At 41.0% G+C, this 72,089-nt stretch overlaps 1 protein-coding gene across 1 annotated transcript; it reads left to right on the forward strand.

Annotated features, from left to right (window-relative positions):
- The first annotated feature begins 3,376 nt into the window (after window positions 1–3,376).
- Nus1 (NUS1 dehydrodolichyl diphosphate synthase subunit) lies at window positions 3,377–30,884 on the forward strand. The gene is made up of 5 exons (XM_021175030.3): window positions 3,377–3,977; window positions 19,154–19,279; window positions 20,022–20,171; window positions 24,049–24,148; window positions 27,301–30,884. Exons 1-5 carry the CDS (start codon window positions 3,551–3,553, stop codon window positions 27,389–27,391), a joined length of 894 nt encoding a protein of 297 aa, XP_021030689.1. The 5' UTR covers window positions 3,377–3,550; the 3' UTR covers window positions 27,392–30,884.
- The last annotated feature ends 41,205 nt before the right edge of the window (window positions 30,885–72,089 follow it).

Genomic DNA, 72,089 nt, shown 5'->3' on the forward strand with positions numbered 1-72,089 from the left:
TGCAAGACCAAGGGGCCTCTCTTCCCAATGATGGCTGACTAGGCCATCTTCTGCTTCATATCAGCTAGAGACACGAGCTCCGGGGGTACTGGCTAGTTCATAGTGTTGTTCCACCTATGGAGTTGCAGACCCCTTCAGCTCCTTGGGTACTTTCTCTAGCTCCTCCATTGGGGGCCCTATGTTCCATTCTATAGATGACTGTGAGCATCCACTTCTGTATTTGTCAGGCACTGGCATAGCCTCACAAGAGACAGCTATATCAGAGTCCTGTCAGCAAAATCTTGCTGGCATATGCAATAGTGTCTGGGTTTGGTGACTGATTATGGGATGGATCCCTGAGTAGGGTAGTCTCTGGATAGTCCATCCTTTCGTCATAGTTCTAAACTTTGTCTCTGTAACTCCTTTCATGGGTATTTTGTCCTCTATTCTAAGGAGGAATGTTATTTCAGAATAGCAGCTGAGCATGAGAGACATGCTCTGAAGGCAGAGATGGGCCATAGTTTGGGAAACACTGCCAGGTGAAGATTCACAGTGTTTTGCCCCTGCTGTACCACTGTATCTTGGATGCACTTTTATTATTGCCCCAATCTAATGAGGCAAAACTGTACCCACACATCTAATTAGACAAGGTACACTTACTATAGGTAGGCAGAAGGAGACAACAGAAGTCTAGGACTCCTAAAAATCTGTCCAGAGAGGATGGAATTTTCTTTTCTTTTCTTTTTTTAAAAAAAATCTTATTTTAATTAATTTTTTCTTTTCTTTTTAAAAAAACATGTATTTATTATATATAAGTATACTGTAGCTGTTTTCAGACACACCAGAAGAGGGCATCCGATCTCATTACAGATGGTTGTGAGCTACCATGTGATTGTGGGGTTTGAACTCAGGACCTTTAGAAGAGCAGTCAGTGCTCTTAACCACTGAGCCATCTCTCCAGCTCTGGAATCTCTTTTTCAAATATCTCATTTCCACTGTAGATGAGGCACCACAGAAAGTGGCCTGTGCAGAACTTTATAATCTGGACTGCTTGCTAGGTGCTGAAGAACATCATTTCTACGGGTGTATTAGAACAAAGACCCAGTTGTTGAGGCTAGTACTTCAGTGTCCTAAGATGTTACATTCTAAACACATTTACAGTTATTTCTGAGAACTCTAGGGAAGCAGGAGAACTATGTCAGTCCAAAGTGACACAGAGAACTGTCCTGCATAAGACAATTCTGTCCCTAGTCTACTGAGAGTCACAAAAGCAGCATAGTGGTCCTCCACTGCTCTATCCCGTTAGGAAGCTGAACATCCTTGGTATAAGGGAATTGCCTACCTGTTTCAGCTATTTTAGAAGGGAATCGGTTGCCTAGAGGTAAAGGATCCACATATCAGAGGGCAATGTCAGATGGAGATGGGACCAGAAACCTCTTGCTTGAGTTTGTAATCCAAAGCAGTACACAGCTACAGCTCACAGGCTGTGGCAGATCTGAGAACTGGCCAACAGACATGAGATCAATGGCTGTAATCTTGCCAGAGTAGGGAGCATGAGAGCAAAGAACTAAACACATCAGAGAAACATGATCGGGTGGCAGCTGGGATGGTCAGGTTTGGTGCCTCTGGGACAGTTAGCTAGGTCTCAGTGAGTGTCTAACAGCTTCCTTAGGACATCATCTGGGCTGCAGAACATTAAGCTGCAGCCAGTGCAGAAGACTGCATTTTGCTGTTCATGGTCTTCCCCCTCTTCCACTACTTTATCTACTCTCAGAAGAGCTATGGCTATCAGACCAAGAGGTTGAGAAGTATGTAGGGCATGCCTCAGCCTTAGCTGACACTTGTAAATGTCTCTTTTATTTTCTCAGAGGAAGGGATGAGATGAGAGCTGTACCCAGGTTATATGGCTACATGGCTTGGGATGAACCCAGAGTGTTTCATTCTCCATTCTAAATATCCCTAGATCTATGCCTGGAAGCTTCTAGCCTCCATACAATCTAATCTTCCGAGCTGACTGATTCAGTCTGGCTTCTTACTGAATTGCTCTGAATGGCTTCATACTAACTTTGGCAATATGTTCTAATACATTCTGACTCTCATTCTCTGACTCATTCTGTCTTCACTTGTATCTAGTTTGTTCCCTCTGTAACCTATCTCAGTAAAACTGTTCTTGTAAAACTGCCATACACATATACTACCCACCACCCCACACCATTCTCTCCCCCCCCCAAGTAGCATCTGTTTCCTGTCTGTTTTTCTGTGAGTTGGACGTATCCTATCTCTCACTCAATTTTTTTTCCGATTCATCACTTTGTCTGCCCTTCAATTAAACATCAATTTCAAACATGGATGCTTCCTTCACCAAACTAGCCTTATCTTCATTGTCAGGGATTAAAGGTGTGTGCTAAGGGAGTGTGTGTATTCCAGCCAGATCATACTGTAACCCAGTGTGGATCATGGCCAGATCATATCTTTGGCTATGGTATTGAGAGGAGCCATGTTGCCCAATTAAAATTCCTCCACAAGCATTTCCCGCCAAAGGCAACAAAACTTGCAGATGGACATGAGACTCACGTTTTAAACTAAAGCAAAGCAATTCTTACAGAAATGAGACCAATCAAAACAGGTGACAATGGGCAAAACATTAAGGCCTGTAGACGTTTCCTAATGGGAAAAGGGGCTATACAGTAAAAAATATGTCAGTATTACACAGATCCAACTGTATCTGGGCACAGATTCTCTTCTCAGAGTGGCCACATTGAACCAGTTTCGCTTTTCTGCATTTACCTTCTATTGTGTCATTGATCTATGAAGGACAGGTGGCAGAGCTTGCTTTGTTAGGGACCCTAACAGTGTCAGACCCTAACAGTCTGTTTCCAGGTCCTATGCTGTAGGACTTCATTCCCACTCTGGGAAGTTCTATTCTTGTCGGAAGATTGGACAAAGAACTGTGATGAGACCTCTCCAAGAACACTTGAGCCTTTGGGGACATCTTCTGTTTGGGGACCGTGGTCGATTTCCAGCATCTACACTTGCTGATGCGGTGGTGGATTCTCTCTGTGTAACTTCCAGTTCATTTAGATTGCTTTTAACTCCTTGGGAATCGTTTCTGTCATGGCCGTGAGGGGGAGATAGGCAACAAATCTCAAGCTGCAGATCCTTCCCCTCAGTCTGAGGAACAGCCCAATCATTCCGTAGGAGAAAGGCTAGAGGCGTTGGCGGGTCGCCCTCCTCATCCCCAGGGGGCGCCAGCGGCCCGGAGCCAGCCTCATTCTCAAGCGTACGCTCTCTTTAGCCTTGCCGTGGCGGCTCCAGCCACGACTCCCCGTCGCGTCGGAGTTCCCCGGCAGCCAATCAGAACTCTCCATGTACTAACGGGGGCGGGGCTGCCGAGGGCGGAGGAAGATGGCGGCGGGGGCTAGGTGAGGTGTTGGCAGTGGCGAGGGGCTCGGGCGCGGGGGGTGGGGGGACGCGGAGCGATGGCCCGCGCCGGCCGCTGGGGCGGATAAGACCCTGTCGCGCCGCGGGTGTGGGCCGGAGGGAGGTGACCGTGCCCGAGCGCCACAGGAGTATGACGGGGCTGTACGAGCTGGTGTGGCGGGTGCTGCACGCGCTGCTCTGCCTGCACCTCACGCTCACCTCCTGGCTCCGCGTTCGCTTCGGCACCTGGAACTGGATCTGGCGGCGCTGCTGTCGCGCCGCCTCCGCCGCGGTCCTAGCGCCGCTCGTCTTCACGCTCCGCAAGCCCCGGGCCGGCGGCAGGAACCGGCGTCATCACCGGCACCCGCACGGGGGACCGGGACCGGGACCGGGACCGGCCGCCACCCATCCTCGGCTGCGCTGGCGCGCGGACGTCCGGTCCCTGCAGAAGCTGCCGGTGCACATGGGCCTGGTGGTCACGGAGGAAGTGCAGGAGCCCAGCTTCTCCGACATCGCCAGCCTCGTGGTGTGGTGTATGGCCGTGGGGATCTCCTACATTAGCGTCTACGACCACCAAGGTGAGGCCGGGTGGGAGGTGGGGTGACCGAGGCACTTCCGAGTCTGAGGATTACGTTTCTAGCTAGTTTGTTCCCGGTCGTCCTGCGAGGCCGCCGCCCTCTCCAGGCCCTGCGAGTTTCGGTAGCCCTTGGCCCTTAAGGGAAAAATCACGGTGCCGGTGCTTTCGAGGAAGGGAGATCAGTCTTATTGAACATTGATAAAGTCTTTAGATTTGGTTAGTGTTTGTAACATTTAAGAGATATTTAATGTAGTCCGTTAAGGGAGGTGGTTTTCTCTGGCTTTGTTTCACGAAAGAGGGAGCTGACGTTCAGAACATTAACTGATTTGCCCAAGGTCATAAAAGTAACCGGGAGATAACCAGTCTGTGTGCTCTTCAAAGTGTCTCTTTAAGGGGGGGTTCAATGAACTCATCTTAAGGGCGACCAAGCGGTGGCGGCTTTCTACATGAGCTGCATTGTAGGATTTCCAAATGAGCTCTCTTGGAGTTAGGTGGCATTTGAATGGGGTTTCTGAAAAGTATGTGAGAGTTTTGATAGGCCTGGAACAAGGCCTGAAATCACGTGTTACCATTTCACCTTAGAAGCCAGTACAGTACTCGATAACACTTGTGTTCCTTCAAGTAATCAAGGCAGTGGATTTCACCACGGTTTTGTTAAGGACAGAACTCAACACTTACTGCATGACAAGCCTAAAGCGTTAGTTATAAAGGCAAATATATTTCTTGGAATTTTGCCTTCGTCTCAGGCTGGAGGGGAGAAAGGGACACACTCACATAGGTGATGGATGACATTTGGGGAGTGACGTTTCTACTAGAAAGGAGATTCTGAAAGGAGGAGCTTGAGAGTTGGGGTAGAGGAGATGAAATGTGAGTAGGGGATTGAAGACTAGGAGAGAGATAAAGAGGAGGCTCTAAATGTCAGCCTTGCGTTTCCGTCAAGTCTAAGTGCCTTGGTGTTTCCTTAAAGCTAGAGATGGGCTGAGAAGGGTGAGTCAGGAGGATTGGTATGCCGGAAAGAAAAATGAGGTAAACTGCCTGCATGCTCCGGAGACACAGTTTTGAGTTTTGCCTTTAAATCTTTATCAGCTATGTATGTAAGTTTGGGGATTGGTTGGGGTAATAGTAACCTCTGAGTACTTTATTCTCTTTTTTACAGTGAGCAAGGAGGATGACTCCCCAGGAGTCTGCCATCTGAAGTGATAATTTGCCCTATAGGGTAAAGTGCAATATATTCAGAGACTTGACAATACAGAGTTTCCCAAAGGACTCATGAAACCAGTAGAAGCGTAGGAGGTGACATGGCCCTTGCCTGACCCAGTGCAGTCAGTAGTGTGGGATGTAATAAGACAATAAAAAAGGAAATCAAAGGATTAAGTAACGTGGATTGACGTACATCCAGTAGGAAGGAAAGCTAGAGCTGAGCTGTTTGACAAGACTGCTTCCAAGCAGGAGTTCACAATACAGCCACACTTCCTTGTTCCTGCAGTTCCTGTTACTCAATTTCTGGTGTGATTCAAGTCCTGTGTCATATGCTCTTAGAGGGAAAATTGTTAGCAAGGAAAAGAAGTCAACTTAAACCAAGTTTTGACCTAGAACTAAATGGGGATTTAAGGAGCATTTTTCTTTTTTTAACTGAATAGACTTCAAGGCTTCTGTGTACTTCTATAGAAGCACTTTGTTTTAAAGGGTATAATTTCATAGTTCGAATAAGAGATCTTTACATATCCTGGCTTTTGACTGGTTCTTTCTTTCAGCAAGCCCAAGTTGGGTGTATATGAAATACCATAGCTTTCTAAGCATGAGAAAGCATGCAGGAGTCAATGAGAACAGAACATAACGAATACATCTAGTATAAATGTGCTGGACAATTTATAGTTTTAGATGCACAATGGGGAAAAGATAGGGGAGGGGAGAGGAGGTGATAGCCGGAAGGAAAAGCTCAGGTTTGAAAGTACAAAGACCTTGGAATAGATAAAGGTGTTTAAACGTTATTCTGTTTCCTCTAGTATGCCTCTATTTAAGATTGTTTTGCTATAGATATTTAGAAGAGTTTTTGTGTATTGACATGTACATAAGTGAGAAAACTTTCAAGGAGGGATAGCTACTATACATCAATGCAGACTGATATGTAAGTCGTGACAAATGAGTATGAAAGACCAGGGAGAGAAATGGGGAAATTCCCTTGAAGTGCTGTTGTCCCCCGGTGGCTCTAGGAAGAAGGGAAAGTGACCTTTGCATTGGAACTACTAAAGGTACATAGGATTTGGAGCTCAAACACTCCTTTGTCCCTCCCTATATGTGAATTGGAAACACCACCTCTTTGGTGGCTTTCCCATTAGATTTTCCTTAAATAAGCGTGTTGACTTGGGCATTGGGAACAGTGAGTATAACAGGTAGGCTTCTGTCACAGAATGTTGGAAAACAAGGTAAGATGAATGCCCAGACAGCTGTTTTGCTCATATGTTGTTTTGTAGAAATCCATCCCAAAGTTCAGTGTTTTAAAATAATTACATGTTGACTCAGTACAATTGGGCAATTTTCCTTGCAGTCACTTACATACATAGATTGCAGTCAGTCAGTTGGCAGGGACATAAAGGTTGCCATGTGTCATCCATTTTATGCCTGGTTCATAGTGGCTGGAGTGGAAGAGATGGTCACCTGTCTTCATAAGGCTACTGTAGGCTTTCTTATAGAATAGAGGCTTCAAAATGATCTACTTGCCTCCAGATCGAAGGTTACGAGAATCAGACCAAATCTGCAAGGCCTTAGGACCTAGTTTAAGCAAGCAGTCACACTGTCTGTCTGGAATGAAGGCAGTAGATTTTACTTCACAGGGGGAAAATGGCTTATGCCTCAAGATAGAGCTGAGGGGAGTTGATAGCAGCCACTGTGGAGACAAGCCTATGATTTAATTTCCCCCTAGCCTACATCTCTTCAACCTCAAATCTGTATTTAAATACCATTCATTCTGAGTATGATGGACTATAGGTTGCTTTTAATTCTTACACTAAAATACCCATTGACATTTACTTTCATTTGTCTCTTCCTGTGAACTGATGACCAAGTTTGTTTGCTTTTGTCTTGGTAGGCTGGCCTTCAACTTAAGGTTCTCTTGCCTCAGCTTCTCTGCTGCTGGGATTATAGGCATGTATCCAAATCTGGTTTTTATTTATCTGTTTGTTTATTTATTCTGAAGTGAGTTCTTCACCTGGAGTTTCTTATGTTTTAGTGGTCACTCTGGGGATTGAACTCTGGGCCTTTGCCACCGTAGCCTTGAGCGACTCAGTTAAGTCTATGTACTTTTTCATTATACTTGCCAACTTTTTTGATTATGCTAACTTCTGCTGTATTTATTCATTGAAACTTAAAGTTTCCTTAGAAGATTGGTCAGGAAATTTTGAGCTCACAGTTCTTATAAGGAGAATTGACTATTTTGTCTGCATGATTATGATTAGAAAATGATTATGATAGGAATTGTGTTTAAAAAAAGTGTTTCTTAAATGTATTTGATGATACAGCCTTGGGGCTCTTCTGCTTTTTTGTGTTCACTTGAAGTACACAGTGCTCCAAATAGTCGGAATAGGCACCCCTTATTGCCCAGTTGGGTTGGTACTACGATTACAGTAGGTTTGTTTAGGGGAGTTTGAGAAAGAGTCCTTGAATGTTCATGGAACCACTGACTCATCACATGTACTGATCAGCTGAATTAAGGTATTCTAACCCAGGCATTGCTATTTTTATCAAGCTACTTATGTGGTACTTCTGCACTCTGGAGTTTGACCTGAACGTAGAACAAAAGGTACTCTGCCACTTGCCTTATGTAAGAGTAATCATGAGTTAGAGATGGAGATGCAGTTTAGTGGATATGGTACCGAGACCCAACATACGCACGTGCTCACACACATGCACAGGCACATGCACACACCTCATTTCAGCTTTTACATTCTTATTCACATATGAGGACAATTTGGGGGTAGCGTTACTTATTATAAATAGAAACGAGTCAGCAAGGTATTATTTTCTGTATTATGAGAGTTGTTCTTTCTGCCTTTATCTCTTTATTTGTAAATCTGTGCTGTGCAATAGATTTTGGGTAGTTATTTCTCACTAGCCCTAAAGGGACTGCCCAGTGCCACCTCAGCCTTCACAACCGATTTCTCCCCCACCTCTGTATCTGTACATTTAGGCTATTTGCTTCCACGTCTTTCTGGAGTATTCACCTTCTGTTTTGGAAATGACTGTCTCTGATCCTTGTGAGTCTACCTTCACCTCATGCTAGTGTCTTACCTCTGCCTTACTGTGTTCCTGGATCTCCTGAGAACCTTGCGCACCTCTAAGATACGTGAGTGTTCCTCCTGTGTCTGCACTTGATGTGCATCCATCAGAAGCTCCGCAGATGTCCTCGCTGCTTCTCCTTCGGGCTTCTTCCAGGGTGTGCCTGGGGTTAAATGCCTGCTGTGGTTGGGCTGGACACATTCTTTGACAAGCAAAAGGAACTGAGTTGCAGCTCTTGTTTCCCGAGAGTCCTCCAGGAAAGTAAGTTAGTCTGTTCTAGTTTGACCTGTGACGTAGACACTAGCAGGAGATATAACTCTTAGTGTGATTATTCTCCTTGTGTTGAATTAGAGAGATGTTGGAGGTATTGAAAGCCCAAATACATCCAGGATTGTATTTGGTATACTGGACAGTGTACCTGAGTGTTTGTATTCCTATATGTAGAAACTAGTGGAAGGGAACCTCTGTCCCCAAAGCTCACCTTTGTATAGCTCACTCCTTCCTAGAACTTCGAATTTTATTTTACCATCTCCTTTTTCTGGCAAAGAGTTCTTTATCAAAATCCTATCATGGTCTTAGACTGTGCAGCCAAGCCCGGCTCCTTGGTGGGCTCTTCAGGTTATTTCATCCCTGTCCTGCTTCATCTCTGAAGGGTTCTCTCCTGCTTTGTTCTTGTGATGTAAGGAATAATTCTGTTCTTAGTACTCTTCTGTCAAACTAGTACTAGATCTATGCATTAAGCCTTTTAAACAAAGATTTATTTCTAATTTGTGTGTGTGCTCCTTAAGTGCTGGTATTCTCAGAGGCTGGAAGTGGAGGCCACAAGAGGAGGCCAGAAGAGGGCAGTAGATACCCCGAAGGCAGCTAGCTGTATAGGATATGGGAAGTGAACTTGAATCCCCTGCTAGAGCTGTCCATGATTTTAACGACTGAGCTTTCTCGTTAGCCCCGTGTATTAAATTTTAATAGAAACCATTATTTTTTGTTAAATTCTTTAAAAAAAAAAGCCACTTAGTTCTTTGGTTCTGGTTCTGAGGTGTGTGTATCCCAGCACACTCATGGAGGTCAGAGAACAACTTGTAGGAGTTGGCCCTCTTCCACCATGTGTGGCTCAGGTCTCCAGGCTCAAAGACAAGAAGAACCCATCTCGCCATCCTCTTTGCTCGTTCTCTCTGTGTGCTAAGTGCTATGCAAAAATGTAGTAAATCTAAAAGATTTCCAGCTTAAGAAAGAATCAGAAAGCCAAGAGACATATCTCCTAAGGAAACAGGTTTAGAATTTGAACCAGGTTTTTTTTTTTTTTTTTTTTTTTTTTTTTTTTTAAAGCTTTTGTTCTTACAGCTTATGTTGATTTTCCTCATTTAGAGAACAGACAATAGTCCCTTTATGGACTGACATGTTGCATCATCTTCAGGCCATGGTATCATGGTACTGACTTCCAGGTGATAGGAACTTTTCATAAAGGGCATTTTAAGGCAGATTATGTTCCTTCTCTTCTCTCATTGATGTAAACATTGCCCCAGCTCTAGGATACCTGTTTACTCACCGCAGCTCAACCTTATAGCGCTTTTGCTCTCTGCTGATCCGTGTGTCAGAGAAGCAGAGTTGGGAAGATATTCTTGTTTCAGAGCCTGCAGCTTTAGCTGGAGGTGCTGCTAGGGGTGCAGTGAGGGGCAGGGGGAGGGGAGGGCTGTGCCTGCCTCATTTGTGAAGCTCTGTGCTTGTTTCTGTTTGTTGATGAAACAGACAGACACCTAAAATAAAAGCCTGAGTGTCTTCTTCAACTTACATACTTCTGTGTTTGAGATACTTAAAGCCATTACACGAAGCCACCAGCACACATTTGTTTCTTTGCTGTAGTATGTTAACATTCTAGCATAATTGTTGATCTGTGAGATGAAATGAGGCTCTCCATTAAAATAAAATAAAATAGTTCAGTGGCTTAGAAGGATTTATGGTTATGATTGTGGTAGCCATGTAAAATTTTAATATAGTTTTCATTTAAAATAATTGTAGTATTAAGTATATGTTTTCTTCTCCAAAGATCCCCCTCCAGTAGTGTAATGGTTGTGTGTAACAGAGGTTAAGTGAAGGCAACCAACAGGTAATTTACTTAGGACTCGAGGCATTGTATATTAGGAAATACTGCTTTTATTGTATAGTTTAGAGGAGCTTAATAACTAGGAAACTGTTTCAGGTTATTTTTATTTTCTTTGTCCTATAAATCCTTCTTGCTAGCTGTTTCTTAAAAGGTCTGCTTCTATAAAAGGAACAATTGTAAAAATTGTAATATCAAAAGGTATGTTAAATGTGTATTTTAAAAGTCATTTTATTAGATTGATTATACATTTCACATGAAATTTGAAGAACCTTTAAGAAGTACAGGCAAGATTTGTTGAAAGAATACTTGTTTAAACTTCTTGTTTCTTGGTTTACCTTAATTTGGAAAGGTCATGCTATCTATGTCTTACTGCTTGGCTAGTATGCACTTGCTTGGGCATGAGGGTGGGCTGAATGGTGAGAGCTCTATTCCATCCCAGAATGTGATTTACCTTTCAGAGCAGATACTTTTTCCTCTGTGTGTAGCCCTGGCTATCTTAGAGCTCACTTTGTAGACTAGTCTTGCCTCAAACAGAGGTCTGCCTGCCTCTGCCTCCTGAGTTAGTACTGAGTTTAATCCGGAGATTAAAAGCATGCACCACCGCTTTCTCCAACATAGTTTTAATGTTGTTGCTGCCGCCAGGCCTGAGCAGAGGTTTTAAAAGACTCCAGTAAGGAATCTGAGATGAGTTTGTAATTTTATATGTAGACTTGCAGACTTATTTTATGTAGGTATTCTGGTTTCTGTAGCACCATGTTTGCTTGGATGTCTTGATTCACATCTACACCCATTAAGTCTCATGCCTGGCTTCTCTTTTGTTTCTCTTCTAAACGTGAGATGTATGTGAGTCCTTGTCTTTCTGCTCATCTTGGCCATGAACAGCTTGCTGAGTGGGTATGGGCAGTTTGGTACTGTCTCAGGTGTCTCTCCTGTGGTTTCAAGTATAACTGTGTGTTGGCATGCCGTTTGTACCTCTAGCCCCGTTGTCTCATTACTAGAGACTCTGTATCTCTAATATTACATGTCTAAAACAGTACTTCTGAAAATCCCCTCAAATCTGCCCTTTCATATTTTCCTCCATGCTGGAAAGTAGGAGTCACTTTCATTAAGTTGTTCATGTTGAAAACTCAGCTGAGTATCTTGTTACCGTCTGTGGAAGTTGTCGCTTGTCATCGACCCTTTGTAGCCTTATGTATGTATATATGTCTGAAGTGTCCCCCTTGTATTGGTGTCATCTGTCCCACTCAGATTTCAGCAACATTATCTTTCACTTGTGTTACTACACTAGCCCCCTGAACTCTCTTAGTATCCATTCTTCACCTATCAGCAAAGTAATTTTCTGGGACGGCATGGATTGGGAATTAAATCCAGGACCTGTGAATACTCTACCAAGCCAACTCTTGAGTTAAACCCTCTAGTAGATTCCTGTTGTACTTAGAATACTATATTCACTACCAGGACTAATGTCTCCGGTCTCACGTAATATCCCAGTTCCAGTTTTATCTCTGTTGTTGTAATAAAGAACTGTGACCAAAAGGGTAGGAAAAGGTTTATTTTGGGTACAACAATTTGCAGTCCATCACTGGGGGAAGTCAGAGCAGAAACTCAATCTGAAACCAAGAACAGTGCTTACTGGTTCTATCACAGGTTCATGCATAGCTACTTTCTTAGGCCCAGGACCACTGCTTAGGGAATGATGCCACCCACAGTGTCCTGGGCCTTCCTATGTCTGTTAACAGTCAATATAGTCTCCACAGACGTGACCACAGGTCACTCCGATCTGGGTGATCCCTCAGTTGAGACTTTGCAGGTGACTCTTGGATGTGTCTAAGTGATAATTAAGTCAACTGGGACTCTTCATTCCACTTTCCTGTAAACGCTCACAGAGGTGCTCTCCTTTCCTTAAAAGGATGACCTTTGACTGCTGAGAGAGTACACAGCAGAGCTCTCTGTGTAGTCACCCGCAGCTAAGGACGTTCTGGTTTCTTGGTTGGCTAATGGGCAGTGCCTGGGATTTAAACCCAGGGCATTAAAGCATGCGAAGCAAGGGCTCTATCACTGAACTACAGTATCCAGTTCCAGAAACACCAGCTTTTCTATATTGAGACTTGACCAGAATCAACCACTTGACCAGAAGTACCACTGGTACTTGGTAGAGTACCAGTATTGAGATATCTAGGAGAGTGGAACAAGGAAGGATACGTGTTGTATCAGTGACAGCAGACACACTGCACTGCCACTGATTCCTGGAGTGCTGTGTGTAGACATGCACCAGGGGCAGGTCCAGAAGCAGAACAGCCAGAACAGCTGTGTTATTGTGCGTTAGGGCAGGGGCATTCTAGTGTGCTACTGTGCAAGGTCAGGGAATATTCTCTTGTTGTCTAAACTTTGCACTTAGTTTTTAGTACCACAGTTAAAAACATTTCTTAGACTATAAAAAGAAACACATGTTTGGCTCGCAATACATATAGCTCATGTTTATCAAGAAACATTAAAAAATTGCCTGTTTTTTTTGTTGTTGTTGTTTTTTGTTTTTCTGAGATGCAGGTTTCCTAGCATAATTTTTTTCCTTTCTTGGAAATTGGAGTGTGCCCTGTGTGCATGCAAGTGTGTTTTCAAAGATGACCCTTTCATAAACCTTTTCTATTTATGATTACTTTCCTTTGGGAAATCAAGCCTTTGTAAGATAGTTATAGCAACAAAACAGAAATTCCTATGTCATTAAAAAACTTACTGCAAGAATGCTTGTGTGCCCTGTGAACCTTCTCAAAGCCTTTTTTAAAAAGCTAAAGAAAAACTATCCTGTGGAACACTGTGACATACTTCCTTCTGCAAGACCACACTTCTGAAGCCTTCCCAGACAACACACCAACTGAGGACCAGCTGTTCAAATATCCGAGCTCGTGGGGAACAGTCTCATTCAAACCACCACGTGCTATAGATGTAGGTTCTTCAAGTTAGTACTGTGGGCTTTCCATACTGCTCAGCAGCTGAACTGATTGCTGCCACACCTGACACCCTGAGGTGCATCTCCAGAGTCCACGTCAGAGTGGAGAAGCCTCTTCACGACGTTCTCCTCTGACTTGTATAAGCATGGCACACACACACACACACACACACACACACGAGTGATAAATACTGAATGAGTAGTAATTTAGACCTAGATTTCAGATCAAATCCTTTAACACTTAAGGACAATTGTTTCACTGCCCTGACTCTCAGTTCCCTCATGGTTCAAGGGTAAGATAATTTTTCTATTTTATTGGTTTTACTTTGTAACTTAGGCTGGACTTGAATTCTCCCTGGCACATGCACCACCAGCTTTGTCTTAAAAAATAAGTGGTTAAAATGCAATACTGTATTCTGTTTTCACAAAATTGGCTTTTCTGATGGATATGTGTGCTCACTTTTTTCATTCCATTCTTGATTCAGTCAGCAGCTTGGGTTGTAGAAGGCAAATAGGACCGGTTATGAAATGAGAAAAAACCTTTCACATACCTTATGCTATCACTTCAAAAATCTGTCAGTCAGAGCCAGCCTTCTGCTTGTGGCCTTTCTTGTGTATCATGTGACGGGTGTGTAGATTGTTACAGAGAAGTGCACACTAGCAATACCTACATACTTCATGGATGAAGTAAATGCCATACATAGAGTATGATCAGTTATCATGGTCAAGCTGTGTGTCATTAGGAATCATTTTCCTCATAATCTGATGCACATAAGCCTCAGACAGAAACTATAGGTTATATTTTAACCGTTTGTCTGCCCCGCTCAGCGTATAGCAAGGTTCTCTCTAACTCTCTGCCAGGCTATATAGAGATATAAGTAACTGTCTGACTCTATCATTCTTTTCTTATAAATTCTGCATGAGGGAAGTAAGTGTCTGCTTGTACTGTGAAAAGTTCCTGGAAACCAAGGTTCCCGTTCAGTCTTCTGTCCTTTTATGTTTTGGTGGACATGGATTATTTGTTAAATAAACATTGAATTTCTTTTATATGGAAAGTGACTTGGGGAAAGAGATTTGTAAGCTAGAAATGCACAGGTAAGAGTATTTCAATGGTGGTGGTGGTTGGATAAGTTAGTTCTACTTAAAAGTCCAGTGTTAAGTTTATTAAGGAATTTGAGCAAAATCCATGTGTGTTGGGGGAAGAGTGGGACACTGTGGGGTGGGGGTCGGGGGTCTCTGGAGGGGAGTGACACATCAGCTGCCCCGAAAAGAATTGGGAGAATTCTACAGGGTAGGCCAGGGAAGGACACAAAAAGGATAGGGGTTGGGGCGATTACATCTGTGTGAGGAGCATAAGGCAGTCCTTGTTTTGCTGAGTATAGAGCCACAAGGAAATAGGTTGCCTTGTTTCCTAATTGTGTACTTTTTACCCATTTACTGCAGAAGCACAGACAGCAGTGTTTATGCTGTGTGGTTTATTGCACTTTGGGAGTCATTGAAGATGACAGCTGGAATGTGCCAGGATAGAAGGTGTACCCAAAGCGGAGTAATTGGTAGCCTAGTGAAGCATGCTGGGAGGGCGTGAAGAGGGCTGCAGCGACTGGATTGTATAGTGGCAGTGGACTGAAGGAATGAGGGTGTAGAAGTCATTGCTGTAGAGTAGCCAGAGAGCTTAGCATAGAAGTGGCCTGAAGGTGGTAATGCTACAGAGTGAAGAAGGTGCCTGGGTGGCTGGGCAGGTCATGCTGCCTTTAGAAACAGAACCAGAAGCTTGCCCACTCACCTCACCCGCTTACAGTTCTCACTGTGCCTTTTCCCTCCATGCCTTAACCCTAAATGAATATAACTTTTACAGCCCCCTTCCCCTTTTGAGATGAGGTCTCAGCCTCAAGCTGTATGTATCCCAGGATGCCCTGAAATTTTGGATGTAGCCTCGGCTAGCCATAGATCCACAGTATCTTGATTGTTTAGTTTCCTAGGTGTTGGGCTTACAGGTGTAAGCTACTGTGCCATCCCCAGCTTGCCCCGATTGTTTTGAGTGCCAGCCATTTATGATATACTGCCATGTCTTCACTCTGCTCTCATTTACATATTTACAGAACTTCAAGCTAGAAGTGAGTGTTGTGATGAACTGGACATATTGGGAACAAAACAGTAACTTCTTACTTAAAATTTAAATATCTTGTTCAACATGGATGTCTTTACATTAATTTTATAGAGATGCTGCATTATTTTCTTATTAGGCTTCTTAGCATACCTTTAAATATGCACCCTAAATTTTGACATACTTATCTTACCCTTGTCCTGACCCCTTGTGGATTTAAAGATCTCTGAAGACTCAAGGAGAAGCACATGGGCAGTGAGAGAGGGCTGAGGAGTTCTCTCCCTTTGGGGAGTTAGGACAAAGATTCAATGAAAAAGAAGAGGAGGATGGCCTGCCATCAATGGAGAATGTGAGAAGGAAACAGATGCTGATGTCAGTGCTTCAGGGAAGTGGAGGAGGGAAGAGTGAAGATTGGAAGACCTAGGGCCCACTTTGGTGACTAAGTACACCTTTGGTACCTGGGATTCCAGCACTGTGGGAGGCAGAGGCAAGAGACTTGAGTTCTGGGCAGACCTTAGCCCGTGCCAGTAGAGTGCTTCCTGGGAATGCAGGAGGCTCTGGGATGCCTTAAAGAGAGCAGGAATTGTTGTGGCGTCCCATTTTTAATCTGGAAGCCAAAGAAAAGCTGCGGAATGAGTGAGGACTAATACGTAGGTCTTAAAGAATTGGTAAAAGGGGGAATACTGTGATCTTGATATGCAGAAGCAAGACAAGTGCACGTGAGTGCAAGTGTGCTGTGTGCATGTGGCCATGTGCACTGTAGAGGCCAGAGAAGGTATCTGGCTTTATTATCCCTCGAAGCAGGGCATCTGACTGGACCTGCAGCTAGGCTGGTGGCCAGAAAGCCAGCAGTTCTGTATGCGTGCCTAAGAAGGGTTACAGGCATACACGCAACCATTCCTAGTTTTAAGCAAGTTGAAGGATTTGAGCAGGTCCTCATGCCTATGCAACAAACCCTCAGACCCATTCAGCCAGCTTTTAAAATAAGTTTGATATGTCCTGGCTGGAATGTTACTGAGATTTTTACATTTTTTTTTAAATTAAAGTTTTTAAAATCTAAATTGTTGTCTAATTTTTTGTTTGTTTTGTTTTTGAGACAGTTTCTCATTCTGTGGCCCAACTGGCCTGGACTGCATTCTAGTAGATAATTGAGACTTGTAATACTTACATGTCTATATCTGCCCTTTGGCATGGCACAGACATTTTTATATTATACATGTGGGGTTTTGACTTGAAATGAACAGCATCTGGAACTATCTTTGCACAAGTATGCCTGTTTTGAACATTGCTGCACATAGTTTCTGATGTTAACCACTTTCCTCTGAAACTATTGTGTATATGTATTTCTTTAACTCAAACTTGCTTGGTTATGGGTTTTCCAAAACAACCACTTTTTGGGTGTGGGTGTGGTATTGTCCCCTTACATTGCCCATTCTAGTTCTGAACTTACTTTGTAGGAAAACTGACCTGGAGTTCTTGGTCCTCCTGCCTCCACCTTTCGAATTCTAGGATTATAGCGTGCGTGCTCTACCACTCTCAGCTCTTATGTTCACTCCTAATTTACAGTGTCTGTCAAAGTAAATGCCCGAGTAAGAGAAAAAGTAAAAGAAAAAAATGCTTTTAATTTTGTGTATGTGTGTGCGAGAATGTGCAGGTGTGACTGCAGGCAGCCATAGCGTCCAGAAGAAGACATAGGCTCCACTGGAGCTACCGTCCAGGTGGTTGAGCTTCCTGGTGTGGGCACTGGGAACCGAGCTTGGGTCTGCAAGAACAATAAGCCCTCCCACCGCTGAGGCATGCTAGGCCCGGCCTACCTTTTGGTAGAAAGATACAACCAGCTCCTTTAAAGTTGTCTTCTGACATTCACATGCACTTGGGCCCCGTGGCAGACTGGCATTCCTGCCCAAATAAATACTTTGTAAGAAATGTGATTTTCCACTACCTAATATAAAAGCCGTGAGATGGTCTACATTTTCCTCTTATGTCATATTCTCTATACACAGGTTGCTTATAGTTGTCCTTGGCATAGCTGAATTATTGGAGGAGTCCTGTAGTAGTCTGCTGCCTATCTGTATGTTGCTTGTAAACTGTTTGATACCTGCTGGCAAGTAGTATGAAATAAAACTCGGCGCCTCCCTCACTCCTTTTCTTGTACATATCTTTTTACCTTTGTGTTACCTGTGTTGTACATTTCAGATTCCTTTATCCTAAGCATTTGCCCTATCAAATGCCCTCTCTATATAGAGCTTTTTAATTTCCTAGATTCAGTTCAGCTCAAATCTTGCTTTAAGAATTTGTACCAGAGCATGTGCGTGGAGGTCAAAAGACATGTATGGGAGCTGTGTTTTTCCACCATATGGACTTTGAACTTGAACACACAGCAATCACTTTTGCCCTCCTGCTGAGACACCTTGTGGGCCCCATGTCTTGCTGCTTCTAATAAGCCTCCTTTCATTGGAAGACATTGCTTTTTATTACTCCTTGTCTTAGTTTTCTCGTGCCATGAAGAGGTGCCCTAGTATCTCTTATAGAGGAAAACATTTAATTGGGCCTCAATCAGGTTTCAGAGGTTTAGTTCTTCATGGTCACGGTGGGTAGCCTGGCAGCATTCGGGCACACATGGTGCTGGAGAGGAGCTGAGAGTTCTGCATCTGGATCAGCAGGTAGCAGGGGGAGAGAATACATCCAGAGCCTGGCTTGAGCTTCTGAAAACTCAAAGCCAACCCCTGCTGACACACTTCTCCCAGAAGGCCACACATCTCAAATAATGCCACTCCTTGGGATCCTGTAGGGGCCACTTCCATTCAGACCACCACACTGCTGTTGCATGGCTGAGCCCAGCTTAACATTTGCATACAGCTGATTCTCTCCCCTCTTTCCCTTCCTTGCCTGCCCCATCATTTTCCCCACCTGTTTTTCCTTTCTTTACAAAGTTAGATCATTAAATGTATGCATAGTTTTGTTTTCTTTTTAAGGGATGTAGTGGTAACAAATATTAGCTTCTGTGCATGTTTGGAAGATCACATTTTCCTTTTCTACTTCTGTACTTGAACTTAAATTTTTAAAATTTTGCTCTTATTTTGTCTTTGTGCATAATTTATGCTACTTTTATTAAAAAACAAATGAGGCAGTAGCATTTAATGTGTATAATAAATCTGCAAAGAAAAGATGTTAGACTGGGAATCAGGAGCAAAGTCCAGCTCCTTCTGGACACTGGGTTTTATTTTCTTACGAAGTAAATAAAGATTTCAGGTGAGGGCCCTCTTAATGTGTTCATAGGCCTTAGTCTTTCCTACTCAGCTGTTCACTTGCTTCCCAGTAAGTAGCTAGGTAGCCCTGGCCCTATTTCTTTAAAGATAGTTTTATTTATTTTATGTATATGAGTACACTGTAACTGTTTCCAGACACACCAGAAGAGGGCATTGGATTCCCTTAACAGATGATTGTGAGCCATCATGTGGTTGCTGGGAATTGAACTCTGGACCTCTGGAAGAACAGTCAGTGCTTTTATTTACTGAGCCATCTCTCCAGCCTGCTGGCCCTTTTTCTGACTGAGAATTAAGCCAGACTTCGGTAAAGACAGCTCTGCTGTCACGTTTCCTTCTAGATTCCAGTTTGAGATTTGCCATTTTTGCTTTACTTGAAATGTAGCTTTGGGTGCAATGTTGTACCCACAGCAGGAGTCCGTTAGTCATTGAAGAGCATCACTAACCTGGCTGTGGCTGATTTGTTCATAATTTTGTTTTTAAGGTATTTTCAAGAGAAATAATTCCAGATTGATGGATGAAATTTTAAAACAGCAACAGGAACTTTTGGGTCAAGATTGTTCCAAATACTCAGCAGAGTTTGCAAATAGTAATGACAAAGACGATCAAGGTAAGTGCGTGGACAGTGGGACACTCAGTGTGTTTTATCTTGCTTTGTTATTCTTTATTATCAGTAAGTTATCTTGCTAGGAGATAATGATCAGAAAATGATAAAAATGACAATTGGCATTATATAAATGAATCTACGTTAAAGACTTTATTTAACCAAGCAGATTTTATGGTTCCTGAGTAGAGAAGCCCAGGGATGTGTAATTGTATTAGCGAGTTAGTGAGTGTATAAATTGTGCAAACCAGGATATCCTATAGGGCAGTTTGAAAGAATGTTTATAAGTAGTACTTTTGCATTGTTATCAGTTAGCTAGAGTCCTCACATTTATAAATCAGCTTCCAGAGTCAGAAAGGCATATGGATAGTGCATACATACTTTACGGAAACATAGTTTCTTTAGTCTGTAGTTTTGTGTTACTACTAAATTGACTCTGAGTGTAGGTGGCATTTTTAGATAAACAAAATTGTAAATAGTCTCATTTATAGAGGGTTTACTCACTATACAAAGCTATGTTTAGGATTTGGAAAAGGTATTTATAAAAAATAGACTCCATTTCTTATAAACCTGGGGTGTGGGGCTCCGTTTAGGGGGAAAGCAGGTGTATTAAGATACCCACTTGAGAACTTGAGCGGCTCTTTGTCTTCACGATTGTGTCTTTATTTTGATCTTATGTCATAAACCTGATTTTGAAATAAATATGGAAGAGTGTTATAAATTTTATCTTGTCCGTTCTTTTCTCTAGTTTTAAATTGCCCTTCGGCAGTGAAGGTGCTGTCCCCAGAAGATGGAAAAGCGGATATTGTGAGAGCTGCCCAGGATTTTTGCCAGTTAGTAGCCCAGCAGCAGAGGAAGCCCACAGATCTGGATGTAGATCTGCTAGACAGCTTACTTAGTAAGTCCGAACCGTTTCCCCTTTTGTCTCCCAAACATACTGATGAAAGTGTATTTCAGTTCTTTTCAGGGCTAGCCAGGGGCTACATAGTGAGACTCTGTCTTGGGGTGGGGCGTCGGGAGGCTTTTATTGCTATACCTCTTAGAGTGCTGACATTTAGTGACCCACATAAGAGAATGATTTGAAGATACGGAGCTTAATTTTCTACATAACAGGAAGATTTCATAAAAGGAAAGATTTACTCAGTTATTTTAATTTGAGTATGTGTGTGGGCATTTGGGCAGCGGTCAGACAGTAGCTTTCTGGAATTGCTCCCAGGCTGGGTAGATGGCTCAAGGGAAGGGTTTTTGAGGACTTTTTAGAAAATGAGTATTCTTGGAAATTGGGATTTCAGTGGGCTGTGGCTCTTTTTGGTCCTCTTCCACTGCTTCTCCCTCGTTAGCTTAAGCAGTTTATTGTGAGGCAATCTCCCCAATGCAGCCTGTTCAGCTTTCCTTTGTGCATTCATTCACAATATGCAGACAAACCACTATGTATGTCATACTCTGCTAAAATACAGCATCCCATGTAAATGCTCATACAGAAGTATGTCCACGCACCCCCACGTCACCCCATACTGCTTATGATAGTCTTTGCTATGCTGTTTCTCGCTGGGGTCCTTTTAGGAACCTCTTGCCTTAACTCAGTGGTCCTTCTTCCTAGCATTATCTTTAATGGTTTAAAAAAAGAGAGAGAATCTTTCTAAAAATTCATGTCCATTGATGGCTTGTGATCCCAAGACATTGATTTTTCATCCATTCACATAGAGTCCCACATTCCTTATTTATTAACCATGCATTTTCTGTCTCAGTTATTTACTTAGCTCTTCGCCCTCACTTGCTAACCACTTCTGTGGACTGTTGACCTCTTGCTCTCTGGCATTGGTTAACTGTGGGCTCAGCGAGCTCAGCGAGCAGCAGACTAGTGTAGAAGGATTTCCTCAGTTACTGAGATAGTGACCATTTCTTGCACAGTTTGAAGCTTAATCAGAGAGGAATCTATAAATACGTCATAAATGGTAGCTTGAGGGGGCCCACAGATGGCTGTCGGATAGCCCATAGGGAAGTACGGAGTACAGAGCCTAGGAGCTTCAGGCCTTGTTAATTTATAATAAAAATGTATACAGATTTTTAGAAATTATTTCTATCATATATATTTTATATATATGTCTCATACATACACACAGATAGATAGATAGATGCATACATACATATATACATATATACATACTTACTTTCTAGGCAGGGTTTCTCTGCTTAGCTCTGGCTATCCTGGAACTCCCTCTATAGACCAGGCTGGTCTCAAACTCTAGGGGGAGATCTGCTTCCCCCTGTCTCCCTAGTGTTGGGATTAAAAGGTGTGAGCTGCTACCACTCAGCTTTCTTTTATTTATTTTTTGACATTAGTATTCTCCCTCTTTTTTCTCCAAATCCTCTCATATTACCCCTCCACATTTTCTTTTAAATTTATTTATTTTTTTCTGCATCAATTGTTGTCCCCTCCCTCTCTCCCCACACGTCTTACCTTCCCCTAACTATTACCTGCTCAGTCTGTATAATGTTACAGACTGTATGTATGGTGTTGGGACTGACCATTTGGTATAGGATGACCAGTTGGTGTGCTCTTTCTCCTCTTAGCATTCTTGGTTGCTTGTAGTTCTCTGTGTAGGGTCAAGGCCTTGTGGGCTTTTGTCCTGTGCACCTTAGTATGACTGATGCTGTTGCCCCTGTTGGCTCAGGTTTAGGCAGTTATATTGGAAACAGTTTATGGGTGTAGCTTCTCAGATTACTAGGAGACACACTCTCACAACAGATGCCCTGATAACTCTTGATCTTACAATCTTGTAAACTTAGTTAACTGATAGTCCTTTATGACTGTGTTCATACTTCCCTTAGGCGCCTCTCCACCCCAAACAAACAGAGGAAGACCTTTGGTTTGCCTTTTGACTAAATTTTGTACTTATTAGAAATTGTATATAGTATGTAGATTTTCATATTCTGCCTAATATTAAGCATATATGTAATTTTTTCTTTTTAAAGGAAGTCTCACTATAATGCCAGGACTGGTCTAAAACTCACTATTTAGAACAGGTTGACCTCAAACTTATAGAGATCCACCTGCCTTTCCCTCCCTGAGTGCTGGGATTAAAGGCATGTGATATGATACCCAACAAGCATAATATTTCTGAGGTTTGTCTGTGTTCAGTGTATTAGAAGTTCATTACTCTAGAGTCTTTCATTGAGTGTATTCTGTTCTGTGGATATAGCTCATTTTATCCATTCACCAGTTGATAGACATTTTGTTGGTTTTTTGATACTAAATATTGCTGTGACCACTTGCATGCATGTTTTTGTGTGGGCATGCTTTCTTTTCTCGAAGGTAGATACCTAATAGTGGAGTTGTATCATGTGGTGAATGAGTGTTTCATCTGTTTCATATCCTTGTGAGCAAGGTAGGCGGCTCTGTATGTGATAGTGTTGAATTTTCCTCCTTGTCAGTGATGTTGATTATCTTTTATGTGCTCACTTGCCATCTCTAATTTTTTTTGGTAAAGTATGTGCTTAAATATTTTGCCTATTTTTATTACATGCTAGTTTTTAGTATGTGTGTGTGTTGCACATACTTACAGATGAGAGGACACACTTGTGGTTATTTCTTTTTTTCCCACCATATGCATCCTTGTGTCAATCTGAGGCCGACAGGCGTGGCAGCGAGCACCTTTGCTCTTAGGGTTGAGTTTTAGGATGATACCCTTTGATAGTCAGCATACACTTGTAAAAAAGTAGCGATAAAATACAGGGTTTACAAGTATCTCCTTGGCTTACTTTCTCATTGTTAAAAGTGATTTCTTTAATGTGTTTAATTTTTATGAGCTCAATTTTTTATTGTGCAGATATCATATATACATTTGTTTTCTTATATAAGAGCTCTTTGCCTAACCCAAAGTCTCAATTCTTTCTTTTTGTGTTTTCTTCTTTTATAGGATTTATAGGCTAAGGCTTTTGTAAAAGTAAGACACGAGATTTCAGGTGTTTTTTTATATCACTGTTGTCCGGCCCCTCATTTCTTTTAAGGCTGTTTTAGGTCAGTGGAACACTGAAGACAATTTATAAGATGTAGCTAAGAATTGATCTTTTAGGTTTTGTAGCTAAGATATGGGCATGGAGTGAAAGGAGATAGATTTTTTTTTCTTTTTTCTTTGTTGTATTTTTGTTGTGCTTTTTATCTTGTTTTTTTTGAGATATGGTTTCACTATTTATACCATGCTGGTCTCAAACTCACAGATTTACTTGGCTCTGCCTTCTGAGGTCTCTCTCTCTTTTTAAAAAAGATTTTATTTATTTATTTAGGCTTTTAAGCACAAGAGTGTAGATACCCTGAGAATCCAGAAGAGGGTGTCAGGTCCCCGAGAGCTGCAGTTGTGGGTGCTGGGAACTGAAGTCTGGTCCTCTCAAATAGCACTATAGGCTCTTAATCACGGAGCCACTCGTCCAGCCCGGAGATGGTTAATTCTTGATAAACTTTTCCTTTTTAAAGTTTCTTAGTTCTGGGGCCAATATAAGCAGTTATGTCCTGAAAGCAATGTTTTTCTCAAGATGCTAAGATAAAAGGGGCTTTGGAGGGTGAGAATTGAGCTACTTCATAAGGTAATCAGTGTAGTTGGACGGACTTTTGACAGTTTGCACATTTGCAGTGAATATAGTACTTGTTTGGAGGGGGTGGGGGTGGAGATATTCAGATGAGGCTTCTGAAGAGAACAGGCAAGGAAATCTAAGAAGCCTTTGAATGTTTGTGTTAAATGGTACATGGTAATTTTATGTGTGTCTTTATTCCCAAGGTTCACATGGTTTCCCTGATCCTGACTTAGTGTTGAAGTTTGGTCCTGTGGATAGCACATTAGGCTTTCTTCCCTGGCAAATCAGATTGACTGAGATCGTGTAAGTAACTAAAAGTATGTTGGCTTTGTTCTCTGATCCCAGCTGTACTAGATCTAATGCTAATACCAGCCCCTTTAACTCAGGTACTTAAGTGTGAGTGGCAAAATAAAGGCCTGTAGATGAATCAGAGAGTAAAGTATGTGATTGTGCAGATGTTTGGCATTGACATTAGTAATCTTAGGTGATCATGAGTGAATACTGTCTGAGTGCTGGAGTTGTTGTTCTACAGAAAAAGTGGGAAAAAGGCATGAGCAATTTTGTATCATAGTAACAGTGAGTGGGAAGAGAAGCAACAGAAAGACTGTGGTGTGTAGGGATGCGGGGAAATTCCTCTGTTGGAGCAATAGTGTGAACGGAATGAAGATAGTTTTGATAGCACAATAACGAGTAGACTGGGAGTGGAAATAGCTTGAAGCATAGGTAGTACTGGAAGGTGATTTTGGAAGGTTTATTTGGCCATCATGGCTAGAGCTGGATTGCAGAAAGCAAAGTGAGAAGATGGTTGAAGGGGCTCTACATGCGATTTTGGGACGAGGACAGTGAAGGGAATGAGGTTACTCATGTAGAACAGGGTTTGCAGACTTCTAAAATAGCCAGAAAATGAACATCTTACTCTTTTCAGGTCGTGTGTCTTCTGCTTAACCATTAAATTTGCCTGACTCAGCAAGTGCAGCTAAATCACAGACTGCTCATGAACAAATATGACTATCACTTATAAAAATATACTGTTAAGTTGAACATGCCTGTAATTCCTATACTCAGGAGGCTGAGACAGGAGGAACAGGTCAAAGCTAGCCTGACCTACATAACTGAGTTCTGGACAAGCCTCAAACCTGGTCTAATAAGCAAAACAAGTAAGCAAACAAAGACACACTGTTATTTGTTGACCCCTCTTTTTGAATAAAAGAGAGAGGTTCCCCCAACCCCCCTTCCCAGACAGGGTTTCTCTATGTAGCATAGACTGTCTTCAAACTTAAGAGATCTGCCTATCTCTGCCTCGAGTGCTGGGATTAAAGGTGTGTGTTACCATGGCTAGCTAGAATAAAAGAGATTTAGTAGACTTAAATATATTCAGCTTTTACATTATGAGTGGAAAAATACTAGAACTCATTTGTCCTCTGAGAATTATTTACTGAATGTGACTATACCATAGCATTTTACTAATTGTAGTAAAACTTAGGAGAGGAAGGGAAATGACTCCTAAGGTTTTAAGATGAATTGTTGTTTGAGAGGAAATCTGAGAGTAAAGTGAATCCTCAATTACAAAGGGGAGATGCAGATGATCTCAAGGCTGTACACTGTTTAATGGAAACACTTAGTAGGACACACACATGCATAAAATTGGTGATGGGATAAGAAGGGTAAAAAAGGAAAGGACCCTAGAAGTGCCCTAGAAGTGGTCGACCTGGTCAGAACAGAGAATCTCTCCTAAGCATCCTTTAAGAACAGCAGGTTTGAGAGTTAAAGACAGTGTGAAATGAAGAGGCTTGAGAGCACCCAGCAGAGTATGGGCGACTGTCCAGCCGCTACAGTCACAGCACAGGGAGCAAAGGGGAAGCAGACCGTGCGTACAGCTCAGCTCTCCAGGCCTGGTTATCTTTCTGAGAGGCCTGTGTCTGTTTGCCCCAAGGTTTGCCAAGTCTTTAGAAACTTCTCAGATCAGTGCCAAGAAGTTAGCTGGAAAGTGGAGAAAAGACCGTTAGGTCTTGAGTCTCAGCTATGTAGCTCAGTAAGGTAGCTTGGGAAAGTTAGATAATCTGTTATTATTACTACTACAACTATCATCATCATCATCATCATCATTATTATTACTATTGAGATAGGGTCTCTCTAGTCTTGACACTTTTTATTGTAGACCAGGCTGGCCTTGAACTCAACAAGAGATCTGACTGCCTCCCACATACTAGGATTAAAGGCATATGCCACCATGCCTGGCTACTGTTATTTTTAAATAGGCATTTTAATTAAGAGTTGAGGATTTGAATGGCACAGGTGACAGACACCTGTCACATAACAGGTTGCCCACTGTACCTGAGTCTGTACATTTCTCCTAGTGCTTGTATTTGGCTGAGGTTTGTCTGTATTTGTCTGCTGTTCAGAAGACTAAGATGGTGACGTCAGATAATATCAGAAGCTAAGAAGCATTCAGCAGCGTCGGACACCAAGGATAGTGGCACAGAATAGACACTGGTAGATAAGGCAGTTACTAAAATGTGGAAGACATAGGAATGTTGGAGGTTTAAGGGAAGCATGAAGATTTAAGGAACAATGCCATCAAATATCATTTGAATAGAGATAGTAAGACAAGGTTGGCGGCAGACATTATTTTCATTCGATGTTGAGAGATTAGAGGGAAAGTTGGCCACTTTCAAGATTCTTGGCAGTTGGAGGAAAGATACTAAAGAGCTGTAGCAGAAGAGAATCTAGGGTCAGGGGTCAGGCAGGACTTCTTTTTAATAGTAGGGTGGTGTGTGTGTGTAAATGAGTGTGTGTAAGTGAGTGTGTGTAAGTAAGTGTGTGTAAGTGTGTGTAATGTGACTGGAGCTCTGAATGTGGCTTTTGTAATCTGCCCATGTGTTTTGCTCTAACAGTTTTGAGTTTCTAAACCTTATTCTATAGCTGTACAAAATAGAGGGCTTCTTTATACTGATTTTTGAAAATTATTTCATGCATGTAAAGTACCTAGAACCCTCTCATCCTGTGTTCCTACTGCCTTTCCTATGCTTGCCTTCACAGGATAAGTGTTCCTGCAGCAGTTGGTGGGGGTAGGTTACATAGTCACTTACTGGTTGCTCACTGTGTCACTGTGTGGGAGTGGCACACAGCTCTGGCCATGAGCTGTTACGAAGTATCTGGTTTTACTGTGAACATGCAGAGTTCTTGCAGTGAATTTGGGTACATTGTTAATACACAGATTTCTAACTTTAACATAGGTTTTTGTGTTAACGCAAAATGAATCTCACTCATTGTATATGAATTTTCTCTTGTAAAAAGAAGGGCAGATTATTTTTGCTTGAGCTGTCTCGCATCGCATTTGACAAGACTGGCCTATTCTGTGACAGTTTACTTTTTTCTGCCCTTGCTCCCTTTGGACCCCTCTGCCCCCACATTATAGTGTGTTATCTAATCTTTCCCCTGTGTTCTCTTCTCAGCTCTCTGCCTTCTCACCTGAACATCAGCTATGAGGACTTCTTCTCCGCCCTTCGGCAGTATGCAGCTTGTGAACAGCGACTGGGAAAGTAATGGTCCCTGCTTGCATAATTTGACTTCAGGCTTTTGGAGAAAAAGGACCCAAGTGACACTGATGTTTACAAAGTACCTATAAAACCCTGTACACACCTAGTTCATATTCCTCATAATTTATCAACAAACACAAAAAAGTGTCTTACTTGAGAGCGAATGAGTGTGTGTCTGTGTGTGTGTGTGTGTGTGTGTATGGAAATAAATTTATAAATGGGGGCACATTGGAGAATGGAGTATATAAACTGGAGTTCAAGCAAGTAACAGCAGTGTGTGTCTTAGGAACTGAGATTCCAGATGGAGAGGCTTCAGTTCCTGCTGCTTCCCTGTTTGTCTGGGGAGTAGAGGAGTGAGTAGAACTGATTTAGTTGTCTGTGGTGGGTGGGGATAATTTTTGTTCAGTCTTTTTTAGTGACCAAACTTTAATTTTTAAGAATAATATATTGACTTATTAAGGGGAAGTATTCTCATTTTGAGTGACATTCAGAGGTTCACGTTTGCTTATCTGCCGAGCAAAGGGAACGTCCTCAGATTTCCGTCCATTTCATTTCTTCATTAAACAGTGGCACTTGGGAGGATTAGTCTGCTGTCTATTCTGGGCTATAGAGATCATTTGATGAAAACAACTTACAATATTTGATGTACAGAATACAAAATGTTTAAATATTGAATTAGGCACTCAAAACCAACAAAGAGAATGAACAGTCATCTTAAAGATGGAACCTCTTAAAGGACAATTTTGATTTCCTTCTTCGTGTGAAGATGCTGGATAGTACCCAAATCATTTAAAACATGTTTCCATTAGCTTTTTATTTAAAAATAAACATTTTCGAGAAGTTACCAAGGCAGCTCTTGTCCTCAGAAGTAACCTGCTCCTCATGAGTGGCACCTGGGATTTTCTTCTCCCAGTAAATCTCAGTGACGACGTCATGGTGATTGAGTAGGATGGAGGCCTGTATTACCAAAGTCTGTGAGCGTAATTGAACTTGGTCTTCTGTGTTCCAGAGAACAGCACTGCTTCTGACAAGTGGATTCTTGATAAGTGGCTAATGTTTTTTTCTCACACTGCTGATCTTTGGATGGAAACCATTCTTTATACTTGATGGACAGTTTTCAGGAAACTTTTATCAGCAGGTGTACAAGAGTCATGTACATTTAGAATAGAGCTAGGCCTCAGAAATCTGAAAAAAAATAGCAAAGAAAATGGGTTTGGAACGTATGGTTTGGAATTGCTTGTCAGACTCTGAAGAAGATGTGTTTCAGCTTTGGATTACAAACCCCATTTATGATTTTTAAATATACTTGAAATAAAATGATTAAAATGAATTTTGGTCCAGTCACATTACTTTGCACTTCCTTTTTTTTTTTTCTTCTTTTTGTACAAAATTTTAAAGACTTAATTTATTGCCAAAATTCTGTGTAAAGCTACAGTGTATCTAACAGTTGTTAGAGAACTCCCCATTTCTGTACCCCTGTGCTGTGTATGGTCTGTGTTCCTCTGGTTTGATTCCCTCTGGGGGTGGGGGAGGGGCAGAGTGGTATGTAATTTAAGGCAATTCAAGATCTTTTCTAAACACGATAGTTATAAATGTCCTTTTTAGACCTTCTGGGGTATGCACAGCTTTAATGAATTAAATTTACTGGAATCAATTGAAATAAGAGGACTCAAGGTTTGTTATAATGAAGTTTGTCAAATTACCCTTTGGAATAGAGCCAAAATCCTAGAGTTGAGTTTTTATACTTCCTTCCTTCCATACAACAAAACAAGTCCATAGCCTATGACCCAAGACTGTTTGTGGCCTTAGGAACAATTGCTTAAGAAAGTCAAGCATTTTGAATTTAAATGTAGGCCTTCAGGATCTTCTCACATGAGGTCAACTGCTAATGCAATCTCTACACTTCAAAAAGCACTGATCATTCTCCAGTTCGTGCCAAGATCATCCCAAGTTGGATATCATCAAAACTATCTTTGTGCTCCCAAAACTTGGTGTTCATGTGTATCCCTTTAAATTGTTTCTCCTTGACACGCTCCACAATGGCAAAGATACCAAGTCATACCTACTCAACAGATGGCATGGGACATATGAAGAAATGGAGACATTAACTTCATTCTAAAGCCTGATTGTAGATTGCTCCTTAAAACTGAACAGTTATTGTTTGAAGTTGAAATGCTGATTATAATGTGAATAGCAAAATCTGGTATGTTGTGACTAAGGCTTAAGAGTGCCTGTTTCTGACAATAAAATGTTCCAATATTAATGAACAGTGCCAAATACACTGTGCATATCTATAATTTTCCATTTGAATGTATGTTAATTACTCCCTTCTATGTGATGGTCCCATGCTTAGAGTCAGTGAAGTCCTTGTGATGTCATGCTTGTAGATTTTGGCAACTTGTAAATAATGTGTATAGCAAGTTTTTATGATTAAGGAATCAAATTTATTGAATTTTATTATTGAAAGTTGAAATAAGATGTATGAACAAGAAAAATCAATAAAAGAATATACTCTTTTCATGGACTGTAGTGGTATGTGAATGTTACATTTAGTTTGAACAGTTCTGAAGTATAAGTAGAAATGTATGACCAGATAGCAATTCTGCTTTTAGATAGTATGCTCTTGATTGGAACAAATTTTCATTTTTTTTTATCTGCTAAACATTTGCAATCTTACGTTTGTATTTTATTTAATACCAGAGTGAGGTTTAGCTTTGTCTTTCTGGGATTCTCAGGTTCCACAGTAATTACAAGCTGACTTTTCACTGAACACAGGGCTGTTAACTTAAAAACAAATGTGTAGGTGGCTGGAGAGATGGCTTAGTGGTTAAGCGCGTGGTCCTGAGTTCAGTTCCCAGCAACCACATGGTGGCTCACAGCCATCTGTAATGGGATCTGGTGCCCTCTTCTGGTGTGCCTGAAGACAGCTACAAGCATACCCATATAAATAAAATAAATACATCTTTACAAAAAAACCCCACCATTCTCAAAAAGAAAAAAAAAAGCATGTAGCTTTTTAAGAACTACTTTAATTGAAAGATAAGAACTTTGCTATCTTATGCAGTGTAGTGTTCCCTTTTTGAAGACCTCATTGTAAGACAGCTTTATGTGCATAGTGCTCATCTGTAGCTAGGGCACACCAAAGATCATATTTTAACTCTTTATAGGAAATACCTTTACCACAAATGTCTGTAGGTGACTTTCTTGTGCAGTATTGTGACTCCCAAGAGTGACTGCAGGATGGCTTGAACGAAAACCCAGGGCCACTGATAGCAGTGCCCAAGATTATCTGTAAAGTAATAAAATCTGCAGAGGAGAATGTGAAAAGAATTTGTTCAAGGCTTAACATTTTTGATACAGACTAATAAAAATTTAAGAAAGGATTCTGGAAACAGGAAGAGCTCTAGGGTTACATTTTTGGTGATCCTCTCAGAACTTTTGTAATTTTATTTTAAAGTGTGTATATATCAGGCTTAATAAAGATATTCTTTTAAGCTATACACCTAGAATTTGAGTTTTTCTGTTCAGTATTTGGTTATTTTGTGGCTATAAACAGTAATATCAGCCACATGGAAATAGGACAGTGCACATTCATTTTAATGAGTATTTAGTCATCCAAATTCTTTCCATCCTATAACATTTTAGGGACTAGCAATTAATTTTAGCATTAAATATAAAGGAGTACAAAAAATGAAAGGTAATCTCTGGTTCTTTGTTGTTGACCATTCCTTTTCTTTAGAAATAGTGACTTACGTTTCTATTAGGAAGACACAAAACTCTGGAGCTTGGCAAAAAAGAAATGAAGAAGCTGTCAGAAGATGGGCAATCATCAGCTCAGGTCTAGGAGATGGGTGTTGTGATTTGAATAGTAGTATTGTTTGAATGCTTGGCCCAGAAGGAATGGAGGTGTGGCCTTGTTGGAAGAAATGCAATACTGTGGGGTCGTGCATTGAGGTCTTAGATGCTCAAGCCAGGTCTTCCGATCAAGATAAAGATCTCTCAGCTCCTCCTCCAGTACCATGTCTGCCTGCACATGGCTATATTTCCCACCATGATGATAATGGACTAAACTTCTGAAACCATACCCCGGCCCCAATTAAATGTTTACCATTATAGGAGCTGCTGTTGTCATGTCTATTCACAGCAATAGAAACCCTAAGGTTGTTCAAGGAAGTAGAGTAAGTGCGTAAGTGCTACCTCAAGTTTGTGGTCTGTCAAGGAATATGCCCATTGTAGTTGATGTAATTCAGTAGCTGTGTCCTCTATGGTTTGGTTGTAGGAGTCTGTTGTAAGTACTCCTTGCAGTACTAATTAATCCTTAGGCTATAGAGGATTGTATTAAATTTACTCTATTTAATGGTGAAAGTGGGGCTTGGTAATAGTGACAGTGACCAAGTCTTTCTGTGATCGATATCAGATCATTTGAAAGAAAATGGGACATTGAGGAAACGGCTTATCTGGAGATGTTGGACATAGGGTTTGTCCAGTATTTTGCATGTCAGTGGAGACATTTGTCACTTTTTCAAGGATGGCATGACTGCCTTTATTAGAAGACAATAAAGAGGCTAGGCATGCATAGGGCAACCCTCCCTCATAGCAGAATCATCCACCCTTGGGGATGCGTAGTATGCACTTCAGAATCCTTGGTCTAATTAGGATTTCTAGAGTTTTGTCTTTTTTCTTTTTTTCCTAGTTTGGGGAGAAGTAACACTGGATGTTGCCCAAAGTCATCTATTGAGTGGTTTTGTTTGTGCTAAACTGTATTTTAAAAAGATGACCCACACTTGGTAGTTAGGCTTAACTTCTTTTCTAAATCTAAGTCTCTTCCTCTGTGGGAACAAAGGATTTCTTGTCAGAATGTATTGTTTTACATTTATATGTGTGCTTGTGTGTGTGCCACTTCACACTTGTGGAGGTCAGAGAGGAACGTTGAGAAGTCAGTTCTCTTTCCACTGTGTGGATCCCAGGGCTAGAACTCAAGTCTTTATGCTTGGTGGTAGTTGCCTTTACACACTGAGCCATCTTGCTGGCCCCAAATCTTTTCACAGCTAATGACTTCTAATACAATCTGTTCCTTTTGTCCGGAACTTTTCTCCTTCCTGTTTTCTGTTAAAATTCTTGCCCCTATCTATAAATGAGCTTGAGCTCCTAGTGTTTGTGATTTCTTCAAGCTGTGGCTTGTCTCTGTCACCCTTTCCTGGTAAAATATCCCCAAAACTTCCTTTCTTACTGCTTCAGAATTCTTGACTCCTGTCTTAGTCAGGGTTTCTATTCCTGCACAAACATTATGACCAAGAAGCAGTTGGGGAGGAAAGGGTTTATTCAGCTTACACTTCCATGCTGCTGTTCATCACCAAAGAAAGTCAGGACTGGAACTCAAGCAGGTAGGAAAGCAGGAGCTGATGCAGAACCATGGAGGGATGTTCTTTACTGGCTTGCTTCCCCTGGCTTGCTCAGCCTGCTCTCTTATAGAACCAAGACTACCAGCCCAGAGATGGTCCCACCCACAAGGGGCCTTTCCCCCTTGATCACTAATTGAGAAAATGCCTTACAGTTGGATCTCATGGAGGCATTTCCTCAACTGAAGCTCCTTTCTCTGTGATAACTCCAGCTGTGTCAAGTTGACACAACACTAGCCAGTACAATTGACCCCTTGTCAACTTGACACACAAACACATCACTGGTAAGCCTCAACCCTTAGTTTCTTGTTCATCCCCAAGATCTAAATAACTTTAAAAGTCCCACAGTCTTTACAAATTCTTAAAGTTTCAATCTCTCTTAAAATCCAAAGTCTTTACAATTAAAAGTCTCTTAACTGTGGGCTTCACTAAAAAACTTCCTTCAAGAGGGAAAAATATTAGGGCACAGTCACAATCAAAAGCAAAAATCAATCTCCAACTGTCCAATGTCTGGGATTCAACTCACAATCTTCTGGGCTCCTCCAAGGGCTTGGGTCACTTCTCCAGCCATGCCCTTTGTAGCACATACCTTGTCTTCTAGGCTCCAGCTGCCAGTAGTCCACTGCTGCTTCTGTTCTTGGTGGTCATCTCATGGTACTGGCATCTCCAAAACGCTGCTGTCTTCCACTGTAGCTAGGCTTCACCAATAGCCTCTCATAGGGTCTCTTCGTGGTGCCAAGCTTCAACTCCTTTGCATGACCCCTTCAGTCCTGGGCCATCAATTGCAACTGAGGCTGCACCTTCAACAATGGCCTTCCATGGCTCTCACAGTGCTGAGCCTCAGCTGCTCTGCATGACCCCTTCATGCCTTCAAAACCAGTACCACCTGGGTAACTCTTACACATTACCAAGTCCAGCCATAGCACAAGGTACAACTTTGGCTATCTCTGGAACACAGCCTCTGTGCTCTCAGAAAACACTTCCCAGAAGATGTCACCTCAATGATGCTGGTCTCTTCTTAATCACGGCTAATTTCTTAGCTCCAGCTAACCAGCATCAATAGTCCTAATAATGCAAAGTTTTTGCTTTAGTAGTTCTGGTATCCTGTTAATCACAGCTGATTCTTCAGCCCCAGCTAACCAGAACCACAGAATCTTCACAATCAAACTAGCAATGGCCCTGAAAAGAGTATTTAATTTTCCCTCTGAAATTTCACAAGCCAGGCTTCCATTTTTCTGCACTTTTCTCAACATTATCTTCCAAGCTCCTACACAACATCTCACAGAGTTCTTAACAGCGAACAGTTCTTCTGGCCCAAAGTTCCAAAGTCCTTCCACAGTCCTCCCCAAAACATGGTCAGGTTGTCACAGGAATACCCCACTCTGCTGGTACCAATTTGTCTTAGTCAGAGTTTCTATTCCTGCACAAACATCATGACCAAGACGCAAGTTGGGGAGGAAAGGGTTTATTCAGCTTACACTTCCATGCTGCTGCTGTTCATCACCAAAGGAAGTCAGGACTGGAACTCAAACAGGTCAGAAAGCAGGAGCTGATGCAGAGGCCATGGAGGGATTTTTTTTTCTCGTTTTACACCTTTATTATTTTATATGTATGGGCATCTGTCTGCATGTATGTATATGTACCTCGTGTGCCTGGTGCCTCTTTTTTTTAATTTTTAATATTTTTATTACATATTTTCCTCAGTTACATTTCCAATGCTATCCCAAAAGTCCCCCATAGCGCCCCCCACTTCCCTACCCACCCATTCCCATTCTTTTGGCCCTGGCATTCCCCTATATTGGGGCATATAAAGTTTGCAAGTCCAATGGGCCTCTCTTTCCAGTGATGGCCGACTAGGCCATCTTTCGATACATATGCAGCTAGAGACAAGAGCTCCAGGGTTCTGGTTAGTACATCCTGTTGTTCCAACAATAGGGTTGCAGATCCCTTTAGCTCCTTGGGTACTTTCTCTAGCTTCTCCATTGGGAGCCCTGTGATACATCCAATAGCTGACTGTGAACATCCACTCCTGTGTTTGCTAGGCCCCGTCATCGGCTCACAAGAGACAGCTATATTTGGGTCCTTTCAGCAAAATCTTGCTAGTGGATGCAATGGTGTCAGCGTTTAGAAGCTGATTATGGGATGGATCCCTGGATACGGCAGTCTCTAGATGGTCCATCCTTTCATCACAGCTCCAAGCTTTGTCTCTGTAACTCCTTCCATGGGTGTTTTGTTCCCAATTTTAAGTAGGGGCACAGTGTCCACATTTTGGTCTTCATTCTTCTTGAGTTTCATGCGTTTAGCAAATTGTATCTTATATCTTGGGTATCCTAAGTTTTGGGCTAATATCCACTTATCAGTGAATACATATTGTGTGAGTTCCTTTGTGATTGTGTTACCTCACTCAAGATGATGCCCTCCAGGTCCATCCATTTGGCTAGGAATTTCATAAATTCATTCTTTTTAATAGCTGAGTAGTACTCCATTGTGTAGATGTACCATAATTTCTGTATCCATTCCTCTGTTGAGGGACATCTGGTTTCTTTCCAGCTTCTGGCTATTATAAATAGGGCTGCTATGAACATAGTGGAGCATGTGTCCTTACCAGTTGGGACATCTTCTGGATATATGCCCATGAGAGGTATTGCTGGATCCTCTGGTAGTACTATGTCCAATTTTCTGAGGAACCGCCAGACTGATTTCCAGAGTGGTTGTACAAGCTTGCAACCCCACCAACAATGGAGGAGTGTTCCTCTTTCTCCACATCCTCGCCAGCATCTGCTGTCACCTGAATTTTTGATCTTAGCCATTGTGACTGGTGTGAGGTGGAATCTCAGGGTTGTTTTGATTTGCATTTCCCTGATGATTAAGGATGTTGAACATTTTTTCAGGTGCTTCTCTGCCATTTGGTATTCCTCAGGTGAGAATTCTTTGTTCAGTTCTGAGCCCCATTTTTTAATGGGGTTATTTGATTTTCTGGAGTCCACCTTCTTGAGTTCCTTATATATATTGGATATTAGTCCCCTATCTGATTTAGGATAGGTAAAGATCCTTTCCCAATCTGTTGGTGGTTTTTTTTGTCTTATTGATGGTGTCTTTTGCCTTGCAGAAGCTTTGCAGTTTCATGAGGTCCCACTTGTCAATTCTCGATCTTACAGCACAAGCCATTGCTGTTCTATTCAAGAATTTTTCCCCTGTGCCCATATCTTCAAGGCTTTTCCCCACTTCCTCCTCTATAAGTTTCAGTGTCTCTGGTTTTATGTGAAGTTCCTTGATCCACTTAGACTTGACCTTAGTACAAGGAGATAGGAATGGATCGATTCGCATTCTTCTACATGAAAACAACCAGTTGTGCCAGCACCATTTGTTGAAAATGCTGTCTTTCTTCCACTGGATGTTTTTAGCTCCCTTGTCGAAGATCAAGTGACCGTAGGTGTGTGGGTTCATATCTGGGTCTTCAATTCTATTCCATTGGTCTATTTGTCTGTCACTATACCAGTACCACGCTGTTTTTATCACAATTGCTCTGTAGTAAAGCTTTAGGTCCGGCATGGTGATTCCACCAGAGGTTCTTTTATCCTTGAGAAGAGTTTTTGCTATCCTAGGTTTTTTGTTATTCCAGATGAATTTGCAGATTGCAATTTCTAATTCATTGAAGAATTGATTTGGAATTTTGATGGGGATTGCATTGAATCTGTAGATTGCTTTTGGCAAGATTGCCATTTTTACAATGTTGATCCTGCCAATCCATGAGCATGGGAGATCTTTCCATCTTCTGAGATCTTCTAGAATTTCTTTCTTCAGAGACTTGAAGTTTTTATTATACAGGTCTTTCACTTCCTTAGTTAGAGTCACGCCAAGATATTTTATATTATTTGTGACTATTGAGAAGGGTGTTGTTTCCCTAATTTCTTTCTCAGCCTGTTTATTCTTTGTGTAGAGAAAGGCCATTGATTTTTTTGAGTTAATTTTATATCCAGCTACTTCACCGAAGCTGTTTATCAGGCTTAGGAGTTCTCTGGTGGAATTTTTAGGGTCACTTATATATACTATCATATCATCTGCAAAAAGTGATATTTTGACTTCATCTTTTCCAATTTGTATCCCTTTGATCTCCTTTTGTTGTCGAATTGCTCTGGCTAGGACTTCAAGTACAATGTTGAATAGGTATGGAGAAAGTGGACAGCCTTGTCTAGTCCCTGATTTTAGAGGGATTGCTTCAAGCTTCTCACCATTTACTTTGATGTTGGCTACTGGTTTGCTGTAGATTGCTCTTATCATGTTTAGGTATGGGCCTTGAATTCCTGATCTTTCCAAGACTTTTATCATGAATGGGTGTTGGATCTTGTCAAATGCTTTTTCCGCATCTAACGAGATGACCATGTGGTTTTTGTCTTTGAGTTTGTTTATATACTGGATTACGTTGATGGATTTCCATATATTGAACCATCCCTGCATCCCTGGGATGAAACCTACTTGGTCAGGATGGATGATTGTTTTGATGTGTTCTTGGATTCGGTTAGCAAGAACTTTATTGAGGATTTTTGCATCAATATTCATAAGGGATATTGGTCTGAAGTTTTCTATCTTTGTTGGGTCTTTTTGTGGTTTAGGTATCAGAGTAATTGTGGCTTCATAGAATGAGTTGGGTAGAGTACCTTCTGTTTCTATTTTGTGGAATAGTTTGTGAAGAACTGGGATTAGATCTTCTTTGAAGGTCTGATAGAACTCTGCACTAAACCCATCTGGTCCTGGGCTTTTTTTGGTTGGGAGACTATTAATGACTGCTTCTATTTCTTTTGGGCGATATAGGGCTGTTTAGATCATTAACCTGATCTTGGTTCAACTTTGGTACCTGGTATCTGTCTAGGAACTTCTCCATTTCATCCAGGTTCTCCAGTTTTGTTGAGTATAGCCTTTGGTAGAAGGATCTGATGGTGTTTTGGATGTCTTCAGGATCTGTTGTTATGTCTCCTTTTTCATTTCTGATTTTGTTAATTAGAATGCTTTCCCTGTGCCCTCTAGTGAGTCTGGCTAAGGGTTTATCTATCTTGTTGATTTTCTCAAAGAACCAGCTCCTTGATTGGTTGATTCTTTGAATAGTTCTTAGTATCCTTTTGTTTTAGGATAGAATGTTCTGTAGATATCTACCAGATCCATTTGATTCATAACTTCTGTTAGTTTCACTGTGTCCCTGTTTAGTTTCTGTTTCCCTGATCTGTCCATTGGTGAAAGTGGTGTGTTGAAGTCTCCCACTATTATCATATGAGGTGCAATGTGTGCTTTGAGATTTACTAAAGTTTCTTTAATGAATGTGGCTGCCTTTGTATTTGGAGCATAGATATTCAGGATTGATAGTTCCTCTTGGAAGATTTTACCTTTGATGAGTATGAAGTGTCCCTCTCTGTCTTTTTTAATGACTTTGGGTTGGAAGTCAATCTTATCAGATATCAGAATGGCTACTCCAGCTTGTTTCTTCATATCATTTGCTTGGAAAATTGTTTTCCAGCCTTTCATTCTGAGGTAGTGTCTATCTTTTTCTCTGAGATGAGTTTCCTGTAAGCAGCAAAATGTTGGGTCTTGTTTGTGTAGCCAGTTTGTTAGTCTATGTCTTTTTATCGGGGAGTTGAGTCCATTGATATTAAGAGATATTAAGGAAAAGTAATTGTTGTTTCCTGTTATTTTTGTTGTTAAAGTTGGCATTCTGTTCTTGTGGCTGTCTTCTTTTAGGTTTGTTGAGGGATTACCTTCTTGTTGTTTCTAGGGCGTGGTTCCTGTCCTTGTATTGTTTTTTTTTCTGTTATTATCCTTTGAAGGGCTGGATTCGTGGAGAGATAATGTGTGAATTTGGTTTTGTCGTGGAATACTTTGGTTTCTCCATCTATGTTAATTGAGAGTTTGGCTGGGTATATTAGCCTGGGCTGGAGTTTGTGTTCTTTTAGTGTCTGTATAACATCCATCCAGGATCTTCTGGCTTTCATAGTCTCTGGTGAAAAATCTGGTGTAATTCTGATAGGCTTGCCTTTATATGTTACTTGGCCTTTTTCTCTTACTGCTTTTAGTATTCTATCTTTATTTAGAGCATTTGTTGTTCTGATTATTAAGTGTCGGGAGGTATTTCTTTTCTGGTCCAGTCTATTTGGAGTTTTGTAGGCTTCTTGTATGTTCATGGGCATCTCTTTCTTTAGGTTTGGGAAGTTTTCTTCTATAATTTTGTTGAAGATGTTTGCTGGTCCTTTGAGTTGAAAATCTTCATTCTCATCCACTCCTATTATCCGTAGGTTTGGTCTTCTCATTGTGTCCTGTATTTCTTGGATGTTTTGAGTTAGGATCTTTTTGCGTTTTACATTTTCCTTGATTGTTGTGCCGATGTTCTCTATGGAATCTTCTGCACCTGAGATTCTCTCTTCCATCTCTTGTATTCTGTTGCTGATGCTCGTATCTATGGTTCCAGATTTCTTTCCTAGGGTTTCTATCTCCAGTGTTGCCTCATTTTGGGTTTTCTTTATTGTGTCTACTTCCCTTTTTAGGTCTAGTATGGTTTTGTTCATTTCCATCATCTGTTTGGATGTGTTTTCCTGTTTTTCTGTAAGGACTTCTACCTGTTTGATTATGTTATCCTGTTTTCTTTAAGGATTTGTAACTCTTTAGCAGTGTTCTCCTGCAATTCTTTAAGGGATTTTTGTGCTTTCTCTTTACTGTCTTCTACCTGTTTACCAGTGTTCCTTTGTATTTCTTTAAGTGTGTTATTAAAGTCCTTCTTGAAGTCCTCTACCATCATCATGAGATATGCTTTTAGATCCGTGTCTAGCTTTTCCGGTGTGTTGGGGTGCCCTGGACTGGGCAAAGTGGGAGTGCTGGGTTCTGATGATGGTGAGTGAGGTCTTGGTTTCTGTTAGTAAGATTATTATGTTTACCTTTCGCCATCTGGTAATCTCTGGGGTTAGTTGTTGTCATTGTCACTGTTTAAAGATTGGAGCAGAAGCTGTGTTCCACTCACCAGCAGTCTCAAAATCCTGTGGCGGGGGTCATGGGGTAGCTGGCGGGTGTCAGCTGACCGTGCGCTCTAGCTATCCCGGTGTTGGTCTGGCCGGAATAGGCCTGTGGTCCTACTCAGGCCGGTTTTCTGCTTCCCTAACTAATGCAGTCTCAGGTCCCGCGCGCAATTGGATTGGAGCAGAAGCTGTGTTCCACTCACCAGAAGTCTTAAGATCCTGTGGCGGGTGTTGTGGGTAGCTGGCGAGTGTCAGCCGACCCTGCGCCCTAGCTACCCCGGTGCTTTTCTGACTGGAGAGGCTTGTGGCCCTATTCAGGCCGGATTTCTGCCTCCCCAACCAAAGCAGTCTCAGGTCCCACGTGATTGGACTGGAGCAGAAGCTGTGTTCCACTCACCAGCAGTCTCAAAATCCTGTGGCGGGGGTCGTGGGGTAGCTGGCGGGTGTCAGCCGACCCTGCGCTCTAGCTACTCTGGTGCTGGTCCAGAAGAGCGGAGGGATGTTTTTTTACTGGCTTGCTTCCCCTGGCTTGCTCAGCCTGCTCTCTTATAGAACCAAGACTACCAGCCCAGAGATGGTCCCACCCACAAGGGGCCTTTCCCCCCTGATCACTAATTGAGAAAATGCCTTACAGTTGGATCTCAAGGAGGCACTTCCCCAACTGAAGGTCCTTTCTCTGTGATAACTCCAGCTGTGTCAAGTTGACACAAAACTAGGCAGTACAACCCCTTAATTCATCCCAGTATCATACAGCAACCTCTAGTTCAGTTCTGTGTGATTCAGTTAATTATGCAGCTGTTTATACAGCCTTCTTGTTGGTAGAATGCAGCAACACAGTGATTTGATGTGTATATCCTGGAATGGCTGCATGAGGCTGATTGACTCCACCCCCCTCTATGTGTGTGTTATTGTAGTAGTAGTGTACCACTACTACTATTACTACTACTAATACTACTATTACTACTACTAATATTACTACTACTACTATTACTACTACTAGTTTTCAAGTATACATTTCTATTAACTTCAGTCACCATGTCATACAATAAATGAATTTATTCTTTTAAAAGATATAAATGTTTTGCATGTGTGTGTGTGCACGCGCAAGTGTGCGTGCACATGTGTGTGCATGCATTTGTGGACCATATGCATGGCTAGTACCCATGTTGGCCAGAAAACCACATAGAAGCCCCCAGGACTGGAGTTATGGATGGTTGTGAGCTGCCATATGGGTGCTGGGAATGTAATCCAGGTTTTCTGAAAGAGCAGCCAGTGAGTGCTCTTAACAGCTTAAGCCACCTCAGCCCCAACCAGTCTCTTTCCTACCTCACCTCCCACTGCACCCGGCTAAGCATAACTCAACTCCCTATGTCTTTGAGCTCAACTTTGTGTATACTACATGGAAGCAAGATCATGCCACATTTGTTTTTGTGCCTGTTTCATTTAACATTATGGCTCCTATGTTATCACATTAGGACATACAAAAAAAATGACCCTTACACAAGAAAATAGTAGTGAATTACTCATTTATACCACGTAGGTGGCTGGTGAATATGGACACGCAAGCATTTCAGTATACTTATTTTCTTTGATCCAAACCCAGTGGTGGGATTGCTGAATCACTGCATAATACTTTTGCTTTCAATATGGTTCTAGTAACTTGTTGTACCACCACACACAAGGGTTTCATTTTCATTTAGTCTCCTCTCTCTTCCTCCTTTCTTTTCCCTCTCCTTTCCTTCCTTCCTTCCTTCCTTCCTTCCTTCCTTCCTTCCTTCCTTCCTTCCTTCCTTCCTTCCTCCCTCCCTCCCTCCCTCCCTCCCTTCCCCTCCCCTTCATGTACTGTGGACATTTTAGCAATGTTAATTACTCCAGTCTGTGAGCATGCAGTGCCTTCCCATACCATTTATTTGTATACATTTTTTTTTCACAAACCTCTGTCTTTTTATCTTTGCTCCCCTACCATTCCCATTTACTGGTATTACTCTTTTTTTTTTTTTTTTTTTTTTGGTATAAATGTTTTTACAAAACATTTTCGTTCCTTTCATTTTTTTTTTTTTTTTTTTGCAGTTTTTAATGTACATGTCTTTTATCTCCTTGGTTCAACTTTTTTTCAAGTATCTATTTCTTGTAGTTTTGTAGATTTTCTTTTTTTTTTTATAGCTAATTGTTGGTGCATGGAAACACCATTAAATGGTGTTCTACGGACTTTTATGCATACATGACAGGAACTTGTTCAGTGCTTGGTATTTGTTTAATTAATGAACATATAAGGACTCTTTGAAATCTAATTTGCTAACTTGCAGTGTTAGCCTGGATGTTACTATAGACACATCTATATTTTTGTTTTTCTTTTTGAGCCAGGGTCTCATGATGTGTCCCTGGCTGGCTGGCCATCCATCTCACAGAGATCTGACTGCTTGTGCTTCCCAGGGGCTGGGTTTAAAGGCAAGGTCACTCTGCCTGTCTTTGTCAACTTCTTGTTCCAGTTTACACTCCTCTGTGCCTGTGACTTCTTAAGTAATTCTTCATTTCTGTACTTACATTTATTGGAATCTATTATTCACTTGCTTTCCTAAGTGATGAACCCCAAAGAACTTCTAGGATTGTCGTTAGTCTCTTTGTATTGTGGTTGATTTAAAACGGCATTTATTTTGTTTGCACCTCACTATTGAAAGCTGTTAGGCAAGAACTTGAAGGCAGTGGGTGATGTAGAGTTTGTAGAGGACTGCTAGTTATTAAACTGCTCCATCTTCTGGCTTGGTCAGCCCATGGCACTTAAAACACCAACCCAGGGGTGGCAATGCCCATGATGGTCTGTGCCCTCCCATACCAAACACGAAAATGCTTTACCTGCTTGCCTAGAGACTGTTTTGTGGACATATTTTCTCAACTGAGGTTCTCCCTCGATGACTCTAGCTTGTGTAGAGTTAACATAAAAATTAGCCAGCATGCTCACCTAACTGAGAATACCATCACCATTTTCAAAAGACTGAAGAGATTGTCTTTCTGCAATTTTATTTTTATTCTCTTGAGTCATTCTGCCTTTAAACATCTAAGTTTTATTAGAGCTATACATGCCCCGGCCTGCAGATGTACCTTGTTGCTGGTTTGTAATAAATTTCTCATTTCCAAAGCTGCCCTTTTCTACTTGTTATGTTCAATACTAAATTAGTTCATTGTATTGTTTCTCTCTCAATTCATATCCTGAAGCAGTTCCTGCATCCCACTTTCCTTATGAAGTGTTATGTGGAAATAGCGTCTGTAGGGGAGGTAATTAAAGTTAAGTAGGTTATAAGGGTGGGACCCAAGTCCAACTGAATTGCTATCCTCTGAAAAGGAGGTTATGTCTGAGCTGAAGAAGATAGTCATCTGAAGCAAGTCAAGAAGAAAGCCCTGAGCCAGATACTGATTTGATCTGAGAGTCCCAGTTTCCAGAAAAGGAAACCTGATTTTCTGTTTTATATACTCTATGTGTGATATTTTGTTGTGGCTGCCCAAGGAGACTAATACACCTTGCAACATTTATCCCACCATCTTACTTACTGTTCTATTGCTGTGAAGAGACACCATGACCAAGGAAGCTTATAGAAGAAAGCATTTAATTGGGGGCTTCCTTACAGTTTCAGAGGGTGAGTCAGTGACTGTCATAGTGGGCAGTATGGCAGCAGGCAGGCAGGCATGGTGTTGGAGCAGTAGCTGGGAGTTTATACCTTACCCACAAGTTGGAGACAGTGGGAGGGAGAACAGAAGAAGGGAGGGAGGGCTTTTGAAATCCCAAAGCACACTCCTAGTGGCACACCTCCTCCAAGAAGGCCACAGCCAGTTCTTCCTAAACAATCCACTAACTAGAAAGCAAACATTCAGATATATGAGCCTCTCTCTTCTATATATAAGCTATTGCAGAAAAATTTGTCACAGCACAGCTTTGCCATCTTCATTCCTGATGTAAAGCTTCCCAACGTCTGTGTTGCAGGTTCAGCCTTTATAATGAAAGTAAAGAGCCCTATATATAATTGTAGCCTCCACATTCAACATATTTCCCATTTTCTTAAAAATATGCAGTAGTATCTGGGTTTGTTGTCTCTAACCTGTAATCCTAGCTCTTGGGAGGGTCAGGAATTCCGAGCCAGACGGCGCCACCAGGGACCCTGTCTCAAAAATAACACAACCCCCACAAAATAACCATAGCTTTACTGTAATCCTGCACCATTTGCTCTTGTTTATGGTATACTGCAACTTTGTTCATATTGTTGGGTTTAGTAGGAATCGGCTTTTGTTTCTGCAATGTTAAAATCTTTCACCTTTTGGTTAAAGATCCATGGGCAGTGCTGCTGCTTCTGTGATGTCTTCTTCATTTCTCCCAATTAGATGCAACTCTGTCTACACGAGACACCCCACCACACAGAATTTTCTGCTTTTTATCGGACAGACTTCCTATGTCTGAGATGCAGTAGTTTCTAAAAAAGTATTTTAGTGCATTATTGAAGTGGAAACTAAGCGTTCTTTGGAAAGTCAGGTCTGTTGGACAGTGTTTCATTGGGCAAACATGAAGGAATGTTTAGCTGATGCAGACACAGGAGAAAGGATGCTCTGTTAAAGCAAACACATGAAAGGACACGTGATGAAGGATTCTTTGCTAACAACACGCATATATTGGTCCTCCTTACATTGCATAGTTGAGGTCCATTTGTTGGGACTCCATAGAGAGAAACTTGCCAAAAATTTTTTTGGGGGTTTGCTATGGCTTTTTTGTTTTTTCAGCAGACTCAGGCCGATTGGCAGAGTGATGTCATCTGAGACAGGTGTATGTCCTGAGGCAAAACCCATGGAGGACACATGATGTTTGGAGGGTATAGCTAGGACTGGATGGACAGTGCAGGAGGATGAGCTTGGCTTGCTGGTACAGCTAGCTGTGCAACACTTGTGGGTCTTGACATTTCCAATAACTTCTTGTGTTCTTCCTGGTCCCTGTGCTGAGGCTGAGGCCTAGCTGTCTCTGCTACATACTGCCACCATTGCTGATCAGTGTTTGCTATCCCAACTCTACAGAACTGGACTGATGGTGTATCTTTAAAGTGTTTGCTAGTGGATCAAGCTGCTGCTGGTGACCTGTGAACTGAACTGCCGATTTCTAGACAACACATACGGGAGTTGCTCCAAAGAACCTTTTTAAACAGGTCCACTTTCCCCATAACCTTTCTTTTGCACTACCTCTGGTGGGTGGTGGGCTACAAAGGAGGTTAAAGTGTTTAAGAACCATCATTAAAAATAGATTTTGAAAAAAATTAAGGTACACATTATGGATCTATCTATCTATCTATCTATCTATCTATCTATCTATCTATCTATCCATGAGATTTGGCGTTTCTAACTCTTATGTTTTCCATGGGGAATAAAATTAAATTGGTGCCATTAGGACTCCCTGTTCACATTATATTATGCTTTGTAAAAGTCCTTTCATGTCACTTTCCTAAAGAGTTTTTCCTCACACATATTATATCAAGACAAATACTTAAACTGTACATTCAAGATCTTATTGTTTAAGTCCAGGCACACTAAACTGTCTGAAACATTGGCTTATGGCTTATGTAAGGGGAGAGACGTGGAAGGGAGAGGGCCCTGAGGACAAGAGACTACTCTGAATGTTGGCAGTCCTAGTTAGCCTTGACCAACATGGCATAGGGAAATATCAACTGATGTTTGCCTCCATCAGATTGGGTCATGTCATGCCTGAACACATAGCTCTGGGTTATATAATGAAGCTAGCTGAGCAGAAGCAAAAGTCAGGGAAGCAGTGCTCCTCTGTGGTGGTCTCAGCCTCAGTTTTCACCTCCACATTCCTGCTTGGCTTGACTTACCCACATGATGGGCTATAAAGTGTATGGCGAAATAAACTCCTTCCTCCCCAAGTTGTTTTTGGTCAGAATTTCTGCATAGCCACAGAAAGAAAACTGGGGCCAAAGTATTGATTTAGTTGTATGCAAATTCTTTTTTTATTAGGTATTTATTTGATTTACATTTCCAATGCTATCCCAAAAGTCCTCCAAATGCTCCCCCACTCACTCCCCCACCCACCCACTCCCACTTCTTGGCCCTGGCGTTCCCCTGTACTGGAGCATATAAAGTTTGCACAACCAATGGGCCTCTCTTTCCACTGATGGCCGACTTGGCCATCTTCTGATACATATGCAGCTAGAGACACGAGTTCCAGTGGGTGGGGGGTACTGGTTAGTTCATATTGTTGTTCCACCTATAGGGTTGCAGATCCCCCCAGCTCCTTGGGTACTTTCTCTAGCTCCTCCATTGGGGGCCCTGTGATCTATCCAATAGCTGACTGTGAGCATTCACTTCTGTGTTTGCTAGGCCCCGGCCTAGTCTCACAACAGACAGCTATATCTGGGTCCTTTCAGCAAAATCTTGCCAGTGTATTCAATGGTGTCAGCGTTTGGAAGCTGATTATGGGATGGATTCCTGGATATGGCAGTCTCTAGATGGTCCATCCTTTTGTCTCAGCTCCAAACTTTGTCTCTGTAACTCCTTCCATGGGTGTTTTGTTCCCAATTCTGAGAAAGGCCAAAGTGTGCACACTTTGGTCTTCGTTCTTCTTGAGTTTCATGTGTTTTGCAAATTGTGTCTTATATCTTATTCTAAGTTTATTCTAAGTATTCTAAGTTTCTGGGCTAATATTCATTTATCAGTGAGTACATATTGTGTGAGTTCTTTTGTGATTGGGTTACCTCACTCAGGATGATGCCCTCCAGGTCCATCCATTTACCTAGGAATTTCATAAATTCATTCTTTTTAATAGCTGAGTAAATGTACCACATTTTCTATATCCATTCCTCTGTTGAGGGGCATCTGGGTTCTTTCCAGCTTCTGGCTATTATAAATAAGACTGCTATGAACATAGTGGAGCATGTTTCTTTCTTACTAGTGGAAACATCTTCTGGATATATGCCCAGGAGAGGTATTGCAGGATCCTCCGGTAGTACCATGTCTAATTTTCTGAGAAACTGCCAGACTGATTTCCAGAGTAGTTGTACAAGCTTGCAATCCCACCAACAGTGGAGGAGTGTTCCTCTTTCTCCACATCCTCGCCAGCATCTGCTGTCACCTGAATTTTTGATCTTAGCCATTCTGACTGGTGTGAGGTGGAATCTCAGGGTTGTTTTGATTTGCATTTCCCTGATGATTAAGGATGTTGAACATTTTTTCAGGTGCTTCTCTGCCATTCGGTATTCCTCAGGTGAGAATTCTTTGTTTAGCTCTGAGCCCCATTTTTTAATGGGGTTATTTGATTTTTTTTTTGGAGTCCATCTTCTTGAGTTCTTTATATATATTGGATATTAGTCCTCTATCTGATTTAGGGTAGGTAAAGATTCTTTTCCAATCTGTTGGTGGCCTTTTTGTCTTATTGATGGTGTCTTTTGCCTTACAGAAACTTTGCAATTTTATGAGGTCCCATTTGTTGATTCTCGATCTTACAGCACAAGTCATTGCTGTTCTATTCAGGAATTTTCCCCCTGTGCCAATATCTTCCAGGCTTTCCCCCACTTTCTCCTCTATAAGTTTCAGTGTCTCTGGTTTTAAGTGGTGTTCCTTAATCCACTTAGATTTGACCTTAGTACAAGGAGATAGGAATGGATCAATTCGCATTCTTCTACATGATAACCACCAGTTGTGCCAGCACCATTTGTTGAAAATGATGTCTTTTTTCCACTGGATGGTTTTAGCTCCCTTGTCAAAGATCAAGTGACCATAGGTGTGTGGGTTCATTTCTGGGTGTTCAATTCTATTCCATTGGTCTACTTGTTTGTCGCTATACCAGTACCATGCAGTTTTTATCACAATTGCTCTGTAGTACAGCTTTAGGTCAGGCATGGTGATTCCACCAGAGGTTTTTTTTTATCCTTGAGAAGAGTTTTTGCTATCCTAGGTTTTTGGTTATTCCAGATGAATTTGCAAGATTGCCCTTTCTAATTCGTTGAAGAATTGAGTTGGAATTTTGATGGGGATTGCATTGAATCTGTAGATTGCTTTTGGCAAGATAGCCATTTTTGTTCTTGACTATTGTGAAGGGTGTTGTTTCCCTAATTTCTCTCTCAACCTATTTAGCCTTTGTGTAGAGAAAGGCCATTGACTTGTTTAAGTTAATTTTATATCCAGCTACTTCATTGAAGCTGTTTATCAGGATTAGGAGTTCTCTGGTGGAATTTTTAGGGTCACTTATATATACTATCATATCATCTGCAAATAGTGATAATTTGACTCCTTCCTTTTCAATTTGTATCCCTTTGATCTCCTTTAGCTGTCTATTTGCTCTGACTAGGACTTCAAGTACTATATTGAATAGGTCGGGAGAGAGTGGGCAGCCTTGTCTAGTCCCTGATTTTAGTGGGATTGCTTCAGGTTCCTCTCCATTTAGTTTGATGTTGACTACTGGTTTGCTGTATATTGCTTTTATCATGTTTAGGTATGGGCCATGAAATCCTGATCTTTCCAAGACTTTATCATGAAGGGGTGTTGAGTTTGTTAAATGCTTTCTCAGAATCTAATGAGATGGTCATATGGTTTGTTTGCTTGTTTGTTTTTTTGTCTTTGAGTTTGTTTGTATAGTGAATTACATTGATGAATTTCCTTATATTGAAAGATCTCTGCATCTCTGGGATGAAGCCTACTTGGTCATGATGGATGATTGTTTTGATGTGTTCTTGGATTAGGTTTGCGAGGATTTTATTGAGTATATTTAGATTGATATTCATAAGGGAAATTGGTCTGAAGTTCTCTTTCTTTGTTCATTCTTTGTGTGGTTTAGATAGCAGAGTAATTGTGGCTTCATAGACCAAATTGGGTAGAGTTCCTTCTGTTTATATTTTGTGGAGTAGTTTGAGTAGTGTTGGAATTAGGTCTTCTTTGAAGGTGTGATAGAATTCTGCACTAAACCTGTATGGTCCTGGGCTTTTTTTTTTTTGTTGTTGTTGTTTTTTTTTGTTGGGAGACTATTAGTGACTGCTTCTATTTCTTTAGGCAATATGGGGCTGTTTAGATAGATTACTATTCTGATCCTGATTCAACTTTGTACCTGGTATCTGTCTAGAAAATTGTCCATTTCATCCAGGTTTTTCAGTTTTGTTGAGTATAGGCTTTTATAGTAGGATCTGATGATTGTTTGGATTTCCTTAGTTTCTGTTGTTCTGTTTCCCTTTGCATTTCTGATTTTGTTAATTAGGATACTGTCCCTGTGCCCTTTAATTAGTCTGGCCAAGGATTTATCTATTTTGTTGATTTTCTCAAAGAATCAGCTCCTGGTTTGGTTAATCTTTGTATAGTTCTTTTTGTTTCCACTTGGTTGATTTTAGCCCTGAGTTTGGTTATTTCTTGCCTTCTACTCCTCTTGGGTTAATTTGCTTCTTTTTGTTCTAGAACTTTCAGGTGTGATGTCAACCTGATAGTGTATGCTCTCTCCAGTTTCTTTTTGGAGGCACTCAGTTCTCTTAGGACTGCTGTCATTGTGTCCCATAAGTTTGGGTATATTGTGGATTCATTTTCATTAAACTCTAAAAAGTCTTTAATCTCTTTATTTTGTCCTTGACCAAGTTATCATTGAGTAGGCCGTTGTTCAGCTTCCACATATATGTGGGCTTTCTATTATTTATGTTGTTATTGAAGATCAGCCTTAGTCTGTAGTGATCTGATAGAAGGCATGGGATTCAGTGTTCTTGTATCTGTTGAGGCCTGTTTTGTGACCAATTATATGGTCAATTTTGGAGAACGTGCCATGAGGTGCTAAGAAGGTATATCCTTTTGTTTTAGGATAAAATGTTCTATAGATATCTGTTAAATCCATTTGTTTCATTACTTCTGTTAGTTTCGCTGTGTCTCTGTTTAGTTTCTGTTTCCATGATCTGCCCATTGATGAGAGTGGGGTATTCAAGTCTTCCAGTATTATTATGTCAGGTGCAATGTGTGCTTTGAGCTTTAGTAAAGTTTTTATTTTATGAATGTGGATGTCCTTGCATTTGGAGCATAGATGTTCAGAATTGAGAGTTATTGTTGGTCGGTTTTACCTTTGATGAGTATGAAGTGTCCCTTTTTATCTTTTTTGAGAACTTAAGGTTGAATGTCGATTTTATTGGAAATTAGAATGTCTACTCCAGCTTGTTTCTTGGGAGCATTTGCTTAGAAAATTGTTTTCCAGCCTTTTACTCTGAGGTAGTGTCTGTCTTTGTCACTGAGGTAGGTTTCCTGTATGTAGCAAAATGTTGGGTTCTGTTTACATTACCAGTCTCTTAGTCTATTTTTTTTTAATTGGGGAATTGAGTCCATTGATATTAAGAGATATTAAGAAAAAATTGTTGTTGTTTCCTGTTATTTTTGTCTTTAGAGTTGGAATTCTGTTCATGTGGCTATGTTCCTTGAGGTTTGATTACTTTCTTGCTTTTTCTACATCATAGTTTCCCTCCTTGTGTTTGAGTTTTTCCTTTATTATCCTTTGAAGGGCTGGATTTATGGAAAGATACTGTGTAAATTTGTTTTTCTCATGGAATACCTTGGTTTCTCCATCTATGGTAATTGAGAGTTTTGTTGGATATGATAGCCAGGGCTGGCATTTGTGTTCTCTTAGGGTCTCTAAGACATTGGCCCTGGATCTTCTGGCTTTCATAGTATTTGGTGAGAAGTCTGGTGTAATTTTGATAGGTCTGTGTTCATATGTTACTTGACCTTTTTTCCCTTACTGCTTTTAATATTCTTTCTTTGTTTTGTGCATTTGATGTTTTATTATGTGATGGGAGGAATTTCTTTTCTGGTCCAAACTATTTGGAGTTCTATAGGCTTCTTGTATGTTCATGGACATCTCTTTCTTTAGGTTTGTGTTTTGTTGAAGATATTTACTTGCCTTTTAATTTGGAAATCTTTACTCTTCTATATCTTTAGGTTTGGTCTTCTCATTGTGTCCTGGATTTCCTGTATGTTTTGGGTTAGGATCTTTTCACCTTTTGCATTTTCTTTGATTGTTGTGTCAATGGTGGGAGAATTGGGTTCTGATGATAACCAAGTAATCTTGGTTTGTGTTGCTTCTGTTCTTATGCTTGCCTCCCACCATCTGGTTATCTCAAGTGCTCCCTGCCTTCTATATATCTGATTGGAGCCTGTCCTTCCTGTAATCCCATCTCAGTCAGAACTCTCCAGAGTCCAGCTTTCTCTGGAATACTGGGATTCTGGGTGTGCCAGAGTTTCTAGGAGTCAAGCTGTCTCTGAGACCCTGAGATCTTGGTGTGACCAAGCTCCTGGAATCCTGGGATGCTGCGATCTTGGAAGCCTAAGTTCCTGGGCATGCTATTGCGGCTTGGAGTGGAGACTCCTCTGGAAACTGTGGGACTGTACACCAAGATTGTGCCCAAGGTAGACTGGTGCCTATCAGAAGGAACCCAAGCCTCTGGCTGGGTGGGGTTCCTGTGTCCTTGATCCTGCTGGTCCCAGTCAATCCTGGTGGTGTTGGAACAGATGTTGTGTTCTACTCACAGGTGATCCTAAGATCCTGGCCTCTTCTGGTCAGACCAGCACCGGAATAGCTAGGGCACAGGGTCGGCTGACACTCGCCAGCTACCCCCAACACCTGCCACAGGATCTTAAGACTTCTGGTGAGTGGAACACAGATTCTGCTCCAATCCAATTGCGTGCGGGACCTGAGACTGCATTAGTTAGGGAAGCAGAAAACCGGCCTGAGTAGGGCCACAAGCCTCTTCGGGTCTGACCAGCACAGGGGTAGCTAGAGCGCAGGGTCGGCTGACACCCGCCAGCTACCCACGACACCCGCCACAGGATTTTGAGACTTCTGGTGAGTGGAACACAGAGTCTGCTCCAATCTTTAAACAGTGACAACGATAACAACTAACCCCAGAGATTACCAGATGGCAAAAGGTAAACGTAATAATCTTACTAACAGAAACCAAGACCACTCACCATCATCAGAACCCAGCATTCCCACTTCGCCCAGTCCAGGGCACCCCAACACACCGGAAAAGCTAGACCCGGATCTAAAAGCATATCTCATGATGATGGTAGAGGACATCAAGAAGGACTTTAATAACTCACTTAAAGAATTACAGGAGAACATGGCTAAAGAGTTACAAGTCCTTAAAGAAAAACAGGATAACACAATCAAACAGGTAGAAGTCCTTACAGAAAAACAGGAAAACACATCCAAACAGATGATGGAAATGAACAAAACCATACTAGACCTAAAAAGGGAAGTAGACACAATAAAGAAAACCCAAAATGAGGCAACACTGGAGATAGAAACCCTAGGAAAGAAATCTGGAACCATAGATACGAGCATCAGCAACAGAATACAAGAGATAGAAGAGAGAATCTCAGGTGCAGAAGATTCCATACAGAACATCAGCACAACAATCAAGGAAAATGTAAAACGCAAAAAGATCCTAACTCAAAACATCCAAGAAATACAGGACACAATGAGAAGACCAAACCTACGGATAATAGGAGTGGATGAGAATGAAGATTTTCAACTCAAAGGACCAGCAAACATCTTCAACAAAATTATAGAAGAAAACTTCCCAAACCTAAAGAAAGAGATGCCCATGAACATACAAGAAGCCTACAGAACTCCAAATAGACTGGACCAGAAAAGAAATACCTCCCGACACATAATAATCAGAACAACAAATGCACTAAATAAAGATAGAATACTAAAAGCAGTAAGAGAAAAAGGCCAAGTAACATATAAAGGCAAGCCTATCAGAATTACACCAGATTTTTCACCAGAGACTATGAAAGCCAGAAGATCCTGGACAGATGTTATACAGACACTAAAAGAACACAAATTCTAGCCCAGGCTACTATACCCAGCCAAACTCTCAATTAACATAGATGGAGAAACCAAAGTATTCCACGACAAAACCAAATTCACACATTATCTCTCCACGAATCCAGCCCTTCAAAGGATAATAACAGAAAAAAAACCAATACAAGGACAGGAACCACGCCCTAGAAACAACAAGAAGGTAATCCCTCAACAAACCTAAAAGAAGACAGCCACAAGAACAGAATGCCAACTTTAACAACAAAAATAACAGGAAACAACAATTACTTTTCCTTAATATCTCTTAATATCAATGGACTCAACTCCCCGATAAAAAGACATAGACTAACAAACTGGCTACACAAACAAGACCCAACATTTTGCTGCTTACAGGAAACTCATCTCAGAGAAAAGGATAGACACTACCTCAGAATGAAAGGCTGGAAAACAATTTTCCAAGCAAATGGCATGAAGAAACAAGCTGGAGTAGCCATTCTAATATCTGATAAGATTGACTTCCAACCCAAAGTCATTAAAAAAGACAGGGAGGGACACTTCATACTCATCAAAGGTAAAATCCTCCAAGAGGAACTATCAATCCTGAATATCTATGCTCCAAATACAAAGGCAGCCACATTCATCAAAGAAACTTTAGTAAATCTCAAAGCACACATTGCACCTCATACAATAATAGTGGTAGACTTCAACACACCACTTTCACCAATGGACAGATCATGGAAACAGAAACTAAACAGGGACACAGTGAAACTAACAGAAGTTATGAATCAAATGGATCTGGCAGATATCTACAGAACATTTTACACTAAAACAAAAGGATATACCTTCTTCTCAGCACCTCATGGTACCTTCTCCAAAATTGACCACATAACTGGTCAAAAAACAGGCCTCAACAGATACAAAATTATTGAAATTGTCCCATGCATCTTATCAGATCACCATGGACTAAGGCTGATCTTCAATAACAAAATAAATAATAGAAAGCCAACATTCACGTGGAAACTGAACAACATTCTTCTCAATGATACCTTGGTCAAGGAAGGAATAAAGAAAGAAATTAAGGACTTTTTAGAGTTCAATGAAAATGAAGCCACAACATACCCAAACTTATGGGACGCAATGAAAGCATTTCTAAGAGGAAAACTCATAGATCTGAGTGCCTCCAAAAAGAAACTAGAGAGAGCACACATTAGCAGCTTGACAACACACCTAAAAGCACTAGAACAAAAGGAAGCAAATTCATCCAAGAGGAGTAGACGGCAGGAAATAATCAAACTCAGGGGCGAAACCAACCAAGTGGAAACAAGAAGAACTATTCAAAGAATCAACCAATCAATGAGCTGGTTCTTTGAGAAAATCAACAAGATAGATAAACCCTTAGCCAGACTCACTAGAGGGCACAGGGAAAGCATTCTAATTAACAAAATCAGAAATGAAAAAGGAGACATAACAACAGATCCTGAAGACATCCAAAACACCATCAGACCCTTCTACCAAAGGCTATACTCAACAAAACTGGAGAACCTGGATGAAATGGAGAAGTTCCTAGACAGATACCAGGTACCAAAGTTGAATCAAGATCAGGTTAATGATCTAAACAGCCCTATATCCCCCAAAGAAATAGAAGCAGTCATTAATAGTCTCCCAACCAAAAAAAGCCCAGGACCAGATGGGTTTAGTGCAGAGTTCTATCAGACCTTCAAAGAAGATCTAATCCCAGTTCTTCACAAACTATTCCACAAAATAGAAACAGAAGGTACTCTACCCAACTCATTCTATGAAGCCACAATTACTCTGATACCTAAACCACAAAAAGACCCAACAAAGATAGAAAACTTCAGACCAATATCCCTTATGAATATTGATGCAAAAATCCTCAATAAAGTTCTTGCTAACGGAATCCAAGAACACATCAAAACAATCATCCATCCTGACCAAGTAGGTTTCATCCCAGGGATGCAGGGATGTTTCAATATACGGAAATCCATCAACGTAATCCAGTATATAAACAAACTCAAAGACAAAAACCACATGGTCATCTCGTTAGATGCGGAAAAAGCATTTGACAAGATCCAACACCCATTCATGATAAAAGTCTTGGAAAGATCAGGAATTCAAGGCCCATACCTAAACATGATAAAAGCAATCTACAGCAAACCAGTAGCCAACATCAAAGTAAATGGTGAGAAGCTTGAAGCAATCCCTCTAAAATCAGGGACTAGACAAGGCTGTTCACTTTCTCCATACCTATTCAACATAGTACTTGAAGTCCTAGCCAGAACATTTCGACAACAAAAGGAGATCAAAGGGATACAAATTGGAAAAGATGAAGTCAAAATATCACTTTTTGCAGATGATATGATAGTATATATAAGTGACCCTAAAAATTCCACCAGAGAACTCCTAAACCTGATAAACAGCTTCGGTGAAGTAGTTGGTTATAAAATTAACTCAAACAAATCAATGGCCTTTCTCTACACAAAGAATAAACAGGCTGAGAAAGAAATTAGGGAAACAACATCCTTCTCAATAGTCACAAATAATATAAAATATCTTGGCGTGACTCTAACTAAGGAAGTGAAAGATCTGTATAATAAAAACTTCAAGTCTCTGAAGAAAGAAATTATAGAAGATCTCAGAAAATGGAAAGATCTCCCATGCTCATGGATTGGCAGGATCAACATTGTAAAAATGGCTATCTTGCCAAAAGCAATCTACAGATTCAATGCAATCCCCATCAAAATTCCAAATCAATTCTTCAACGAATTAGAAAGTGCAATCTGCAAATTCATCTGGAATAACAAAAAACATAGGATAGCAAAATCTCTTCTCAAGGATAAAAGAACCTCTGGTGGAATCACCATGCCAGACCTAAAGCTTTACTACAGAGCAATTGTGATAAAAACTGTGTGGTACTGGTATAATGACAGACAAATAGACCAATGGAATAGAATTGAAGACCCAGAAATGAACCCACACACCTATGGTCACTTGATCTTTGACAAGGGAGCTAAAAACATCCAGTGGAAGAAAGACAGCATTTTCAAAAAATGGTGCTGGCACAACTGGTTGTTAACATGTAGAAGAATGGGAATTGATCCATTCCTATCTCCTTGTACTAAGGTCTACTCTAAGTGGATCAAGGAACTTCACATAAAATGAGAGACACTGAAACTTATAGAGGAGAAAGTGGGGAAAAGCCTTGAAGATATGGGCACAGGGGAAAAATTCTTGAATAGAACAGCAATGGCTTGTGCTGTAAGATCGAGAATTGACAAGTGGGACCTCATGAAACTGCAAAGCTTCTGCAAGGCAAAAGACACTATCAATAAGACAAAAAAACCACCAACAGATTGGGAAAGAATCTTTACCTATCCTAAATCAGATAAGGCACTAATATCCAATATATATAAAGAACTCAAGAAGGTGTACTCCAGAAAGTCAAATAACCCCATTAAAAAATGGGGCTCAGAACTGAACAAAGAATTCTCACCTGAGGAATACCGAATGGCAGAGAAGCACCTGAAAAAATGTTCAACATCCTTAATCATCAGGGAAATGCAAATCAAAACAACCCTGAGATTCCACCTCACACCAGTCAGAATGGCTAAGGTCAAAAATTCAGGAGACAGCAGATGCTGGCGAGGATGTGGAGAAAGAGGAACACTCCTCCATTGCTGGTGGGATTGCAAGCTTGTACAACCACTCTGGAATTCAGTCTGGCGGTTCCTCAGAAAATTGGACATAGTACTACCGGAGGATCCAGCAATACCTCTTCTAGGCATATATCCAGAAGATGTCCCAACCGGTAAGAAGGACACATGCTCCACTATGTTCATAGCAGCCCTATTTATAATAGCCAGAAGCTGGAAAGAACCCAGATGTCCCTCAACAGAGGAATGGATACAGAAATTATGGTACATTTACACAATGGAGTACTACTCAGCTATTAAAAAGAATGAATTTATGAAATTCCTAGCCAAATGGATGGACCTGGAGGGCATCATCTTGAGTGACGTAACACAATCACAAAGGAACTCACACAATATGTATTCACTGATAAGTGGATATTAGCCCAAAACTTAGGATACCCAAGATATAAGATACAATTTGCTAAACGCATGAAACTCCAGAAGAATGAAGATCAAAATGTGGACAATATGCCCCTTCTTAGAATTGGGAACAAAACACCCATGGAAGGAGTTACAGAGACAAAGTTTCGAGCTGTGATGGAAGGATGGACCATCTAGAGACTGCCATATCCAGGGATCCATCCCATAATCAGTTTCTAAACGCTGACACCATTGCATACACTAGCAAGATTTTGCTGAAAGGACCCAAAGATAGCTGTCTCTTGTGAAACTATGCCGGGGCCTAGCAAATACAGGAGTGGAAGCTCACAGTCAGCTATTGGATGTATTACAGGGCTCCCAATGGAGAAGCTAGAGAAAGTACCCAAGGAGCTAAAGGGATCTGCAAACCTATAGTTGGAACAACATGATGACCTAACCAGTACCCCAGATCTCTTGTCTCTAGCTGCATATGTATCGAAAGATGGCCTAGTTGGCCATCACTGGAAAGAGAGTTCCATTGGACTTGCAAACTTTATATGCCCCATTATAGGGGAATGCCAGTGCCAAAAGAATGTGAATGCGTGGGTAGGGTAGTTGGGGGGCGTTATGGGGGACTTTTGGGATAGCATTGGAAATGTAATTGAGGAAAATATGTAATAAAAATATTAAAAATTAAAATAAAAAGATCCTCGGTGTGCTAGAGTGACTGGGAGTGGAGACTCCTCTGGGGACCTTGGAACTGTCTTCTGAGTTTTTGCCCAAAGTAGTCTGCGGCTGATTGGAATCTTAATGTATTTCTTAATAATCATTAAGGTCCCCAATGAAGGAGTTAGAGAAAGTACCCAAGGAGATTAAGGGGTCTGCAACTCTATAGGAGGAACAACAATATGAATTAACCAGTACCCCCAGAGCTCCTGTCTCTAGCTGCATATGTAGCAGAGGATGGCCCAGTCGGCCATCAGTAGGAGGAGAGACCCTTGGTCTTTCGAAGATTATATGCCCCAATATAGGGGAATGCCAGGGCTAGGAAGCAGGAGTGGTTGGATTGTAGAGCAGGGGAAGGGAGGAGCGTGTAGGGGATTTTCGGAGAGGAAGCTAGGAAAGGGGATAGCATTTGAAATGTAAATGAAGAAAATATCTAGTAAAAAATAAATAAAAAAATAATAATCATTTTTATATTCCTATAAGAATTCACAGACAGTAAATATGTTAACATTATTATTATTTATTCATTTATAGTATGGCACTAGGTTCTGTTTGGTTATTTTGTTTTTTTTTTCTTTTAAAGAATTTTGCTCTTAGATGAGTTACATTTGAAATATTTTGTTCTTTGAAATATAATTCAAGTATTTGAATTGATGGTATGTTTTCTTTGTAACAGTAAGAGACAGATTTTCTCCTTGTACAACTATTTAAGGAGGCTAGTATAATTTGATCCTTGTAGATTTGGGATATTCCTGGCTTGTTTAGGTTAGGCATTTGGTGAGTTTCAATTGCAATCATAATTTGTCCTGTGTCAAATTTGGTAAGTTTGTATGTTTTCTAGTAATTACCTATTTTATCTAACATAAAATTTGTTTGCAAAGAGACAAATTAATTGATCTTTTGTTCTTTTAATCTTTCAAGGATATGTTACTGACATTCAAGTTGTTTTCCTTCTCATTCCCTGTTTTTGTGTGTTTTGTTCTGTCTCCTGCCATCCCCTCTCTGTTTGGCTGACCAGTGAATCATTTCTTCTTTTGCTTAATGTTTTTGAGCCAAATTTTTCATTTGCTTTGTTATTTTGTTTTAAATAATTATTTCTACCTTTTGCTTATTACATTTTTCTTTTACCTGTCTTTATTGCTATTTTATAGCTTCTAAAATTAAGAAATATATTCATTTTATCAGCTCTAAAAGTTTTACCAATCTGTGCTTTAATTTCATATTATATATTTTAGTACCTAATTTTTGTAGGTACCTGTCAATCTTGATTTTATAAAAGATGTATTAATTTATTATATACAAGTACACTGTAATAATATATATATTATTATATATAAGACATTGTAGTTGTGTTCAGACAGACCAGAAGAGGGCATGAGATCTCATTACAGATGGTTGTGAGCCATCATATAGTTGTTGGGATTTGAACTCAGGACCTCTGGAAGAGCAGTCAGTGTTCTTAACTACTGAGCCATCTCTACAGCCCCTCAATCTTGATTTTTGTTTTTCTCCAACTAGTCTGATTTATATGTGAGCTATTTTGTTTGTTTGTTTGCTTTGAGATAGGCTCTCTTTGTGGCTCAGGCTCACCCAGTCCTCCTCTGCCAGCCTCTGAAGTTCTAGGTTATCTGAACACAACTGTTTCTTGACTTTAATTTGTTTAGATCTATGCATTTGATTTTCTCTCTGTGTATGCCTGGTTCCTGTGGAAGTGAGCAGAGGCAGTCAGATCCTCTGCAACTGGAGTTATAGACCACGTGGGTGCTAGGTCCTTTATAAGAGCAGCAAGTGCTCCTAAATGCTGTGCCATTTCTCCAGCCTGTAGTTTTAGTTTTTTTTTTAAGATTAATTTTTATTTATAGGTACATCTGTGTTTCCATGTGAGTGAGTGCCATGTTTGTACTGGGCTTGTGGAGGCCAGAAGAGGGTTTCAGAATCCCTGGAGCTGGAGTTATGATTAGTTGTCAACCAACTGATGTAGGTGCTGGGAACTGAACTTGGGTCCTCTGTAAGAGCAGGAAAAAGCTCTTAATGCTGAGCTGTCTCTTCAGCTACATTTTTTTCTTAAAAGAATGATTAGTTTCTAAAAGAACAGTTCTGTGATCAGAGAATATTGTGGGTACTCTTCCTAGTTCCTGCAACTCCCTGAAGCTTTCTTTGTGATATGTCAGTTTCTTTGAATATTGAACGTTATTTGAAAAGAATAGATTCTCTAATATCAGGGTACAATTTTGGAGATTTATAATATGTGCCTTATTAACTACTTCATCAGGCCCTTTATACACATAACGTATATTTGTTTCACTTCTTTTGTACTGATATGCATTACTAGTATGCCTCTGCTGATTCTGCCTTGCCTATATTGTAATCTATTTTATGATGGTGGTATACATATTTTATACTTAGATACTTAGAACTGCCGTATTTCTGCTATGGCTTTTGGCCATTCATTGTAAAGTGTCTTTATTTCTCGGGACGATTTGGAGCCTGAATTCTCTCGTGTGAACTCTCAAGCACTCAAGTGTGCTTCACTTTGTTTGCAACTGTCCAGCCTCTTTTGCCTATTTTCCTATTTTTAACCTTCTTTGTGAACCAGGCAAATGAGTTAGACTCATTTACATTTATCGACACAACTTACTAGTGACTGTCTTCAGAGGCAGGAGCCTGACTTGCAAATGCATAATTAGAACCACCCTGGTGGTTACAACACCGTGGTAAAGACTTCATAGACACAGTTCATGTCAATAATATTGTCTGTGTTTGTTTCGTGTTTATAATAAAGTGTGACAACACTTAGCAGCTTTGTCAAAAAGAACATGGCTATAATAAGACAAATTTGAACATTTCAAAATTATCTGACCCTCCTGGGTGTGGAAGTGTGTTTTAATACCTGCACTCAGGAGGCTAAGACAGTTGGATCTCTGAGTTTGACATCTGCCTGGCCTACATACGGAGTTTCATGCCAGTCAAGGCTACATAGTGAGACACTGTCACAAAACAAAACAAAACAAAACAAAACAAAACAAAACAAAACAAAACAAAACAAAACAAGACAACCTAACAGTGAATGGAAAGATTAGCTTTGAATAGCTGTAGTGTATGTTTTTATTATACAAATTCAGGTGGTTAAGTGATATTCTCATCAAGTCTAGATAGTATTTTCTGGGGAGATGACAGCAGAGACAGGATATGGGGAATAGCGTTGCATGTTCATTTTCCTATGAGAAGACAGAGGCATTTGCAAAAGCAAACAGCAGGTAGCTCATAGTTTTATTACTCTCCATTGCTTACACTCTTAGCCGCTACTGAGACTTGGTTGTTGCTGGGAATCAAACTCAGGGCCTTGGGAGTGCTCTGTATCATATCAGTGAGTTCTGTGAGCTTATGGCTTCTTCAGCAAAGCTAGGTCTAACCTCCATGTGCCCTTTGCTATGTGACTCTCAGAGGGCCTTACATACAGATGGTGTGGCTGATTAGCAGATGTAGATCAAAGCCATCTGTAGAATTGCAGAGATGAGTGTGTAGTTGAATTTGTTCATATTTGTTTATTTATTTGAAACAGTGGCATGGTAACTTAATGCATACTTAAAAAAATTAACACTCTGTGAGCCAGAAGGAGTAGGGGCAGCATGTGTGTATAGAGGTCAGAGAACAATGTGTATATGTCTGTTCACTCTTGCTGAGTATAGGTCCAAGGGATCAAACTCAGATTATTGGGCTTTGTGGCAGGCACCTTTAACCACAGAATCATCTAAGTGTATTTTTTATTTTCAAGGCAGGTTTTCTCTGTGTAGTCTTGGCTGTCCTGGAACTCACTCGATAGATGAGGCTGGCCTCAAACTCATAGAGATCTGCCTGCCTCTGCCTCCCAAGTGCTAGAATTAAAGCTTGCACCATCACCACCTGGCTCCTAATGTATGCTTTTTAAAGGAACACCTTCATCCAGAAAATCATCTCAGGTTTCTTAAAGAAATCTCAACATTACAGCTCAGCTGTAAATTAGGAGACTCTTCATCTAGAGGTGTAGAATAAATAAGGTAGTGTGCCATAGGTGTTGTGAAAGAGTTTGCAGAAGTATCTCTCTAGACTGCTGCCTTTACAATGTTCTTTAGTGGAGGGGTGTCTTCCCTCTTTTAGTGTGGTGGCTAAACAGGCTAGAGGGAATGGATAGTCTCCAGCATAAACCCAAGATTTCTGAAATCTCCTTTGTTATTTTGCACGTGCCTCAGTTTCCTGTCTTCTGTAATTTAGGTTCATTATGTTACCTCTTATCTCTCTTTCTGCCCTCAGTTTTCCTGTATTGCTTAATGTATTTGACATGTATTTCAGCATTCTTGTAGTAATATAATGATACACCCTAAATTTCCTGGCTTAAAACAAATTTTCAGGATCAGGAAATCAGACAGGGAAGAGAAAAGCCAGCCTACCTCTGCTTCGTGTTATGCCTGCTAGATTGAGCTATTTCATGTTTCCTTCCTCACATCTGTGTCTGCTGCCTCCACTAACAAGTGTCCACAGGTGGGACCTCCTTAACTGGTTTTGCTGGGGACAGAGATTTAGAGCCTTTGCCTTTTCTGTTGGCTGAGCTTTCTGTACTTTTGAGGGTTTTTTTTTAGGTGTGGCAAGATGTTAATGAGCAAAGCAGTTTGCCACCAAACCTCATGACCTGAGTTTGACAGTTGGGACTTAGTGGCGAAAGGAGAGACCTGACTCTCAAATGTTGGCATCTGGCACACACACACACACACACACACACACACACACACACACACACACACTCCTCCTCAGCTCCCGGACCTTTACACTGTATCAGTTCTGTGGCTTTACTGTCCCATCAGTACGCAGGGTTTCACCTGTTGAAGTTTTGCTTATTATTCATTTGGCAGTTGTTCTACCCACCTCAGTTCCTCTCCATTTAATGATCCTTCCATGAAAGCTGCTCAAATGTTATTTCTCAGGTTTGCCTTCCTTTTCCTCTAAGTCTCTGTCAACCTCTTCTGTTCCTTGAATGTCATTCATACCCATTCATCACAACACTCATTAGTTTTATTCGTATTTTCCATGAGTCTGGAAAGAGGCTTGTTCTTTTAAGTTGAAGAAATTTGTGTAATTTATAAAGTCCTTACAGTTCTGAAAAATTTGATGTGTTTTTAAAGAAAAATTTATCTTTTTTTGGATAGTTGTTTTATATCTATCTATCTATCTATCTATCTATCTATCTATCTATCTATCCATCCATATCTCTCTATATATATCTTCTGAGACAGTTTCATTATATAGGACAGGATGCTCTGAAACTTGGAATTCTTTTGTCTTGGACTCACTAGTGCTGGGTACAAATGTACACTTCCATACCTGGCTTAGGTGGTCATTTTAAACCACAAAGGATAGGCTTCTGCTTGAGTCAACCCTAAGAAGGTACCAATTAAATCTGAGCCTTTTGGTGTTTAAGGAACAAAGCTAGGCACATTGAGGAAAAACAAGGGTGCTGTTTAGGACATCTCAGAGCAGGACAACAGAGCTCAGAAGCCCCTCCCACCCCCAGATCCCATTCCCTGGACAAGACTGTGCCATGTATCTTCTCAGAGCTGGCACTGGAAAGCAGAATAACATATGGCTTGTTCATACAGATGAGCTGTGGGCTGGGAGATAAAGCTAGTCTCTTCTGCATTTGTATCCATGTGTTACATGTGGGTGTCTGAACAAAATTGTGGCTTAATTGTTAGGAACAGACATGGAAAACAAGAATGTCTGCTAAATTCCATTCGTAGAAATGAATTTATTTACTGTAATCTTGGAAAGCAAGAAATAGAAGTAAATCTGGCACTGAAACATATTACACAAGGTATATATGCTGGTCAGGGAGAATTAAAAAGAGCAGAGATTGAGTAATGGTGAACCCTGGGTAGGGACAGGATCAGAAAGGATTCAGATAAAGATCAAATCTGGGAGCTATTCCTGGAGGGATGAGAGCAAACTTCAAGGGCTGGCTTGGCTGGTTGCAGATTTTGCCTTAGGTCATCACACTTCATTGTTTGTATAGCTCATAAATAAACCAGCAGCCCTGGACACTTGAGCACGGTTAGAAGCAGGTCAGAATCGCAAGCATTTCTTAAGATAATTAAGTCATCGGGGAAATCACCTCTCTGGATGTTTGTGGGGTCTTTCTACAAAAAGGGAATACATAATCAAGCGATAGTGAAGAGCAGGGTCAGCTGTGTGATCTGCAGGGCTCACTGCAAAATGAAACTTCAGGGCTTCTTGCTAAAACGTTATTAAGAGTTTGCAGATGCTGTCCGCATTAACCACACTCCCACGAAGCCATTTTTTTTTTAAAGTGGGAGAATATTGCTCCCTGTAGAATCTAAAATGGCAAATGGTTCCTGTCCATCCCTGCAAAGTACCTCTCTATATATCTTCACTCCGCAATAGCATTGTGGCTGTGTAACACTGACTGGAGTGTGGTGTCTGTCAGGTCCCAAAGATGACTAACTTTGGTATACCCAAAGCGCGAGCTCTCTCAGTATCACAAGTGCCTGCTACAGAGTTCTGGTTCCTCCTTACTCTTCTCACCATGCCCCTTACCCTAAACGCCTTCAGCCCAGGGGGTTGCTTTCTCTCAGCTTCTCTTTCCTATATAACCCTGACAATTTGGCCATGTGTTCTTTTTGCTCCACTCCTGTCTTGGTCCACTTGCCTTCTCTCCACTTCTCTCTCTCTTCTCTTCCTTTCTCTTGATCTCCCCTCCCCAATGGCCCAGTTTAGTTGTAACCCTTTCAGATGTCTCTGGCTGTGTTCCAGCCAGATATGAGGATGTGGCTTCCTCATATCTACCATAAGATCCTTCTCCTCAACCATACTTCAGAGCTGTCATGACCTCATTTCCTTTAGCATCACAGCATAATGCAGGGACTCAGAAGCAGTTCCTTGCCATTAGTTTGGCAACCAAGGACAAAGCATTTGTTTTTGTTTTTGTTTTTGCTTTTTACATCTAAGTATTTGCACTTGTTATAAGTGTTCTAGACCAATAATATTTGAATCTATTATTTTAAAGCTATAGACTTATTTTTTTCATGAAGAAAATTTGGAATTTGATATGGTCTAATTTGTCCTTGATATTAAAACATAATCTCCAATGTGATGAGATTAAAGAAGTGCAGCTGTTGGGAGGTGACTGTGTTATGAAGATGGAGCTATGATAAACTGGCTTACTGTCTTTATAAAGGGCTGAAGAGTAGAGTCATTCTCTCTCTCCATATGAGGTCACAACAAAAAGATGGCTATCTGAAAAATGTGGAAGTGGGTTTCATCAGGGACCACATCTTCAAGCATCTTGATCTTGAACTTCCCATTTATGATGGTTAATCTTGGTTGTCAATTTGATGGAATCTGGAACCAGCTAAGAGATATGGCTCTGACCCTGTTTGTGAGATTATTTCCTGCAAGGGTTAACTAGGTTGGAAAGACCTTTCTGTATAGTGGGCAGTACCTTCTGGCAGTCAACATATGAGATGTCTGAGAGAAACACAGTGCTGTTTTTGCCTACATGCCTTCACCTCTTGCTGGTGAGTGCATTTACTCTGTTGCTGCTACTGTAGTCATCCTTTACTGATCAGAGCCGGCTTTCTTCCAGCAGATCTCCCGGAATCTTCTAGGACTCTACTGCCAGATTATGGCTTCTGAGACTTCCAACCGTGTAAACTGAGCAGCTGCTGGGTTCTCAGCCTCTCCAGCATGCACACAGCTATTTTTTTGAAGCAACTAGGATGTGTTATTCTATTGGTTATGCTTCTCTGGAGGACGCTAACTAATACAATAACTTCCAGAACCACAAGAAACAAATTTCTAGTATTTTGCTTTAAAACAGAGTTCCAAGCACAAAATGGTACATGAGAAAAAGCTCTGATTAAAATCTCTTGTAGACGGTTCTAGGATTTACAAAACAATTTGGTATTCTTACGTAGATCAAGTTGCAAATTACAGCCTTCTGATCATACCTGCCTGCTCTGTGTTCTTTGTGCATAAAGTATTATTAGATAGCCACACATATTTGCTTGTATATTGGTTTGTTTTTGTAAAATATTTATTTTATGTATGTGAGTACACTGTAGGTGTCTCAGACACACCAGAAGAGGGCATCCAATCGATCCCTTCATAGAAGGTTGTGAGCCACCATGTGGTTGCTGGGAATTGAACTCAGGACTTACTGGAAGAGCAGTAAGTGCTCTTAACCACCGAGCCATCTCTCCAGCCCCTTGTATATTGGTTTGAAGAGCTGAAAATACTCTCTAGTTTTGTTTTTTGAGATGCCTTGCTATGTTGCCTTATAATTGCTATGTAGCCCGGCTGGTCCCAAACTTGTGTCTTAGCTTTTGAATTTACATGCATGTGATACCATGCCAAATTTACTTCTCATTTCTTAACTTAAAACCTTTGCTACTTTCTAACTTAAATGATTTATTCCAGTGACAGGAAAATGCTACTACAGGGCTTAGAGCAATGGACAAACAACTGAAACAGGAAGTTAGACATCAGCCAGTGAGCTAGACAGGAAGAGACCTGTGGCACATGGATATAATACTGAAACCAGGGCAAAAGTGCTATGTTAGCCAAGGTGCTAACACAGAGGTACAAGGATGATTTGACAAGTAGCAAGTTTGCCCTGAGTTTAGCTTATTGGAAATATGGATTGTCCCAGAAAGCTCTCTCAATAGAGGTGTGGATCCTTGAACCTTGGAGAGTAAAGGTGGAGAATGGAGAAATAAGGGGGCAGGAACAAGGTGAGATGAGAAGATAATGGTCCCCAGAAACAGAAAAGTGAAATGCCCATGTCCACAGTGACTAAATAGAAGGGGAAAGCCAGGAAGGATATAGTAATGACTGATTGAAAACAAAATAGTTCATTTCCTAAATTCTTGTGGTAAATATGTAAAGCAAATAGGATTGCACAAGTTCACCAACCAATTTCCAACTTTATGTAGCAAATATTTCTAGAATATTTCTACCAGAAAATATAATGTCCATGGAGTATAGTTCTGTGTGTTTTAAGTTTTCTGTGGTCGTTCTAAACATAAAGGTTCCAAGTTGAGTTCTCTAAACCCACTGAACCTGTGAATAAGGCTTTGACAGGCATTGTGAACTGAATTTTGATCCACTCACTATCAATTCATGTTCTGAAGGTCTTCAAAGAAAGTGGTTATGTTAAAATGAAATCAACAATATGGACAGCTGAAAAAGCCACAAGAAATCATACTATTAACTGTTTACCCCCAAAAAACCTACTTAATTCAGTACACACACACACACACACACACACACACACACACACACATGTATATATAATACTATATACATTAAATGAACTTTTATCTTCTGGTCTAATGGTGCTCCCTCCAGAGCCAAAGACCACCTAACAAAATTCCCAATCCCAAAGATGGTATAGTAAAAGTGCCTTTAATCCCAGCACTCAGGAGGCAGAGGTAGGCAGATCTCTGGGAGGTTAAGGCAAGCCTGGTCTGCATAGTTCCAAGAACAGCCAGGGCTACAGAAAGACCAGTTGTCTCAAAGTTAAAATAACAATACCAGGCATGAGAAACCCTCTTTTGATTTGTTGGCTGGGGCTGAGAGACTCCCCAAGCCCCCAGCCTATTGCTATTGTTCTTAGTCACCCGCCAGAGGGGGACAGTAAGTCTCTATTGCTGAATACACCACACATTTCAGAAACAGGGCTGAGAGGCCTCTATAGGTTCACCCAGTTACGACACCTATGAACCACATCAACAATCAGCATAGCACAATAATTGTAGGTGCACTAGTGGCACTAACAGTTCTCTAATTGGACTTAAGACCTGTTCAGCAAGAGGGATATCTGCTCCTGGAAACCTAGCTAACTCATCAGTGCTAGCTGAATGGAAAGGGAGGGAGGGAGGGAGGGAGGGAGGGAGGGAGGGAGGGAGGGAGGGAGAGAGAGAGAGAGAGAGAGAGAGAGAGAGAGAGAGAGAGAGAGAGAGAGAGAGAGAACATGACTGCTCCTAGGTATGGTAGAAGAGTAGGTTTATGTATTTATGAGGGAGAGTGTTGCCAGAGGCAGAGACATTTGGAAGAGTACAGATTTAACATGACCAGCAAGCTGAACTAGGCCATGTGATGAGAGAGAGGTGGAGAGAGGAAGCTGGAGTTGTGGCCAAGAGACCAAAAGGGCCAAAAAGGACCTCATAGCCAAAATATTTGGGTTGTATAGGGAAGAGCAGCTAGGGAAAAGGCAGCCCGAACTGGAGAAGTTTAGGGAGTGAGGTGTGCCATCCAGGAGGACTCTGTAACACATAGAGACTGAGGGATGCTGGGAGAACATATTAATATTAATAGGAGAACATATTAATATTAATTATCTGTTTTTCTGGAGATTGAGAGCTAACACTAGTGAAATCATGGTTATTGGAGGATATAAAGCCACTAAACCAGCATAATCCCTAACAATAAACAGCAAACATTTGTCCTTCTATCCGTAGATAAGTGAAGTCTTCACCCGCACAAAAGACATTTCTTTTTGCAACAAAGACCTCTATGGAAAATCACAACCAATAAAAATGCAGAGTTATAGAACCCATTCAGTGCATACCTCTCACACCTAAGGGTCAGGGAACATTGTCTGAGACGGGGATCAAGTATTGTAAGAGCCAGAGGATCAGGGACTTGGCTGTGACTTTCTGTCTCCTAGTAATATTAGAAGCTACACCAATAAAATTCCACCCACATGACCTTCCAAATGTGAGCTAAAAGAACAAGGATAAAAATAACCCAAACCAGACAGGGTCAGGCCCAAGTGCTGTCAACACTATACAAATACAGGCAAGATGGTTCTCTATAGGTTTAGAGTTTTGAAAAACCATTTTAATAAGGATGCTCAAATGCTTCGATCCCCCACCTCTAGCCCACCATCCAAAGGTAGGGGAGGAAGATGGTAAATAGGGCAAGGGGATATAGATCTGTTTAGAAGTAGTTCTTTGGGACATTTCTAATCTGCGTTGTTAGGGTACCAGCAGTGCAGTTTAGTAGTGTCAGGATACCAACAGTCCAGTTCACCAAACATGAATCAGCAGCAGTGGCACCATCCAGCAGAAACAGCCAGGCCTCCACCAAATCAGCACAAGTCAGAGAGCGTGACCATAACCAGCCAGGAAAAGCGTAAGTAATGCAACTGTCTGTTGGGCCCTACTTATACTCTCTCCAAACATCATGTGTCATATTGCCTGCCAACCCTACCTGCCCTGGGGAGTTGGAGGTGAGATGCTGCAGAGTCAAGGACACTCTAAGAGCAGGTGAGAAATGCCACAGCAAGCTTCTCTGAAAACTGCTACAAGCTCCTTTAGTATCCTCCACCCGCACCCTAGTGGTTCCAAGAAAGCATCTCTTCTAAACAGCAGTTTCCAATTGTCTGGCATTGTCTGCACCAGCAATCCTTGGTCTCTCAGGCAGTCCTCAATTAGGTCCTCCTGCGAAATGCTTTTGTGGCTGCACAGCTCCAGCGTTTACATAGAGGTTGGCCAGCTGTTCCTGCTACAGTGTCCTCTTATACATTTGCTTCAGCAAAACAGCACACGAGTTTGCATCACATGACATAATCAGAAATTTCCACCTCAGTTCTATTCAGGGGAGAGCACCTCAACTCACTCTCAGGGCCAAAAGGTCAGTCCTGAAAACATCCATAGACTTATTATATGGACATTACAGATTATATTGGAAATATAAATGATATGCAAATGCCTGTATATGTGTAATAACAATTGATAAAAAGAGAGGTCATGAATTTGAAGGGAGTGGGGAGGGCATATGGGAGGACTTGGAGAGAGAAAAAGGAAGGGCAAAATGTTGCGATTAAAATACAATATCAGGGACTGGAGAGATGGCTCAGCCATTAAGAGCACTGACTGCTCTTCTGAAGGTCCTGAGTTCAAATCTCAGAAAACACATGGTGGCTTACAACCATCTGTGATGAGAGCTGATGTCCTTTTCTGGTATGCCTGAAGACAGCTACAGTACCCTTACATATAATAAATAAATAAATCTTTAAAAAAATACAATATCAAAAGTAAGCCAACAAAAATGAGGTTAAGGGTCCAATTTGACTGGTATCTTTGTGTACAATAGAGATTCTGACATAGAGACACCATGATTTACTTGTAGAGAGATGACACTAAGATCACAGAGCCACTTGCCAGTCAAGGAGACCTCCAAAGAAAATATGTAAAAATTTAAGTTATTATTCTCTGCCTCTGTCTCTGTCTCTCTGTCTCTCTGCATGAAGCAGAGGGCTTCTCAGTTAGTTCTGTCCTTATGAAATGGAATCTGAAAGTTGAGCGCAGTTCATCATGTTTGCACTGTAAGCATTTGTATCCCCTGGACCATCTCACCATCTTCAAATTTGTCAAAAATTTTGATATAATGGCAACCACAGGAAGTGAGTTTATCACATGTGACCTTTAAAAATCTATAATAATGATTCTGAATAGTCACAATGGTTGAGAATCACTTGGTTCAAGTTAAGATATAAACCCAGGAGGAAGAAAATTGAAGAGTGCCAAAAAATCATAAAGCATTGTCTTATAAATATCAAAAAATAATAAGCTTGCAACAGAGAGCTCTCTCTCTCTCTTTTTTTTTTTTGTTTGCATATAGCCTAAGGCAGACATGTTTGTGTAAAGCCTTCTGCTATCCACATGAAGCCCTTTCTATGCTATCACAGTGTGTCTTTTGTTGTTTGGAGTTGAACAAGTTTCATCTTTTCTTGGGAACCTTGCCCCTAGCCCATCAGAGGAGGCAGAGTTTTCTATTTTGTGTTTATTTTTTAAATTTTTATTTTTTAAATTTTTTTTTGGTTTCCCATCTGTTCTCATGTTAGGAACTGTACAAGAGACAGAAGTCAAAGAATGAAGGGGTGCTTTAAAAAGCAGACAAAATAAGGGCCATTTTCAGTGCTGTACCATAGCCTTCTTTATCCATCCCATTTCTCAAAGATTTGCAGCAGTTTGCTCAGATCTCAGCAAAGCGCTTACTAAGCATGTTTGGCTCTGATGAAGGCAAATGCACGTCCTGATGATCTTTATCTGACTGAAAATAGCAAGTCTCCAATATGTTAGCTTCTGTGCAGAGAATATTAATGTTTATTTTCCCACCCTGATACGGAATTTAAATGGCTTTTAACAAATCAACCTGTTCCTCTACAATCTTTTCCTGCTCCCCTTAGTATTTAGAGTCTGGAATTTCCTTTGTAGATCAGAAGCTGTGTCTCCACATTAGAAAACAAAACTCAGTGTCTGCCACATGACAGGTAGTGTCACTGCTGGGACCACTACACGTGTTGTGACACTGAGCCACAGTCCTCTATAGCTGTCACTGTGGAGGTAGTCGTGGTGTTGGCCATTGCAGATCCCTGAGGTCTGGTCTCCCAGTTCCCTCCACCCTGAAAACTACATGTTTGACCTCCTCACACTCATAATTCCCAGAGCTACCACCATACTTCCTCTCCCCATTTCTAGATACTACTCTTCAGATGAGGACAAAGTAAAAAGGATTGGTCTAGAGAAGTCAGGTGATCTCTCAGGACATAGCTCTTTGAGAATCAGTCAGGATTCCAGTATGGATGGGGAAGATGTTCAGGAGGTTAGACCCTTACCTGAGCAGCTATTGGTAGTTGATGGACGTCGGGGGAAGAAGAGTCATTTTTCTTTGGGGATAGTGTCACTGGTAGGCTACACACGCTCCACACCCATGCACACATGTATGAGTGGATCCAGTGGGTTATTAAAGGAGGGAATGATGATGGGAGGGAGACATTGGAGAGGTCCAAGGTGTGTTGGAGGGGACAATGAGGCTAGCTATGATTGTATGTATACATATATACATACACACACATATATATATGTATATATATATGATTTTCAAAGAGCAAATAAAGTTATTTAAAAAGTAAAAGGATAAAAGACTGAAGAAAATTCAAAGTTTTTTAAGTTTAATATTTTTATTAATTCTTTGAGACTCTAATAGATATGTACAATGTATTTTGATCATATGCACTACAATTCTTCCCCTAACTCCTCCCAGATTAACCTCCAGTTTCTATCCCCTTCACAACTTCTTATCCCCACCCACCCCTCAGCCCACCAAATCCAGTTTCTATCACTAATGGATGTGGGGACACATGAGAATTTTGAAGCATCATTTGCATTCTAGAATCTTCAGAAGGAACAGGGGACGAAAGTAACCAAAACAAAGAGAACCAAATAAATCAAAACCACAACTAAACCTATTCACTGAAGTAACTTCCCCAGGCTTTCCAAGCTTGGGAAAATGCATGGATATCTAAGTACATAGAGCTCAAAGTTTCCAAGGAAGACTTTACTGAGACGTGCTACAATCAAACTATGAAACAGCTAGGACAAAAGAGAGAATTTTGACAGCAGCAAAAGCAAAGAAACATCACATGTAAGAAAATGCCTATATAGTAATTGAAAGATTCCTCTGCACAAACGTTGCAGTCTGAGAGAGCATGAGATGTTATATTTAAAGTGCTGAAAGATAGCAACTGTCCATTGAAAGGCTTTTTTTTTTTTTCTGACAAAACTGTCCATTGCAACAGAAAGATAGGACTTTCTCAGACAAAAGCTCAGGGAAGGCCTCTCTGCACATATCC

The sequence above is a fragment of the Mus caroli genome, unplaced genomic scaffold (genome assembly GCF_978045245.1).
Source record: "Mus caroli unplaced genomic scaffold, Mus_caroli_1 scaffold_9, whole genome shotgun sequence".
Lineage (NCBI taxonomy): Eukaryota > Metazoa > Chordata > Mammalia > Rodentia > Muridae > Mus > Mus caroli.

Excerpts from the sequence above, each read along its gene's own strand:
- Nus1 (XM_021175030.3), top strand. The coding sequence starts at position 3,551 with ATGACGGGGCTGTACGAGCTGGTGTGGCGGGTGCTGCACGCGCTGCTC. Across the intron at positions 20,172-24,048 it reads TCTGCTAGACAGCTTACTTA|GTTCACATGGTTTCCCTGAT; the intron begins GTAAGTCCGAAC and ends TTTATTCCCAAG. Across the intron at positions 24,149-27,300 it reads ATCAGATTGACTGAGATCGT|CTCTCTGCCTTCTCACCTGA; the intron begins GTAAGTAACTAA and ends TTCTCTTCTCAG.